Source organism: Hemiscyllium ocellatum, chromosome 43 (genome assembly GCF_020745735.1).
Source record: "Hemiscyllium ocellatum isolate sHemOce1 chromosome 43, sHemOce1.pat.X.cur, whole genome shotgun sequence".
NCBI lineage: Eukaryota > Metazoa > Chordata > Chondrichthyes > Orectolobiformes > Hemiscylliidae > Hemiscyllium > Hemiscyllium ocellatum.
This window is the reverse complement of record NC_083443.1, coordinates 2975725-3037162: the sequence shown is the minus strand read 5'-3', so window position 1 is coordinate 3037162 and position 61438 is coordinate 2975725. Positions and strand designations below refer to the sequence as shown.

Sequence of the window (61438 nt, the reverse complement as noted above, 5' to 3'; positions counted from 1 at the left end):
TATTTATTTACTTTCCTAATTTCCTGCAAAAAATATATCTGATTACTCTCTTCAAAATATATGTTAAATGGTCAATTCATAATCACAATTTATTTCCAATTATTCTTAGTATAAAACAACTTGCAAACTAAAATAGTTTTCATGGTAATAATGACAATGGAAACTTTGTTATGTAGTTTACCATATGTCCAAATATTGTTTTGGTTCATTATTGTAGTGAAGCTAAAATTAAAGTCTATTTATTTTCTCTGATATCCTTCCATTACTTTATTCCCTAATAACAATGCCCATGGTGTAATGGGTGACAAGCATTAAAATAAAATTGAATTTTCATTGCAAGAACTTGTGCAAATAATCACATATTATTCAGTTCATTCATTGTCGTTGATTATCATCATTTTCACCATATGATCACGTTAAATTCACTTAAATAATCACAGTAGAATTTTCACTTCTATAGATATGTCAAGTGAATGTCAAATTACTCATATTTCAAGTCAAACCAAATTTACATTTTGTTCTGTTTTATTCGAGGAATGACAGGATGTGTTACGTTATTATGGGAAACAGGAACAAGTGAAGGTGGTGCCTCTCAGACGCGAGACCTGAAAGCCAAAGAGCCAGGTGGTAGTTACAGTGGGGGAGGTACCGAGTCTCCCACTATCCTCAGAAGGCAGTGAGGATGGTGACACTGACTGGGACGGGTTAGATGACAAAGCGCCCACGTATGGACAGAGAGAGGACAATAGGTGGGTTGACCCACCGCCCTGTAAGGCCCAGAAGGCCGTGTCTGTGGCACCGCTCGGCATCAAAGCTCAAACTTGGACAGACGGGAGGGGGGCAAGAAAGGGAACTGACAGAAACCAAACTGAACCGTTTATCCAGCTGAACGACAGATGTTGGTGAATGACCACCCAGCCTGATAGAGAAATGGTAATAATGGGCCTTATTGGGTGAATACAGATAAATTAGTTGAGATACAGTCTCACCGATGATGGTGTCAGGCCAAGATGCCACGATGTGTACAGCAGAACATGTCTCTACAATGAGATGGTGAGGGTGTGAGCTGCTTCCCTCCCAGTGCACAGCCGATCAGTGGCTCCAGGCATTTACAGCTATTACAGGGACACACTGGGGAGGGGTCAGGCTGAATGGGCTAAAATAACCTTGGTGACTCAGGGACCCAAGGGTAATATCGAGGATCATACAGAGAGGAAACCTAAGGTGTGTAAGGACCACAGGGGATTACCAACCCCCAACCTGTGATGATGAAATAGGTTGATGTGTTTAAAGATGACATGGGACCATATTTAACTGTAATTATAAACATGGGACTCCCAGTGGGAGATAATTCTAACCACCTTCTGAATTGGGCCATGAGAGCTGAGGCAAACTCAGAAACACAGGGGAATAGCTGCAGTACAGGGAGGGTAACCAGACCCACAATGTTACAAGGGAAGCAGGAAAGGGTACATAGCCAAGGAACGTAGGCAGAGAGAGGGAGGTAGATGTTCACATTGTGTGTGCACCTGTGTTCATGTAGGCACATGAATATTCATTGATGCTGTGCTTGGGAACCAGCAGAACATAATATTAATACAGGAGCATCTATATCAGTTACCGATACAGATTTGCCCCTCACTCCTCAATTACTAAAATGAGAGCAGTTGGAGAGGGAATCGAGGAAGCTGGATGAAATAAACCTGTCCCGATGCAGATCATGGATACGGCAAAATATATTCAGATATGGGAGTGTGAAACTGAGGAAAGGACCATTCTGGGAGTTGCCATTTTAGAACAGTTCCGAACAACTATTGATGTAGAGACACAAACTGTAATACGGGAACAACCTGGCCAGGCCCTGGGACAGGAAGCAAAGGAGAGGCGACATTTCCAGAGTAGTTACCTTGCAGGGAGACTGGAGCAGTCAGAGAATCTGGAGAGTTATAGCAGGGCGGGTAACTCAAACAGGAATGTGGGTTGTTATCTGTAGATCCTGTAAAGATCGAGGGTTCTCTCACTCCCCACACAAACAGGATCCCATTAAAGCTGGGGCTGAGGAGGCAGTCATTGTGACAGTAACAGATTGAGAGAAGCAGGGAATAGTCAGACTAACAGTATCCCAGACTAACTCACAGAAACCGAAAGGGTCATCCCACCTCACTATTGATTATACCTCCCTCAGTAAATCCGCCACTAAACAGTATCCTACAGTAGCGAACCACACCACTTCAGTTAATGGATTAAAATTGCAACAGGATACAGTCTCAGCCCTTGATATTGTGAATGGGTTCCTGTGGACCTGGAACAGCAGAATAAGCTGGTATTTACTGTCTGAGGAAAGCAGTAGACCTGGATCCAATTACCTCAGGGATCCCATAATATTCCAGTATATCCCACCGATACATGGCTGATGGAGTTCGTCAATTTAATCTTACCAGCACCTCATTACCTCAGTTGGAGAGAAAGAACATATCCAGATATCACACAGAGTATTGTGTTGGATCAGGCAGGCCGAGCTTAAAATTAACCCACAGAGCGTGGGAAGGTAGGGGGAGACGTACCTGGGACATCACATCAGGGCGATCAAATCAGGAAGGAAGGAGGACAATCCCAGTGTAACGAAAGATCATGATTTCAAAACTATACACCCACACACCGTGAAGGAGATAAGGCAAACTTTAGGATTGTTCAATTATTGGAGGACTTTTGTCGAGAATTACCCAGAAATGGCAGAACCATCACGAGCCCTGACAGAAGCACTGACATTAGCCAGGGGTCAGGGAGTCAGCACATACACAGACAGACAGCATGCCTTTGGTATAGTTCATGACCAATTGATAGCCTGGGCTTGGTGGGGCACATAGAGCATGAAGGACAGATCAGAGAGTTTGTGGAAGCAGCTAACTTTCCCAGTGAAGCAGCAATAATGAAGATTATAGCTCACAGGAAAGTAGAAACCCCACACTAACAGGGCAGTGAGTATGTGGGGAAGGCGGGTGAATAGACAATAGATGCAGGAGTAGGCCGTTCTGCCCTTCAAGACAGCACCACCGTTCATTATGATGATGGCTGATCATTCTCAATCAGTATCCTGTTCCTGCCTTATCCCTATAACCCTTGATTCCACGATGCTTAATAGCTCTATGCAACTCTTTCTTGAAAGTATCCAGAGACCTGGCCCCCACAGCCTTCTGGGGCAGAGCATTCCATCCCACTACTCTCTGGGTGAAGTAGTTTCTCCTCAATCTGTTCGAAGTGGCCTACCCCTTATTTTTAAACTGTGCCCTCTAGTTCGGGACTCACCCATCAGCGGAAACATGCTTCCAGCCTCCAGAATGTCGAATCCTTTAATAATCTTGTATATAAAATACTGACTGAAACAGTGAAGACATTCGAGGAGATGGCAATGGGCATAGCTACAGAAGTGAGAGAGGAAGGTTGAAAGATATTCCCAGAAACAGTCCCACAACAGGAGAAACAGGAATGGGAAAAGGGTGGGGCAATAATAGGACAAGACAGAGTCTGGATGATCCAGCAGTGCCACCACACTGTATAAGGCAAACATTATTAAAAACATATCATGGGCTGAACCATATGGGGCAGGATACAATGCAATAGCAGATGATCCACGACAATCCTTGCCTAGAACAGGGAGCAAGGTTTTGTCGAAGGGGTGCAGTGTGTTCACAGTGTGAGCCAGGGAAAGCAATCAGGATAAAATGGAGGCAGCAGCAGGGACCCAGGGGCCCATGGGAACAATTACAGATGGATTTGACACACACACCCATCCCAGTCCCAGGGAAGGAAGTCCTACTGGGTTTTAATAAATAGGTTTACTCATTGGGTGGAAGCATTCCCCTGCAGATTATGACCAAGGGACAAATGTTACAGGGAACATAGCTAAAGAGCTATGTGCCCTGTTTGGTACTGAACAGAATACCCATTCCTCCATACCACCCCCAGAGCTCTGGGACACTAGAAGGAATGACGCAGACACTGATAGCTAGTCTGACTAAGGCTCTCTCAGAGACAGGACAGCGATGGGTTAGAGTACTCCACACCAGCCTAATGAAACTGAGGACAACCCCAGCAAAGGGTATGGGGCTGTCCCCCTTTGAATTAGTGACTGGATGGACTATGCAGATGCCACAGGGTGTGGTAGTGGGAGGGCCGGAGATGTGTGGTAGTGGGACAGCCGGAGATGTTTGGTAGTGGGACAGCCGGAGATGTTTGGTAGTGGGAGGGCTGGAGATGTGTGGTAGTGGGAGGGCTGGAGATGTGCAATGACAAGGATAGGGTTAAACCATTTGTGAAAGAACTGGCAAAGCAGCTGCATGGGCTGAGAGAATCAGAGACTGTGAAAGGGAACACGGAAATATCCGAGCTGACATTCCAAACCCTGGAGTTCAGGTCAGGGGGAAAATATTACTGGAACGTATGAAATAAACACATCAAAATGCTGGAGTTATCTGGGGGAGCCAGAGAGAGACCTCTCCCATCATGCATTAGTAAGGAGCTCTGAATAAACGTTGGTCATGCTGCTCATCACAGAACTCAAGGCTCCTCTTTGATATTTCTCCCAGCAACAGTTGTGCAGGGGCATGTTGCTGGCTGGAGGTCTGTGGCTAGTGCTGTTCCACAAGGATCAGACCTGGGCCATCTGTTGTTTGTAATGTATGTAAATGAAAAGTTTGGAAATGTAAAAGATTTAATGAGCAAGTTTGTAGATGGCACAAACTGTTGAAGTTGTGAATCGTGAAGAATGATGTCAAAGGATACAGCAAGAAAGAGATGAGTCAGAAAGTTTTGTGGAGAAATTGCAGATATATTTTAATTCAGACAAGTGTGAGGTGATGCGTTTTGGAAGACACATAGCAAGAGGAATGTATACAATAAACGGAAGGGCCCTGAGCAGCACTGATAAACAGATGGATCTTCAGTTGCAAGCTGAAAGATCCCTGAAAGTGGTGAAGGAGGTGGATGGCAGGGCTTGCCTCCTTCTGTCAGGGAAGTGAATATCAACCTAGAATCAGGCCACCTTTGGGGTATTGTGTGCCGTTTTGATCACCTTATTATAGGTAGAATGTGAAGGGTTTTGGGAAGGTGGAAACAGGTTTACCAGGATGTTGCCTGGATTGGGATAGGTTGGAAAATCTTGGATTGTTGTCTTTGGAAAATCAATGGCTGTGGGGTGACCCAACTGGCACAGACAGAGTTTGTAGACCATGGTTTACTCCAGAAATTGAATCTCTTGTTAAGAAGAAGAAAGAGGCTTATGTGTTGATGAGGCAAAATGGTACAGATGAAGCAATAGAGAGTTACAGATCAGCTAGGAAGGATTTAAAGAGAGAGTTTAAAAAAAACAAAGGGAGGACAAGAGCAGTCTTTAGCAAACAGAATAAAGGATAACCCTGAAATTTTCCATAGGTATGTGAAGAATAAAAGGATGATTAGGGTAGGAATAGGGCTAATCAAAGACAGAAGTGGGAAGTTGAGTGTGGACCGTGCAGAGATCGGAGAAGTGCTAAATGAACATTTCTCAATGGTGTTTACACAGGAAAAGGGGAATATTGTAGAGGACAAAACTTGGTACGAGATATTAGACTAGAAAGGATTGAGGTTAGTTACACACAGGTGTTATCAATACTAGAAGGAGTGAAAGTAGACAAGTCCCCATGGGGTTTATCCGAGGATTTTCTGGGAAGCTATGGAAGAGCTAGCAGAGCCTTTGGCTTTGATATTTGAGTCATCATTGTCAATGGGTTTAGTACCCGAGGACTGGAGGATTGCAAATGTTGTGCCCTTTTTCAAGAAGGGCAGCAGACATGACCCAGGTAATTATAGACCAGTGAGCCTTCCTTCCATTGTAGGAAAGGTTTTGGAAAGGATTATAAGAGATAACAGTTATAATCATCTAACAAGCTCCCATTGTCTTACCTCCCCTCCATATTAGCATAGGTAAGTGAATTCCCCATTTACTGAAGGAAGAACCCTCCAGCCTTAATCTCTTCCCACCAACACATAATCATGAATATTACGATAATCAGTTTCTGTAATCCATTCATACGTTATCACAGGACATCGCCATTCATCAAGCTTTGTAAGGTCATAATTACCTGCTTTAAACTATGTAATGACAATCGCCCATGTGACTGATATGCCTTTGTCTAATTCCTATTAAATATACTGTCTCTGTGGGTAAGGCAGAGATTCATGAAGAAGAGTCTCTACAAGTAGGCACTTTGCTACTTTAGAGATGCTTTAAAACTCTCGCCGGCTGTCCGATAATAAAGCTACTGCTGTTGTGCAGAAAACTTGCATCGTCTGGATTTGTGGAACAAAATAGTCATCAACAATGAAAGATATGAGTGATCTTCAGGATGTGGAGTACAGACTTACTGGAGTGGTTCACTGATGAAGAAAATGCAGTCATTGGATTGATTTGAAGAAATTGCTATTTTCTTTGAAGTAAACAAGCTAAATATATTTTTGATAGAGCTGTATAAGATTATAACAGACCTAGATATAGCAGACAAAAATATCTGTATTCGATAGGCGATGGTACAAGAATTAAGATCAGATGTAAGGTTTTGAGACAGAGGGACATGAACAAGTGTTTCTGCTGTCTGTATTGGCTAGAAATATGCAGAACATTACCTATTATGGTGGTGCAGGCAGAGGAGAAGATGAATGATTGATAAAAACAATTATATCAGATCTGAGGGAAATAAACTTGCAAAGTTTGTGGGACATATGAGGAGGGAGAATATGGGATTCTGCTACAGAGAGCCAGCTTGGATTTGATGGGCCTCTCTCTGTGCAATAATGCATTTTATTTGGACTTGCTTAACTTGCTGTGGTCACCGATTAAGTTGTCATTTAGGTAAATCTGTTCAGTGTTCCTACTCAGACCAATACAGTCTGTCCTTCCACAGCAGGAGATAATGTTTACTGCTTTATACTGGGTTCTGGGTGTGTGTGTGTGTGTGTGTGTGTGTGTATATATATATATGGAGGGGGTGGTGTGAGGGTGTGTATAGCAGTCTGCCAGCATTTATCTGAAATGGCAAAACACTAGTGCAGCCACACTAGGGACAGACTCTGGAAATGTGGGGAATGTCAAAAGGGAATTCTTTGCCTATCCCACCTGGAAACTGGCCAAACCAGTCAGACTGGGGAGAAGCTGTTCACCTGCTCTGTGTGTGTGTGTGTGTGGGGGGGGGGGGGGGGGGGGGTGGGGGGGAAGGGATTCATTCAGGCATCCATCCTGCTGAGATACCAGTCAATTTACTCATAACCACAGTTGGATGATTTTTTTTCTCTTTTTCACACCAAGTAATGAGCAACGGTTTTGGCAGTTCATAAAGTTTTGCATATCGAGAACTTCGTTTTGGAAATGTTCACAACATTTCTGAACTGTCGACCACATTGCTGTGGGTCTGAAGTCACAATGTAGGCCAGACCAGGTAAGGATGGCAGCTTCCTTCCTGAACGGGCATTAGTGATCCAGATGGGCTTTTCTGGCAATCGATTAATGGTCATCATTAGATTCTTAAATTTTCAAGTTTTTTAAAAATTAATTCAAATTCCCCCATCTGCTGCAGTAGGCTTTGAACTCAGGTCTCCAGAACTTTATCTGGGGCTTTGGATTAACTGTCCAGCGACAATATCACTCGGCCAATACTTCCCCACATCACTGTCCATCTGCACCGAGTAAACAGCGATTTTCTGGTACATCAGGACTGACATCAGGACTGGTTAATCACACATACATTTGCTGAATAATTGCAGGAGCTGGATGTTGATGGGCTATTGACATTCATCTATGAACCATGTATTCTGAGGTTTGTTTCTGATCATGATTGTAAACACCATCAGTCTTGTTATCTTTTGGGGATAAGAACAGTTTCAATTACCTTTCTGTTAAATACCTAGCAATCAAGTCGATCCCATAACTCTCAGGCAGATTAGTTTCCTTTGAAGAGCTCCTCATCTCCCCAACCTCCTCCATCCTCACCTCCAACAGGACAATAATCTCACAGAGTCTCTTTGTGACTATGAATGAGACAATCTGATCAGCTGCTTCTTTCCCTACTCCTATGTCAAGTTGGATCTTAATCTCCCCTTGCTGCAGTTGTGATCCTGCATCATTGTACAGCGTTGCTCGTATTTCATCTCTTGGCCTATCAGTGTTCAGGATACTGCATGTAGCTTCTTGTACATCGGGTTTACAGTGCAAGAGTTTAGCTCTTGCCTTCCAACAACAGTAGAGTCGTACTCCAACAAAGCTTACAGAATCACGGCCCAGCATATTCCCCAACCTCCCTCCTTCCATCAAACCAGAGGATCAGCCCTCATTCAACTGAGAGAATTCAGGAGGGCATGTCAGTAATAGCAGCATGAATACCTAAAAATGAGGTGTTCACCTGATGAAGTTACCAAACAGCATAAGCAGCAAGTGATAGACAGAGCGAAACAATCCAGTAAACAACGGAACAGATCTAAGATCTGCAGTCCACCACAACCAGTTGTGATTGAAGTCAGAGCACAGCTGGAGTTCTGAGGACAGTTCTCTCCAAGATATTAATCAACAAGAATGTCAGACTGGATGAATCATCATAAAACTGAAGTCCATTTGATATTAATATGTTTACAATCAGTGTTCAATTCGCCACATGTAGCTGAAGGTAAAGATAATCTTCAAGTGATTGTACCAGTGAAGACACCGGAATACTTATTCAGCAAATTAAAACCTGTTGTGTTAGTAATAATTTTAAAGAGATATTAAAAGTAAGGTGACTTGAGTATAATGGACGAAATTTATTGGTGGGTATCTGAAATGTGAAGTTAATTTAGGATTAGTTAACAAACAAACACATGGTAGGGAATCCCAGCCCCATGTAGTGCACATTCAGTTCCATGTGGGAAAACCAGGACACTTCTTGTATCAGCAACAACCACAAGAACACGGAGGTGACACTGGAACACTAGTTTGACCACGGCTAAAGTACTGCACTCACTCTTAGTCCCCACATTCCAGGATTGATGTGATCACACCAGAGAGGGGACAGAGAAGATTGATCAGAATGTTTCTCTGATTGGAGAATTTCTGCTCTGAGGAAAGATTGGATAGGTTGGGGGGGGGGGGGGGGGTTCCCAAGGAAGATGAACTGAGATTTAATTGATGTGATGAAATGCTGAGGAATCCAGGTAGAATGGATAGGAAGCAGCTATTCATTAACAGAGCCATCAGGAACTAGAGGTTTTAGATTGAAGATAATTCTCAGAAAAAAAGAGGAAAGGAGAATTTATTTCCCTCAGAGATGGTGGAGAGCAGGATCTCACTGATGGGGTGACAGAGGCAGTTACCAGCATTACATTTGAATAAAAGTACGTGGATGGAACTGAAATGTTGGAACGTGCAGGGCAATGGACTAAGTTCTGCAGAATGGGATAAATGTGATTTATTTGACATTTCTCCAGAATATTAAACTCCAGTCCAATTTGAGAAGTTAAACATCATTAGACTTGAGCTCCAAATGTCAGAATAAAATTATCAGAAAGTTACAGCACAGATCAAAGTCACTTGGCCCATCCTCCATGTGTTGGCTGTGATAGAATGACTCAGGCTTTACAGCGTTCTGTACTCACCAATGAGAGCAACAATTTCAGACTGTAGACGCTGTCCTCTATGTTGTTATAACCTATTTTCTCAAAGTATTTCTTTGGCAGCTGCATATCTTGTTTCCTTGTTTCTTTCCCAGCCCTAAATCTATTCCCCTTGGCCTTGAGGGACTACCATTTCTGCTGTTTAATCTCTCCTGCCTTCGCCTATGTGACAGACTGCCTTTCTGTCCTTGTCTGACACCTACCTACTCACAACCTGTTACATTTCTGATAGTTCCCTGACCACTGTAACTTTCACTCCCCCCCGGGTCAATGGCACAAATTTTGAATTCTGTTCCTCCAGAGATAATGGGAAATCTTTCTGGCTGCAGTTTCCCCAGATTTTATTTTGGAAACAGAGAATTTGCGTCAGTCAAGTATTTGTGAGCTTTCATCCACAATTCCGAGCATTTGGATGTAATTTGTGACCCTCCCACAGATGTGCAGGTTTGCTTTATTGGCCGTGCTAACATGGCCTGGAGAGTGCAGGTTTGGCGCGTTGGGTTGGCCATGGTTAATGTGGGGTTACGGAGATAGGGTAGGAGAGCAGGTAATTACCGACTTGATGGGCCGAATAGCCTCTGTCTACACCTGCAGAATTATGCGATTATAAATGGTTGCGATTGCTGTCACATTTTCCTAATGCTTGGTTCGTTCAGCTCAGGTACACATGCTGCCTGTGTGTTTCTGTGGGTTCTCACTCACTCCTATCCTTCTGTTTTTACCTCAATTTCACACTGTATGTGAGGGTGAGAACGAATTTGTAAATATCAATATTCCAACTGAAACTCCTCACAGGTCAGGACTGTTTCTGCTGCTGCCATCACTCACAAGGGACAGGAAAACAATAAAGGTTTCATTACAAATCTTACAGGAACATAGAGGTTATAATTACAAGAAAAGGCTGAACGGCTCCAAATGTTTTTCTCAAGAAAACAGGAGGCTGAGAGACAACCTGGTACAAATGGGAAGCTTTGTGTTTGTATTTTCAGAGATTTGAGGTTGAAATCATCAGGTCGGAAGCATGTTTCATTGCCCCAGATCATCAAAGTTGCAATCTAATGTGTATCTTTCATTCTCTCTGTCTGAGTTAACACCAGATGGACAGGTCAGTGTCTGAGTGTTTCCCCAAATCCCTGATTGAATCTGGCTCCCCCACAGTCTTAGGTGTTGCAGCACTCACTGGGTCATGGAGAAACTCTGCCGTTACAATGAGAACTGTCTTTGCTGTCACCTCTCCTCATGCTTCCGCCTAATTCCCATTTCCCTTCATTAAATCCCAGCTGCCTCTAGTCCACCCACATGGGCATGTTGAAGAGCATGACAAGAGAATGGATTGAAACTGAGAGTTCAATAGCCAGAATGAGAGAGGAAGGAGGAAATAAATGGGGTTCGTGGATCCCAGGGGATACAGACTCCAGGCTGAGTCCTTGTGGGCATTCCCGCAGTAATACAAGACAGCATTCCATGATGAGAGTTAAACCCAGGAGGCAGGAGGAGCCACTGAACATTAGCAGGTTTAGTTCAAACACAGGAGGTTTGTTCAGTCAGTAACAGTGTGTTAGACATGGAGGGTGAAGTGAGCAGTGAGGGGAAATGTTACCACAAGCTGCCGATGGATAACTTTCATTGGAACAGAAGGAGGCCATTCAGCCCCACAACCCTTCTCTGCCATTCATGATGATCATAGCTGATGTGTGACCTAACGTACAACTTGCAAAACCCTCTAATTTCATCAATAAACTCCTCTGCAACAGACCAGATGAATATGAAAAACTAAACATCTGCAAATGCTGGGAAATCAGAAATAAAAACAGAAATTGCTGGAAAAAGTCAGCAGATCTGGCAGCATCTGTGGAGAGTGAACCTTTGGGTCCAGTGACCGGTCAGGTGACCAGCTGCAGCTGACCATTCTGCTATTTCTGTAACACTCTCTGGAACAGGTTCTGGTGCGAGGGGAATGAGACTGTCAATAACAACTGAGAGACACAGGAGGACGGGCTCAATCAGAATAAAACACATTTTCGTCTTTCTCTTTTAATTCAAAGGCAAACATTATTCATTATCGTTTCAGAAATAAGATAGTAGGCCAGAAATCAACTCTTCATATCATTGGGTCTGGGAGACTGTGTTACTCCTGACCTGGTCCAGCCGACATGTCAATCCAGACCCTGAATAATGGGGTTGACTCTGAACCATTTCTTGTGCAGTCAGAATGGATGACAAATGCTGCCCCAGCAAGTGATGCCGTGATCCCATGAACAAACAAAATAAATCTGATCGCTGTGGTTAGTTGTGAACTCGCCGGTGTTATTGGAAGAGGATGAATGGGAAGGTTTATGGGGTAAAGGGAGAAGAATAGCAGTCAGTGAGGTGATCCTTTGGAGAGCTGATCAGCCAATCAGCCTCCTTTTGTACAGTAACAATTCTGTGAATAATTAATTCTGAGCCCTCTAAGGAAATATCAGAGCAGGGTTTACAAAGAGGTCAGATTGAATGAGTGTCTCGGTGAACACAAGTGAGGCACAGGTACAGAGAGGCTTTGGGATGGATTAAATTAAATTTTATATATTTGCACAGTCATCAACATTACAGCAGTGAAAAATGGGAGTGATGGAGAGAGCAGCAAATAAATCTTCAACATTTATGCAGCTAAAGGGGATGCTGGGTAAAGATACCGTAGTTAGTGTTTATTTCATTCCAGGCACACCAGCCTAGGAGCACTTCCTTCCTGTATACATTCTCTCGAACTCTTGAAGATTTTTGTTCATTTGAAGTGTTTCATGTTTAGATACTCCAGAGAAGACAGCTTCAAGCTCCTCAATCTCTCCTGCCAGGGCAATGCTGCTGTTAGAATTCAATTCACTGGGGCGTGTTACTGGCTGCTTCATGGACTGGAACTGGCAATTGAGACTGAAAGACTCCTGTATAAAATACATTCAATGGTATTGCCAGACGCGAGTGGTTTTAGGAAAATGACCTTGCCTTACATGCATTGAGTGTCAGTGCACTTCCTGTTGTGGGGCATCCTGTTTAGATACAATCTATTGATAACTATGAGAACTGACAAGCACTGGCTCTGTCAAAGTGGTCAGAGCATTATGGCTGTCATCGAGCTGGTAACAAACTTCCCATGGGTTAAAAATCGTAAATGATAGAGTAGGTACGAGGTCTGATGATACTGTTGGAGTATTGATGTTGTTGTTAATCACATTAACTCGGCAGGAGTTGACTGAATTCATATTGTCTCTTTCTGAATCTCAGGATGTCTCTCTGGGCAATGAGTCTCCACAAACATCAATGAGCAGGGGTCATCTGTTTTGATTTAAATTGCTCTATAGCACTGCTGCTTCACAGCACCAGGTACAAGGTTAGAGTCCAGCCTTGGTCAACAGCCTGTGTGGAGTCTGCACATTCTCCCCAGGATAGTGTGGGTCCACTCCAGGTGATCTGGTTTCCTCCCACAGTCCAAAGATTTGTGGGTTAGGTGGATCAGTCATGCTAAATTGTCCACAGTGTCCAGGATTGTTCAGACTCTGTGGATCAGCCATATGAAATGCAGTGTTACAGGGGTGGAATGCTCCAGATGGGATGCTCTTTGGATAGTTGGTGGGATTTGATGGGCCAATGCTCTCCTTCCACACTGTCGGGATTCCATTCTATGATTGAGGATAAAGGCGATACAACAGGGTGTCCTTGGAGAAGGAGCACGTAGTTTTTATCAATTCTCCCGCTGCCTTTAGATAGAGATGGGTACCGCAGTGGATACAGTGCTTTATCTCCATCGCTGCCTCCTCACTCCCAACTCTACTTTGATTTGATCCCTTCCCACTTTGTCATTTATAATGGTTTGCTTTGCCTGTAAGGGGCGTTGTTTATAAATATTCAATTGGATACATGGGTGGTTTACTGCTGGTGATTATATGTGAACCAAAATGGGGTAATAGGGGGTGATGATGTTATTGGTGGGAAGGTTGATCAGCTGTGTGAGATACCACGTCCGGGTCAGAGAAATGGGGAATAAAGAACACTTCACAGCTCACAGAACCAGAACTGAAAAACAGTTAAATCAAACCAAAGGTTCAGACAGGGAGGGAATATTTCCCTGGAGCTTGAGTAACTGGAAACTGATGGTGTCCGGGAGTAGACAGGATTTGTTTTACAGGGCGTTTGAAATTTTAAAAACTGTTATATTAAGATAGTTTCATTTATTTTCTTTTAGTTTTATTTATTGTGGAATAAATAGCTACAATATTTTAAAACCAAATTCACAAACCTTGTGTTAAAGACAAATGTTAAATAAAATCCATCAAACCATCCCTCACTGAAACTGGGTGTGGAAGTGCATTCGCCTGGAGAATCCCTGCCCTGCCTACTTCTTCCTAGCCGGGCTCCATGGCTATATACATACAGGAGAGATAGTAGGAGGAGGCCATTCGGCCTTTCGATCCCGCTCCACCATTCAATGGGAAACAGCTGACCATCCAGCTCAGTCTCCTGTTCCTGCTGTGTTCCAATCCCCTTTCATGACTTTACCCGAAGAACTATATCTAAGTCCTCCTTTGGCTTCACTGCCTTTTGTTCCAGTGACGTTGCGGTGTTACTGTGTGGGTGTAGGCAGGGGTGATGTGATGGTGCTGCCTCCTGGAGGATGTACTCAGCATCCCTCACCATCCTGCAGTAACATCAACTGGGTTTCAGCAACTAGAGATAGAAACCATTTCCAGGATATGGGCATCACTGGCTCAGCCAGCATTTATTCCCCATCTCTAGTTACCCTTGAGAAGATGGTAGTGAGCTGCTGTCTTGTACCATTCACAGTCCATTTGGCGCAGAGAGACCGACAATGCTGGGAAGGAGAGTGTACAGGATTTTGGCCAAGTTATTCTCCATCTTTGGTTCTTCAAATGCTGGTTAACTTAATCACGATCTGCACATGAGTTTGAGATTTCAGTCTGCAAATCTTCACCATCAAGCACCCTGAATAAACAAATATGTACAGGTTAGAAATTCAGAGCAGACAATTCTAGCTTCTCTGGAAATCTTCTTTCCCTTTCTTCTGCAAAAGCTGTAACCCTCCAGCCCACTTACTCTCTCCCACCATTCTGCCTCTGCTGTCCCTAATGTACCCGCCACCATTCTCATGGAGTTACTGATAAACAGATCCATGCCACCACTTCCCGTCCCTGGTTAGACTCTGCACCCTTTCTGGGTTCACTTCCTTTCCCTTCAGTTGCTGCAAGTCAATAATGTTACAGCAGAATGAAACAAAAGGAAACAGAAAGGGAGGTGGCAGATCCTGGACAGAAGAGGAACCTTCAGTCTGGGAGAATGGGTCAGATCCTTCTTTGTTTCCCATTGGTCGATTCCCAGCATTATGACAAGTTGGGGATGGAACTTGGGCCCATGTGGGTGTGGTGACCCTTTGACTCCCCCCAACCCGTTAATCCTACAAGCTGATTGGTTCCTCCTCCAGCCAATCACAGTGTCAAATGCTTTCCGCTAATTACCCCAAAGCACATGCTCCAAAATCCGCCCATATTCTGTACATGTGCAGTTCTGGGCTTCCCCGCACATGTGTGGTCCCTGCCTCAGGGATTGTGGGAGTTGTAGCCCCCATGAAGCCACTGGAGACATGTTTCTGGATAGTGAATGAAAGGTGTGGGCTGGAGGGTGTTGTGTATAGGATCCCCATTCAGACACACAGGACATGTGGGCTGTCACGGGATTTTACTGAGACATCTGCTTCCACAACCTGATTTCTGACGTAAGGAACATAGATTGCGGGGTGGGGAGGTTAATAAAGGGTAGCAGATTTTAAGCAGATGTAGCTGAGTGGTGAGCACCACTGCCTCACAGCGTCAGGAACCCGGGTTTTATTTCAGCCAGAGGCGACTGTGAGGAGTTTACACGGTCTCACCATGTCTGCGTGAGTTTCCTAGGGTGCTCGAGCTTCCTCCCACAGTCCAAAGATGTGTAGGTTATGTGAATTGCCCATGCTAAATTTCCCACAGTGTCCATGTATGTGCCGGTTTGGCCATTAGCCAAGGGAAATGCAGGGTTACAGGGACAGGGTGGGTCTGAATGGGATGCTCATCATAGGCTGGTGTGGACTCGATGGATGAATACCCTGTTTCTGCACAATAGGGACTCTATTCTCATGAAGAAGAATGTACCTATCTCAATGTGTTGCAAATCTGTGGCATTCCCTCTTCAAAATGTGGTGGATGCCAGGACAATGAGCAGATTTAATGAAGAGATACAGATGTTGAATTTACAATGAGATGAAGGGTGAGAGAGAGCAGGTGGGAAAACCCAGCTGAGACCGAGGTGAGCTCAATCATCACCGTATTAAATGGTGGGGCTGGTTCGAAGGGCTGCATTGCCTCTCCTGTGCCCAGTGCTTATCTTCTTACGGTAATAACTGGAAAGCTGAATCCAAAACTCACCACCTTCACCAAAGGAGATTTTGGAAAAAGCAGGATAGTCAGGTGGATTAGCGTTCCAAACTTAGATAGTGAGGAAGCGTGTAGGAGATAATGATTTTGCAATTTTAAACTGAGGGGAGACAGTGATTTATGGTTTTAGACTGTGAGGACATTCACACCGTCCAGAATACTCTGTTGTGAATATCTATCCTATACTTTAATACGACAATGTAACACAAAACACCCAGGAAACTTCGCCTCACCTCGTAATCTGGTAAAAGACTTCTGATAAATCTGGTTGAACTTAGAACACAGCTGGAAAGCGGGAAGATTAGATCCAATCCAAGATCCAATGCTTAAACAAAGGAGACTACAATAGGATGAGGCAGGAGTTGGCTAATGTAAACTGGAAGCAAAGACTTTACCGTGGGAAAGTTGACGGACAACGGGGAATTTTTCGAAGTGCTCAGCAAAAGTATATATCAGGGAAAAGGAAGGACTGTAGGAAAAGGAGTAATCTGCCATGGGTGGCTCAGGAAATAAGGGAGTATATCAAATTTAAATAGAAGGCATACAAATTGGCAAAGACCACGGAGAAACTAGGAGATTAGAGAAACTTTAAAGATCAACAGAAAGCTAGATGGGATTGGGAGAGAAAAGTGATGAGTAGCTGTCCCCAGGGCCGGAATAGCAGTTTTACACTGCTCAAGGGGAAATATATGGTCTCTGTAATTGTTGAAGCACTTAACTGTTACCATAGAGATAATCCTGATCAAGTTAAAAAATCACAGCACACTCCAAAAGCTTGTACTTCCAAATAAACCTGTTGGACTATAACCTGGTGTTGTGTGATTCATAGGTTTGCCCACCCCACCCCAACACCGGCTCCTCCATATCAGAATCCTGATAGACAGCCCCACTGAAACTGAAGTGCCTGTCAGATACTTGAGGGAGCCACAGGGGTGTATGTTTTAACCACAAAGTGCGAAACTGAAGTAGACTTTCTAACTGACCATTGTCATGGAGATAATACTGAGAGAGAGTCTCTATTCAAAGTACCAAACCACAAAAGGTATAAGAATGGGAGCTTTACATTGGACAGGTGGGGCTTTACCTGATATTGCCTGGAGGTGTTTTGCATGTACACTATCCAGGTAACTGCCATGTCTCATCAATAAAGACTCAAAGAAGACCTCTCAGAGTTCTGCTAATGTAGTTGTTGCTATCCAGCATGGTTTAGGAATATGAGTACACAGCAGTCAGTCTTCACAGTGGAGGATACGAAGAACATGCCAGTAATTGATAAGGAGACTGAGGAAGGTGAGGAACTAGAAATAACCATTATCATGAAAGAGGTAGAGCTGGGCAAGCTAATGGAGCTAAAGATAGATAAGTCTCTTTGCCCTGATGGAATACATCCCAGGATATCAACAGAGTTAGTGGGAGAAATAGCAGATGCACTTAGAGTTATAACATCAGAGACAGGCCCTTTGGCCCATGCTGACCAGAATGTCCATCCACACTAACCCCATTTCCCTACACTTGGCCCATCTGCTTCTGACCCTTTCCTATCCATGTATTTGTCCAAATGCCTTTTACCTGTTGTGAGAGTGTACCCACCTCAACCACTTCCACTGGCAGCTCATTCCATATACATACCACCCTCTGTGTAAAACAGTTGCCCCTCAACTTCCCTTCTATTCTTTCCCCTCTAACCTTCAACTGATGCCTTCCAGTCCTAGATTTCCTGGGAAAAAGACTGAATGCATTCACCTTATTCATGCCCCTCATGGTCTTATACACTTCTAGAACAGTACCCACACAGTTTCCTCTGCTCTAAACAAAAAAAAATCCTCGCTTGTCCAACCTCTCCCTATAACTCAGACCCCTGAGCCCTGACAACATCCTTGTAAATTGTTCTGCACTTTTTACAGTTTAATAACTGAAACCTACACTGCATTCATCATATTTACAGTGTTTCCCCACGGCGCTGGAACCGACGTGACAACGCCAATGGATTACAATCCATGATCGAGAATGAACTCCTTTACAACAATCCCGTTTTCATAGTATTTCCCAAGGTGCAGGTATCCTTGTGTCTTTCTGGTTGTATGGTTAATTAAAGACTTGTCCTTCTACAAAGCAAAGCAGTGGCTTAATTGTTCCTGGGAAACATGCCATGATTTTTCAGACTTTCAAAAACAAACGAACTCTTTCTCCACAGTCACCACGCTAACATGGACTTGGCTGTGTCTCAGTAGTTTTTTCAGTCACACTGAGATTTGGAATATTCGCCCACGGACAGAATACACACCTTTCCTTCCACAGGAAAAGGCCAATGAATATTCAGATCGGCACGGATCAAGTAACTATCAAAACTGAAAATGAAGTTCAATTTGAATTTCTCATCCACAAATCCACCCTTTCGGTACCCTACAACTGAGAAAACAACTCACCATATTAATACAGGATGGATCTTTATAAGACAATTATAGTATTAAATTGTAGTTTCATGTTTCCCAAAGTTTTAACTCTCAGTCTAGCAATCTCTTTCTTCTGTGAACTGAAATCCAAACCAATCTCCTCACTCCCTTCCCTCCACACCCAGTTCTCACACTCTCTCTCCTCACTTTGAATTCAGTTTCCTAGCTCTTGTCTGCGGACTAAGAACCAAATTAATGAGTCTGACTCTGAGTCCAGCAGGGTGGGGGGGGGGGGGGGGATGGGCGCGGGGCGTTGTTGGTGAATCCTCTGATGACAACCATCCTGCATGCACTGCTTCCTGCACACTCTGGCCAAAACCTGTCTTACTAAAATGAACCAAATTAGAACTCGAATTGCAGGCCCATCCTTGACATTTTCCATAAAAACCCTGAATCTTCACAAAAGAGTTCTGATAACTCTCTGCAAAATGCTGCCCCACTGATAGTCTGATCACATGTCAGGGTACCAGGAAATAGGCCATTCCCCTGGGTCCTGCTCCCAGAGGGAGGAAGATGCCAATAACAGATTAATCCCTCACAACCACAGCCTCCTTCCCAGGCACTGTGCATACTCCCACAATAGGCCAGCACTGTGCCCATACACTGGTCTCCCCTCCTACAGCACGTGCTCCCAATCATACAGGAGTCCGGGAGACTGACAGCAGCTGCTGCCCAATATATCAGAATCCCTACAGTATGGAAACAGGCCCTTCGGCCAAACAAGTCCATACCGACCCTCCAAACAGTAACTTGCACAGACCCATTCCCCTACCCTATATTTACCCCTGACTAATGTAACTAATACTATGGACAATTTAGAATGGCCAATTCACCTGTCCTGCCCATCTTTGGATTGTGGGAGGAAACTGGAACACCCGGAGGAAACCCGCTCAGACATGGGGAGAATGCACAAACTCTGGGTTTGGCTGGAATCAAAACCGGGTACCTGGTGCTGTGAGGCAGCAGTGCTAATCATTGAGCCGTCTCTATGGGCTGGAGAACTGGGGTAATGGATTGTAAACAATGAATGAATGTGGAGGACACTGGGGGATGGACAGGTCAGTGAGCGACAGGAGCAGTGCAGCAGCAGGAAGGAATCCTGGACAAACTGAGCAATGGGAGAGTCTGACAGGAGAGAAACTACAGGAAGGTTCTGTTTAGAGGCTGAGGCAGGGACAGCTGGGAAACAGTATGGCCTGGTGGCTTGGGCAGGTTTTCTAATCATCCTCTTCAAAGATGCTGTTCCTCAACGCTGAGCCTGACCCTCCTGGTCCAGAGGTAAGGACACTGCCACCATTTCCTGGTGGGCAAGGGATACGGGGACTGCCTTTCAAAAGGTTTCAAAAACCGGTGTTGGTAACATTAACAAGACTCAATACACAGTCACTGACAAAATGCTGGTGTACATGAACTTCATCCAGAATATTAACACCTATAACTGGGTAACGCAGACCCCGATGTACAGAGTTAAATCCTGGATATTAATAACAGATATGTGCATGGGAAATCATGTCTCATGAATCTGACTCAGTTTTTTTGAACAAATAACAAAGAGGATTGCTGAGGTCAGAGCATGGACATGATCTACATGGACTTCAGTAAGGCGTTCCTCATGGGAGACTGGTCAGCAAGGTTAGATCGTACGGAGTACAGAACTGGCCCAAAGGTAGAAGGCAGAGGGTACTTTTCAGGCTGGAGGCCTGTGACCAGTGGAGTGTCACAAGGATCGGTGCTGGATCCACGTTTCGTCATTTATATCCATGATTTGGATGTGAACATAAGAGATCTTATAAATAAGTTTGCGGATGACACCAAAATGGGAGGTGTGGTAGACAGGGAAAAAGATCAGAGTACAAGGGGATCTGGATCAGATGGGTGATGGGCTGAGGAGTTCAGTTTAGAAAAATGCGAACTGCTGCATTTTGGAAAAGCAAAGTTTAGCAGGACGTATACAGTTAATATAAGTTCCAGGGGAGTGCTGCTTAACAAAGTGTCCTTGGAGTGCAGCTTCATAGTTCCTTAACAGTAGAATAGCAAGGAAATTAGGATAGTGAAGGTGGCAGTTGGTCTGCTTGTCTTTATCGGTCAGAGTGTTTAGTATAGGGGTTGGGAGGTCATATTGCGGCTGTACAGGACATTGATTCGGCAACTTTTGTAATATTCCATGCAATTCTGGTCTCCTTCCTGTCAGATGGATGTTCTCAAAATTGAAAGGGGTCAGAAAAGAATTATAGGATGTTGCCAGGGTTGGATAGGCTGTTTTCCCTGGACCGTCAGAGGCTGAACGGTGACCTGAAGGAGACTTTTAAAATCAGGCCGGGCATGGATAGGGTAAATAGACAAGATATTTTCCCTGCCGGGGGTGGCGGGGGGGGGGGGGGGAGGAAGGGAGTACAGAACTAGGGGACTGGGAGGGGAGGGTAGACAGAGAGGGTGGGTGGATCGAGAGGGTTGGGACAGAGGGTGGGGACAGAGAGGGGAGACACAGAAATGGATGGGGCCAGAAAACAGGATTAGAGAGGAGGGGAACAGACTGGGGGGGGGACAGAGGGGGCGACCGACAAAGAGTGGGAACAGACTGAGGGCGGGGGGGGCAACCGACAGAGGGGGGAAAAGAGACGGGTGTGCGACCAACAAGGGGGCGACTGACAGAGGGTGTGACAGATTGTGGGACAGATCAAAGGGGGGGGATGCACGACCGACGATGTGGGGGGGCTGACAAAGGACTGACCGACAAAGGAGGGGGGGGGTAAAAGAGAGTGGGGGGAGATGGGGGGGAACACAGAGGGGGAAGATGGAGAGTTATTTTATAGATCTACTACTCAACCCTATTTGTGTTTTCTCCTCCTCACCTTACTTCCCTCTGAAGGGCTCAGAACAACTGCATAGTTCCTGGAAAGTGGGGTTTCAGGGAGATCAGGTGCTGAATGTGGAATTTGGGACACTGACCTTTAATGGAATGCGCTGGTCAATAAATGGACTCTGGTTCGACTCCACTGTCTGTGTGGTGTTTGCACATTCTCCCTGTGTGTCTGCGTGGGCTTCCTCTGGGTGCTCTCAATTTCCTGCCACAAATCCAAAGCCATGCAGGTTAGCTGGATTAGCTTTGGGTAATGGTAGGTTACAGAGTTAGGGTGGAATGCTGTTCCGATGGTTGGTATGGTCTCATGGGCCGAAAGGCCTGCTTCCACACTGTGGGGATTCTGTCACTGAGTATAGGGGTTAGGAGGTCACGGTGTGGCTGAGTAGGGCATTGGTGAGGCCAGTATTAGAATACTGCATTCAATTGTAGTCTCCCTGATTTCAGAAAGATGTTACCAGTATAGGACTCAACCTCTTAATAGCAATTCCTGGGAAGTGTTGACAGACAAACAGACCGTGCAGTGTGGGTTGATAGTTCCTTGAAAGTGTGGTTGAAGGTAGACAGGTCGCTGAAGGTGGTGTGCGGTATGCTAGCTGTTATTGGGCAGTGCATTGAGGATAGGAGTTGGGAGATCGGGTTTCAGTTGTACAGTTTATTGGCTTGGCCACTTTTGGAATCCCCAGACTGCTTTCAATTCCAGTCTCCCTGTTACAGGAAAGATGTTGGGAAACTTGCACGAGTTCAGAAAAGTTTTACTAGGGTGTTGCCAGTATTGGAACATTTGAACCATAGGGAGAGGCTGAATAGGCTGAGGCTATTTCCCTGCAGCACTGGACACTTTAGGTGGCTTTATCGAACTTTATAAAATTATGAGGAGCAATGATAGGGTGACTAGTCATGGTTTATATTTTTCCCCAGAGTCGGGGAGACCAAACAAATGTGAATCTTTTTCCCAAGGTGGAAATGACAAATTCTAGAGGAGAGATGGCAAGTTTAAAGGATATGAAAACCGAACCAACTGCAGATGCTGTAAACCAGGAAGAGAATCAGAAGTTTCTGGAAAAGCTCAGCAGGTCTAGCAGCAGGTGTGAAAAGAAATTAGAGTTAACGTATCTGAGGAAGGGTGACCAGACCCGAAACTTTAACTGAGTTTTCTTCACAGATGCTGCATGACCTGCTGAGCATTTCAACATCTGTGCAGGTTTAAAGGGAGTTGTTTGGAGTATATACCTGAGAGGAACTTGATGAAGTTTATAAATTGAAGTGAGACCACATCTGGGATTAATGACAGAAGTTTTGGTCCCTTTATTTAAGGAAATACATTTCATCAGAGGCATTTCACAGAAACCTGACTGGGATGATCCATCGTTTGCAGGGATTATCTTTTAAGAAAAGGCTGAAGTAGTTGGGACTCCACTCACTGGATTTGGGAAGAATGAGAGGTGATCTCATTGTAACATGTAGAATTCTTAAGGAATTTGACAGGGTAAATACTGAGAGGATGTTTCCCATCATGAGGGAGTCTGGAACCAGATTTTGGGTCAGTCACGGAATCATGGATTCTGTTTTAGATTCGTCAAGTTTAAGGCAACACCAACACGGGTCAGGGGTTTCAGTAGCAATGGAGCTGGGGTGAGGTGGAGACAAGCAACATTTTAGAGATTGGAATTCCTGGCGTTTGTGATTGTGTAGATGTCTGATCAGAAGGTCAACTTGGGGTTACAGATATGACAGCAATATTGTGAAGAGTATGGTTCTATCTCAGATAGTTCCCAGGAAGAGGAAGGGGGTTAGCAGTAAGGGAAAGGAATTTGTAATAGCAACTGAAGGCAATGAGTTTAACCACTACAATGTTTCATTGGGGGAAACTGCAGCCAATCGCGTAGTGGGAGCGTGATGAGCAGTTTGATAACTGAGTAATGGAGGGATGATGGGGAAGGAGAGCTGGGCATTGTCAGTGTACATGTGAAACCTAACACGGTGCTTTTGGACGATGTCACCTCCTGGCAGTATGTAGGTGAGAAACAGGAGGGACCAAGGAGAGATCCTGGAGGGACACCAAATACAAGGAATTCAGAAAGAAAAGGGAGAGTGGAGATGGAGGAGGTGTTTGCAACAACGGTGGGGTCAAATATTAGTTTGTAGCAGAATGGGAGAGAAGGACATAACCAGAAAAGAGAGACAGATAGAACAAGGAAAAATATCTGTGACTTAGTGAGGGGGAGTGATGAGGAGGAGGCACAGTCTAACACCAAAAACACTATTTCTACATTAGTGACGTCACCCAACTCCACCCTAGTCTCAGCTCATTTACTGAAACACTCGTCCATCCCTGTGTTATCTCCAGACTTCGTTATCAAACACACTCTTTGCCAACCTCCCACATTCAACTTACATGCAATCTCAAGAGTATCTAAAACCCTACTGTCCAAGTGCTCACTTGTACCAAAATTTGTTGATCCATCAACAAGCAACAATTTAAAATTCTCACCCTTGATGTAATTCCTGGCTGTGAACATCCCTGTCTCCCTGCACCACACAACCTGTGAGACCCCGACAACTCATTTTCTTTCAGATTCCCAACGATGTGTTTATTCATTGCTTCACCTGTCTGGCTGTTTCTCCTGTTGCCAAGGCAACACTGCCTGGAATTCCCACCCTAACCCTCTCAGACCTGCTTTCCTCCTTTAAGGTATTCCTGAAAACCTGTTTATTTGGCAGTTCTTTTGATCACCTGACCTAATATCCCCATCTGTGGCCTTATGTCAGAAGCTCTTAATAGTATTTCTGTGGAATTATAAACTTAAAAAAAAACAAACTGTTGTTGATTTGCACACACATTGTCAACTCTTCACTGTCGCTGAGTGAATAATCTATAACAGCTCTTACCCAACCACATTGTGGGAGCACCTTCACCACATGAACTGCAGCTGTATAGGAAGTCAAACATCACCTTCTCCACAGGCAATGGGGCTTTGGCATTAATCACTGGGATCTGTGGAGGGAGAAACAGTTGATATTTCAGGGAGTGTAAAATGCATTACAGGGAGGGAAAATGGTGCAGCATTTGGGATTTTCAAATTGGTGTTTTACAATGTGCACTACGTTCTGTAAAACCTCTCATGCCATACCGTGAAAATTTCCTTCTCTTTCTGGTCAATACGTCTTTCCTTTCCCTCTGCCCTGTACCTTCACACATTTCCAATGCCTTGGTCACAACAACACTGTGCTGTCCGTGAAGTTTACCACGTGGTTGAGTATTGTCCCACCCCTCATTCACTCCGATTGGTTGAAGGAACAACTAGCACCTCTAGCTCCCGTTCCCCCATTAACATCAAGAATCCGAGGCCCATTGTGGGCTGGAGCATGCTCAGTGCTTCCTGCTTTTGCTGCTGTTCATCAGGTATGAGAGAGAGAGGGCTCATCCCTGTTTCTCCTGATGTCAGACAATAACAACAACTACCTGCATTGTAGGGAGCCTTTCACATTGACAAATCTCCTAAAATTCTTCACGGATGATGGAAACGTTGATTAAAGAGAACGATTTTTAGATACATCTTTAAGGTGGACAGAGGGGGTTAGGGAGAATATTCCAAAGGTTTGTGTACTCGGCAGCTCCAATTGTGGAGTGATATAGGTGGGCAACAGCTTACAATGGAGACAGTTAGGGGCTAACCATAGGTTAAGAACCCCATGTCGAAGCCCCCCACCCCACACACCAGACCTTGTTCTCACAGCCTGTCATTACACACTACCTATGGTTAGCCACTAACTGTCTCCACTAACAGCTAGTCACCCTCCCCCAGCCACATTATTATCCACTCCTTTATCCAACTGTTCTTCTCACTCTATCCCCACCTATCCTTTACTCCTTATATCCTCTCCCCACACTATCTTCTGCAAATAAACTGACTTTTTTTCCTCAGTAACATCTGTTCTATGGAAAGGACACCGGATCTTAAACTTTAACTCTGATTTCTCTTCACAGATGCTGCCAGACCTGCTGAGATTTTCCAGACCCTCCGGGTTATTAGTTCTGTTTTACATCTTCCGCAGTTCTTTTGGTTTTAATTTACCGGAAGTTTGTAATTCAGGTCCTACAGCCTCTGTCCCAGTCTCTGCTGTCTCTCCCACCCCCACCCAGTGACACTGCACCTGCACAGCTCATGGACAGGTGTCGGCTTGCTGACCACACCCCTGATTCACTCCCATTGGCTGCAGGGGAACACAGACTCTCCTCCTATTGGTCTGGAGCTGCCGTCAATCAGCCGGGCACTATTGTCATGAGAGTGGTTGGCTCCTCCCTCTCTCTGCCCTGGGATGAGCTTCATCATTCACAGTGAATAGGGCAGTATCACAGAGCACAGGGGCTGGGGCTATTCAGCCCATTGGGGCTGTACTCTCTCTCTCTGGAGATGCTGCAAATCTGTCCCAAGTCCCCTCCCATGAGCCCATAGCCTCCCAAATCTTTCCTTAAAAAGTAAAATTCCAAGTCTGTTTCAGAATACCTGCTGAATCTGTGTCGTTCAGACTGTTCCAGATGCTCAGAACTTACTGAGTAAAATAGCGTTCACATTTTCACCTTGTATTATTTGCCAATTACTTGAAAATAGTTACTAAAAATTGTGACAGTGTTAACAATTCCTCTCTCTCTCTGTAAATTCAAGACCATGCAACCAAATCTGCACAAGATCGAAATCACTGCTTCACCTTCTCAGCTCCAAGGATAATTATCTGTGCTTCAGCTAGCTCTGCACAAAAGAGAGGAATGCATCTTAAATTATCAACATCAAAGAAACAGACCTTCGGTCCAATTCGTCCGTGCCAACGAGGAATCCTAAACTAATGGATTCCCATTTACCATCTATTGGCCTGTATCCATCAAATCCCTTCCTATTCATGTATCCAATTGGAAGCCTTTTAAATGTTGGGATTTTATCAGCCTCCACTACTTCATCTGGTAACTCCTCCCATACACACACCACACTCAGCTTGAAAACGTTGCCACTTAGATCCCTTTTAAATCTTTGCCCTCTAAACTTAAACCCATGTGCTCTAGTTTTGGACCCACCTAACCTGAGGAAATAGGACGCCAGCTGCTCACCTTATCCACGCCCCTCGTGATTTTATAAGTCTCCATGGAGACACCTCTCAGTCTTTGACTCACCTGAGAAAATAGCCCCAGCCTATTCAGCCTCTCCCTGTAGCCCAAATCCTCCAATCCTGGCAACGTTTTTGTAAATCTTGTCCAAACCTTTTCAAGTTTCACAACATCCTTCCGAGAACAGGGAAATTCAAACTGAAAACAGAATTCCAGAAGTGGCTTAACCAACATCCTGTCCAGCCACAATATGGCGTCCCAGTTTCTGTATTCAATGCATTGACCAATAACGGAGAGCGTTAATGGAGTCCCATTTGCCAGCGGTTCACCCTTATCCCTCTAAATCCTCCCTCTTCATGTACCAAATCAGATGCCTGATTCCAAGAACAGGGAGATTGGAACTGAAAACAGAATTCCAGAAGAGCTGTAATCAGTGCCCTGTCCAGCCACAATATGACGTCACAACAGCTGCATTCAATGCATTGACCAATAATGGGGAGCGTACCAAATGCTGCATTCACTACCCCGCCTCCCTGTGACTCTACTTTCAAGGAACTATGTACCTGCACTCCAAGGTCCCTTTGTTCAGCAACGCCCCTCAGGACTTTACCATTAAGTGTATAAGTCCTGCTCTGATTTGCCTTTTCAAAATACAACAGCTCACATTTATCTAAATTGAACTCCGTCTGCCATTCCTTGCTCCAATGGCCCATCTGATCAAGATCCTGTTGTATTCTGAGCTAACCTTCTTCACTGTCCATGACACCTCCAATTTTGGTGTCTTCTGTAAACCTATTGACCATACCTCATATATTCACATCCAAGTCATTTATTTAAGGGCCCAATATCCATCCTTGCAGCACATTGCTGCTCACAGACCTCCGGTCCGCAAAGCAACCCTCCATCATCCTCTGTCTCCTACTTTCAAGATAGTTTTGTAATGGCTTGCTCTCTCTGCATTCCATGTTATCTAACCCTGCTAACCAGTCTGCTTTGTGGAACATTGTTGAATGTCCATATCAACAGCATTCACCGCCTTCCTTATTCAATTTTTTCGTCACTTCAAAATACTCACTCAAGTTAGTGAGACCCAATTGTGCATGTACAAAGCCACATTGACTCTACCTGATCATTTCTGTCCCGCTGCGCCTTCCTTGTTCAGTCCACACCCTCCCACCAACCCACGCTCCACACACTTGACCCTCCCTTACCACCACGGGAGATGTAAAACATGCGGCCACACCTCCCTCTGACCTCTGTCCAAGACCCCAAAATGATCTTTTCACATCAGGCAGAGATTTGCCTGCACATCCCAAAACCTCATCTTCTGAATATGGGAAATTTAACATGGTTCATCCAACTAAACTACACATCTTTGGACTGTGGGAGCAAACTGGAACACCCGAAGGAAATCCTCACAGACACTGGGGAGAATGTGTCAACTCCAACACAGACAGTTGCCCGAGGCTGGAATCAAACCCAGGTCCCCGGTGCTGAGGAAGCAGCACAAACCACTGAGCCACAATACTGTGGGATCTTTGATGCTGATGAGCTGCCCCACTAATACCTCAGTCACTCACCCTGTCTTATTTCCTAAGAGGCAGTGATGATGGGGTGAAATCAGACAGTTAATTCAGAGACCCAGATAACGTTCTGGGGACAAGGGTTTGAATCCCATCACGGCAGATTTTGGAACGTGAATTCAATAAATATCTGGAAAAAATAATCTAGTGATGACAGGAATCCATTGTCAATTGTTGGAAAAACCAATGTGGCTCACTCATGACCTTTAGGGAAGGAAAATGCCATCCTTACCTGGTCTGGTCTGCATGGGACTCCAGACCTATAGCAACGCAGTTGACTCTTAACTGCCCTCTGGGTAAACGCAGCAATAAATGCTGGCCGAGCCAGTGACAGCCTCATCCTGTGAATGAATAAAGAAAACAGGTCAGGTTTTGTTCCTTTTCTCGTCGGTACATCCTACAAACTCAATCAGAAACGTTCTCGTACACACTGAACAAATACCTTTCCATCCAAGCCCTTAACACTACAGCACTCCGAGGCCATGTTGGTAAAGTTAAAACCACATATCATTGCATCCATATTATTCTTACAGATATCTGAGGTCTCCTGGTAAATTTGTGTCTCAATTCCCTGCTGACTATTGGGAGAGGGTCTATAACACAATTCCAGTAAGATGGTCATCCCTTTCTTATTTCTCAGTACCAACCAAATAACTTGCCTGGATGTACTCCCAGGAATATCCTTCCGAAGCCCAGCCATAATGTTATCCTTAATCAAAAACACCTCTCCCACTGCGCTGTTGGTCCCTTTCTATCCTTACTATAGCATCTATACCCTGGAACATTAATCTGCTAGTCCTATCCATCCCTGAGTGATGCCTCTGTAATTGCTGTAATATCCCAGTCACATGTTCAAAACCATACCCTGAGCCCACCTGCCTGACCTGTCAGGTCTCTTGCACTGAAATAAATGCAGTGTAACTGGTCCGTCCCACCTCATTCTGAGACTTGCTCTTGCCTGCCTTGACAGTCTGACCGGTGAACAGTACCAGCCTCAGACTCACCTCTTTTCTCACTATCGCTTTAGGTTTACCCCGACTCCCTCACTGGTTTAATGCCTCCCGAGTGGCACTAGCAAATCTCCCTGCTCATCAGGACCCCATGCTTTCCCCTTCCTATGCCATTGGTACCAATGTACAATGTCCTCCCACTGGTTATTCTCCCTTTTGAGAATATTCTGCTCCCTCTGTGAGACACTGGCACCAGGGCAGCACCACCCCATTCTGATGTCTCACTGTCAGCTGCAGAAATGGCAGACTGTGCCCCTGACTAGAGAGTCCCCCATCACTATCGATCGTGTGGAAATGGATATACCTCACATTATGTTAGAAGCCAGTCTCAGTACCAGTAACTTGGCTGTCAGTTCTGCATTCCCCTGAAAGTCTATTACCACCTACATTTTTCAAAACCGTGTACTTGTCTGAGATGGGGATAGCCAGTGGAGACTCCTGCAGTACCTACCTACCCCTCCTAGCTTTCCTGGAGGTAACCCATCTACCTGACTGTATCTGCAGTATCTTGCAATCCTGAGACGGCCACATATCACACCCCCCGGCTCCTGTTAACTCCTCACTGCCTTTAATCACTCCTCCACCAATCCATGCGTTCCAATAGGATTTGCAATCACACTTCCTGCAGACATAATCATCAGGATCATTGAGACTCTCCCTAATCTCCCACATCCGACAGGAACAGCACGCCACTCTACAACAGGCCATCTCTCCGCCTTAACAACCTACAGACCATGACAAAGACACAGTCTTACTTCTCAAAAAATACTGCCCGAGATTAGCAATGCTTACATTTTATATCTTAAACATTTAATCAAGAGACCCAAAGACATTAAAAAGAAATCCTCACCTTACTCACTATTGTAGATTTAATAAAATAAAACCGACTAAGATTGATATTTGAAGAGACTGAAACTCACTGAGCTGATCCCGGCTCTGAGTACTTCCAAGGGTGAGGTCTCTCTGAGGGCAGCTGTGAAATGTCACTGTTTCTCTTCTCTGCCCGCTCCATTTCCAGAGAGGTTTTTAACTTCACAGCAAGTCAGCTCAGAGAGGTCACTGCTTGGTTTTATTCACTGGGGGTTGCCTTTGCTGCCCAGGCCAGTATTTATTGGCCACCTTCACTTGTCTTGGAGAAAGTGGTGGTTAACCGCCTCCCTGAAATGCTGCAGTCCATGTACACCACAGTGATGTTTGGACAACAGTCCCCCTCTGGCCCCACAACCCTCCCTGTCTCTGTAATCCCCCTCCGCCTTCAGAAATTACATGTCCGTGGCATCAGATTTTTATTTAGATTCATTTTTGTTTAATAAACACCTCTTCCCCCCAAAAAAGTGAAATATTTCACCCCCAAACAAATTTCTGTTGATTAACCTTTTGGAGAGGCCGACACATGGACGTTGCACATTGTTCACGTAGAATGATGGAACTTTCTTTAAACATTGCTAAAAAGGGGAGGCAATGGCTTAATGGTATTCCTGCCAGATGAGTGACATGTGCAATGTTCCGAGGATTAGGGTTAGAATCCCAACATGGCTGTGCGGACATCAGAATCCAATACAATCTAGAGTGAAAAGGCAAATGATGACCATGAAACTATTGTCGATTGTCAGAAAATCCATCTGGTTCACTCATGTCCTGTAGGGAAGGAAACGGTCATCCTCACCTGGTCTGGCCTACATGTGACTCCAGACCCACAGCAATGTGGCTAGCTCTCAACTGCCCTCAGGAAAAATACATTAAACACTGTTAACAAATACTCCGCAGGAATCATTGAAAAACTGTCTGTTCCCTGAACTAAAACGGAGTTTCAGCTTCACCTTCTCCGTCTCCCCTCGCCCTGTTTACACCCAACTCCAAAACACACTCATTGAGCCAAGCAGCCCTCACAGTGTAGACCTGTCATTTTCATTGCCTGCTCACACCTACACTGCCCTCAGCCTCCTGTACTGTTCCAATGCATCTCAATGGGAGCTCAGGGACAGCATCTCATCTTTCAATGCAGCCCTTTGTAACCCCAGAGTCAACATGGACCTCAGCAGTTTCTGAATGAACAGACTGTTGTCAGAATCTGGAACGTTCCACCTGAAATGGTGCTGGAATTCGAGTCCAAAAGGACTTTTAATGGGAAGTTTGCAGTTAATTGAAAATATGAAGTTTACAGGTTAACATCATGAAGAGAGTGATTGTAAGATCTCTCAGATTTAGACCCAAAGAGACCAGGTGTAATTTGGATAAATCTGTGCTCCCTCTCAGGCCAATAGCTCCTTCCTCAGCTGCAGGGCCCACAACATAGCGCACACCCAAAGGGTGATCCAACCACGAATTTGTACATCTTCCTGCTTAACAAAAATATTGGAGATATTTTCCACAAACCTTTCTCCTTCCACATTTAAACGTCAATGATATTCAGATCCTGATGACTCCATTGACTGTAAAAACTTACTTTTGAGATCCCAGCCTCAATTATTCTGATTTAATATCCTATGAAATGAATTCACAAAACAAAACTCAGAGCCAGTGCAGGAAGAATACAAGACATATTTTTCTCTTGGTATGTGACTGATGTGTAAATGCCTCTCTTCAAATCGTACACCACCCCCCACCCCCCCCGATCCTAGAAAGAGGACATGTCCATGCCCCTCACTGTACCTTGCCCCCAATAAAGATGGCGGCCATATCCCAGGACCTGTCACCGCCTGAGGGCCGCAGCCATTTTCCCATCTGCTGCAAACACGGGAAAGAGTTTCTAATTCAGATTAATGACCCGCACAGAGTGTAATTAATACTTCCCAGGCTAAAGTGCCTCATTATCTCCTGTCTCCGAGGCCACTCTCCCCTTCCCTGTTTGCGTCCCCCACATTCACCAACGGCCGAGTCACGTGACACTGCACAGGCGGAGTTACTGGGGACGTGTCATCCCACTGGCCACGCCCCTCATTCACCCCCATTGTTTGGATGACCAGCTGGTTCCACTTTGTCCACCAGTCCCACCCCCTTTTCCTATTGGTCCGAAGCTGCCATCAATCAGCTGGACCCCATTGTGAGGTCAGTGGTGGGATCCTCCCCCTGCCTGAATCAAACCCGGAAGGTGGATGGATGGTGTCAATCAGGAACAACAAGCAGGAGGTGCTGGGAAAGCTCAGCAGGTCTGGCAGCATCTGGGAACAGGAATCTGTCCAGTGGCCCTTCCTCAGAACCAATGGGAGCTGGGAACATTAGAATCCTGACAGTGTGGAAACAGGCCATTCGGCCCAAAGGTTCCACAGCGTCCCTCCGAGGGGTATCCCACCCAGACCCATTCCCCTACCCTATTACTGTATATTTCTCCTGACTAATGCACCTAACCTACACATCCCTGAGCATTATGGGAAATTTAGCTTGGCCAATTCAACTAACCTGCAGATCTTTGTACTGCAGGAGATAGGGGTTAAAGAGTAAATAATAGGCAGGTACAGAACCCAAAGAGAGACTGGAACATTTGGAAAGACAAAAGGAGTGGATTACAATCTGACTGGGAGGGTGCATAGCTGTTAATGGAGGGGACAGGAACCTGTGTCTGGCTGCGTCTCAGTGGAGGTGGTGGAAATGGCGACTGATGATCTACGTTCTGCTGCAAAAACAGACCCTGAGCTTCCAGCTGCCTGTCACTTTAACACATAAGCCTGTTCCCTGGCCAACATCTCTGTCTCATGCTTACTGCAGTGTTCCAGCGAGGCCAGAACATACCAAATGGCCCATATTTCAAGGACTGCAATTTCCCCTCCCATGTGGTCAATACCATCCACTATATCTCCTCCACTTCCCACACCTCTGCCTTTCAAACCCACACCTCCAACTGCAACAAGGATAGAACCACTGCCCCCCCCCCCCCCCCCCCAAAGTCCTTACCTTCCACCCAGATACAACACATCATCCCCTGCCATTTCCACCACCTACAATCAGACCACACCACCAGATTCTTAAGGGGTTTGACAGAATAAATACTGATGTGTCTGAGGGTAAATACTGAGAGGGGAGTCTGAAACCAGATTCTGAGTCAGTCACAGAATCAAGGGTTCTGTTTCGGATTCATCAAGTTTAAGGCAACACAGACACGGGTAAGGGGCTTCAGTAGCAATGGAGCTGGGGTGAGGAGGAGACAAGCAACGTTCAAGAGATTGGAATTCCTGGTGTTTGGGATTGTGTAGATGTCTGATCAGAAGGTCAGCTTCGCGTCAGATATAACTGCAATACTGTGAAGAGTGTAGTTCCCAGCAAGAGGGAGAGGCTCAGCAGTCAGGGAAAGAAATTTGTCACGCAACAGGTTTAACCATTACAATGCTTCATTGGAGGAAACTGCACCTAATCGAGTAGTGGGAATGTGGTAAGCAGTTTGATAACTGAGTAACAGTGGAGTAATGGAGAGGGATGACGGGGAGGGAGAGCTGGGCATCGTCAGTGTACATGTGAAACCCAACATGGTGCTTTTGCACAATGTCACCTCCTGGCTGTGTGTACGTGAGATACAGAAGGGACCAAGGATAGATCCAGGAGGGACACCAAATGCAAGGAATTCAAAAAGGAAAGGGAGAGTGGAAATGGAGCAGGATTTTGGGAGAGAAGGACATAATCAGAAAAGACTGAACAAGGAACAATATCTGTGAATCGGTGAGGGGGACTGATGAGGAGGAGGAGGAAAAAAAAAAGAGTTGGAAAGTCTATGGTTTAATGAGATTAGGGTGAGGGGCTGCAGATCAGATTATCTCAGTCTTACTGACAGAGAAACTCCATGTGCTCCAAACTCTTGTTGTTGGAGGGAAGGATGGAGGAGACAGGATGATGGACAGTGTTTCACAAAGAAACAAAACCTGGGTAAGTGATATTTAAAGTGAGTGAACAAACCTAATGTATTTAACTTTTATTCAAAATATTAAAACAAACGACTGAAGTCCTAGTTCGAATCCCAACTTGGCAGATGGCGGAATCTGAATTCAAGAAAAAAATAACCGGAATTAGGAATCTCCTAATCTCCATGGAACGATTGTCAATGGCGAAAAAAATCCTGCCAACCCGACAGTGGCCCAGCCAGCTACTCACTGTATTAATCACTGCAAAGTCTCAACAAAGGAATGAAACTAGATGGACCACTCGGCATCTAACAGGGCACCAGAAAATACAACCACAGAATCAGCCATCTCGATGGTGCAATGTCCTCCAGACTAACATATGGAGTTTGGTGTCAAAATGTGCAGAGCTGTCTCACAGACCAATCAAGGAACAGCCTGACATACTCATACTCATGAAATCAACCCTTACAGACAATGACCAGATACCACCATCACCATCCCTAGATATTGAGAGTGTTGTGATGGAAAGCACAACAGGTCAGGCAGCATCCGAGGAGAAGGAGAATTGATGTTTTGAGCCTAAGCCCTTCATCAGCCTGACCTGCTGTGCTTTTCCAGCACCACACTCTCGACTCTGATCTCCAGCATCTGCAGTCTTCACTTTCTCCTGAAATCTCTGGATATGTCCTGTCCCACCAGCAGGACAGACCAGGCAGAGGTGGTGGCACAGACAGGGAGGATTTGCCCTGGGAGTACTCAGCATTGACTCCGGACACCAGGAAGTCTCATGGCTCCTGCTGATTACCACGCTCCGTCCTCCCTTGGCTGATGAATCACTTCTCCTTCATGTTGAACAACATTTGGAGGAAGCACTGAGGAAGTAAAATGGTGTCAAACGTACTCTGGGTACAGGATTTCAATGTCCACAATCGAGACTAGCTCTGCAACAGAATTACTGACTGAGCTGGTCAGGTCCTAAAGGACACAGCTGCTCAACTGAGTCTGCAGCAGGTGGTGAGGGAACCAAGAGGGAAAAACATACTTTATCTCATTGTTATGAATTGACCAGCTGCAGATACATCTGTCCATGACAGTATCGGTAAGAGCGACCATCACACATTCCTTTTGGAGACACAAGTCTTGGCTTAAAGTTAAGAAAAACTTCCATTGTGTTGAGTGACACTATCACTGTTCTAAATGGGACAGAGTTTGAAGAGATGTAGGATCTCAAATTGGATCTCTCTGAGGTACTGCGGGACATCAACAGCAGCAGAACTGTACTCCAGCACAATCTGTAATCTCATGGGTTTGTACATCCCGCACTCACCCATCACAATGGACAGGAAAGGAGGGCATGCCATGAGCAGCACCAGGCATACCTAAAATTGAAGTGCCAACCTGGTGAAGCTACCAACCAGGACCATCTGCATTTCAAACAGCATCAGCAGCAAGCAACAGAGCTAAGTGATTCCACAACCAATAGATCAGATCAGAACTCTGCAGTTCTGCCACACCCAGTTGTTTAATTGTCCATCACCGTTCACAACTCATTGGAGGAAGCATCACTGATATCCCCATCCTTATATGTGAGGCTCCTCCAGCAGTACAAGCACCAGATAAGATAACAGCATTTGCAGCAATCTGCAGCCAGAAGTGCAAAGTGGGATGAACCATCTCAGCCTTCTCTAGTGGTTTCTAACATCACAGACGTGAGTTTTAAGCCAATTCTATTCAGTTTGAATAACATCAAGAAGTGGTTAAGTAGTGCAAAGGCTACGGGCCCTGCCAATAATATGGATAGCTTGTGCTCCAGAACTTGCCACCCACCGAGCCACGTACCGCTCCAGCACTGGCATCTACCCGACAATGTGGAACATTGCCCTGGCATGTTCAACACAAAAACACAGGACAATCCAACCCAGGCAATTTCCACCTCTCAGTCCACACTCGATCAGCAGTAAAGTGATGGAAGTAGTCATCAACAGGGCTATCAAGCAGCAGCTTCTAGGCAACAGCCAGCTAAGTGACACTCATTTTAGGCTCCACCAGGGCCAGTCAGCTCCCGATTGTGTTACCGCCCTGATTCACAACCTGACAACCAGCTGAATCCCAGAGGTGAGGTGAGAGTGATAACTCAGTCCCACTCCAACACCACTATTTCTAGCTGATTCCACCCTTGTCTCAGCTCATATACTTTCATCCACCTTGCGTTATCTCCAGACTTCATTATCCAAACACACTCCTGGCCAGCTTCCCACATTCAACCTCCCTGTTGTTATAAGTGAATTTCTGTCTAGGCTTTCTGAATCTCCGGAGAATAGTTCCTGACACTTGGCTAACTATTCTAACTCTAGGGATCTGATTCAGAACAACCGGGTCCTGCCTCCGAACTCTGCCAACCGCGGACTGTCCTTTAACCCTTGTGTCAAGGGAGACTGTCCGCAAGGTTAAGTTCAAAAAGGCGAACTCCAAGTTGACTGGTATCAGCCCTTATCCCCACTGGCTGTCACTTTTCCCGTGGCAAATCGAAATACTGCGAGACACACACAAACGGAGCAACAGATGTTTATTCATTCTTCGAAGATTGGGCGAGTTCCAAAAGGGACTTCGGAAGTCGCAACGGGAGATTTTACAGCACTAATACTTATACATTATTTTTCCATTCAAATACATTGGTGATAATTTCATTGGTTTAAACATCTCACGCTATGGATTTTTCTTACATTAAAAATCATTAATGACAATTCCATTGGTTAAAGCATTTCACGCTTTTCTCTGCCAATTTCTTTAATTAAAATGTTATATTATTTTACAATTTCTGCTACTAGTTATAACATTTATTGATGTCATGAAAAGAGCTTTCATTGTATTTTGCCCTCTGTGTCTAACTGAAGCATTCCTTGGTTTCTTGCCCAAGGTTACCATGTTCCTGGCATAACAGAGGTGACTTCTAGTTCATGCTTCATTATGGCCTAGTCGATCATTAGTTTCATAATTTAGCTTTTATTCATTAAACCTCAGTTTTAGTACAGTGTGTATGTGTGTGTGTGTTATGTGTGAGGTGTGTGTGTGTGTGTGTGTGTGTGTGAGAGTGAGTGTGTGTGTAGGGGTTATGTGTGAGGTGTGTGTGTGTGTGTGTGTGTGTGTGAATGCATGAAACTGCAGAAATTACATTAACCATATCACTGTCATCTCAAGAAAGTCCAAATCTCTGCTTGTTGATTCGTCAAAAGGCTCCTAATTATAATCAACAGCATACAGCCATAGAGATGTACAGCATGGAAACAGACCCTTCGGTCCAACCCGTCCATGCCGACCAGATACCCCAACCCAATCTAGTCTCACCTGCCAGCACCTGGCCAATATCCCTCAATTTAAAATTCTCACAGTTGATTTAATTCCTGGCTGTGATCATCCCTAGCTCCCTGCACCACACACACTTTGAGACCTCGACAACCCATTTTCTTCGGGACTCCCAACCATTTGTTAATTCATTACTTCAACTGTGTGGCTGTTTCTACAGTTGCTGAAGCAGAATGGTCTGACATTCGCAGCCAAAACCTCACAGGTCTGCTTGCCACCTTTAAGACATCCCTCAAAACCTGCTTTTTGGCAATGCTTTTGGTCACCTGACCTAATATCTCCATCTCTGCCCTTATGTCTAAAGTTCTCAATCGTATTTTTGTGAAATTATAAGCAGGATAATAAAACTACAAACTGTTCCTGATTTGGACATTATTTTCAAATCATCACTGTTGCTGAATGAATAATCTGTAATGCCACTTACCCAACCACATTGTGGGAGCACCTTCACCACACAAACTGCAGCTGTACAAGAAAGTCAAACATCACCCTCTCCACAAGCAACAGGACTTTGGCATCAATCACTTGTATCTGTGGAAGAAGAAACACAGTTAATGTTTCAGGGAGTGCAAAATGGATTATAGGGAATGAATTTGGTGCAGAATTTGATAGTCAGAAATTGAAGGAAAATACACTTGCTCGTTGGAAAAAAGAATTCTTGACTGTCAAAACTATTCAAAAAAAGTAATGTAATGATAGAACAGCACGTGGTCAGGGGCTTGGCCAGTGAAAAATTCATTGACAAAGGATCTATAAAAGTAATAATACAGTATAAAACAGACCAAAAATACACCCATGGTTCGACAGTGAGGAAGCTAGACATTGACAAACTGGTCCTGAGGGAGCCCAGAGGTGAATCAGAGCAGGATTGGCTGCTGTCATCACAATGACACTATACCAGAGAAAGGCTGCACATGCGCCTGGCTGCACCGTGCCCCCTTACAAAGATGGCGGCTCCGCACGTGTCCAGTGAATCGCGGTCCGGAATAAAGATGGCGGCCTCACTCAGACCTGCAGCCGCTGAGGCAATTCTCCATTTACTGCAAACACGGGACTGGGACGTTCAAATTTGTGTTTTCCGACATGCACAATTTGTTTGTAAAACCTCTCCGCTCATAGCAACACAGTTTTTCTCCCGTTTCCCTGTTTATTTCTTTCCTTACCGTATCCTTTCTCTCCATAACTTCCCGAGTATTCATTACAGCGACTCTGCGCCGCGCTCGATGGTGATCACATGGCTTACTTTAGCTCCGCCCTACATTCACAGTGATTGGTTGGAGGACCAACCGTCCGCTAGGTCCTCCAATTCCGCCCACTGTCCTTTCATTGGTCCGGTGCTGACATCAATCACCCGGGGTCCCTCTGTTGGCTGGAGCATGCGCAGTGTGTCCTGCTGTTGCCGCTATGTTGGGTTATGTTCCTGCGGATAAGAATGAGCTCTGCAGTAGATTTCCTTTATTCATGGAGGGCATTGCCTTCCTATTCATGACTGTATAGCTGTGACTGATGAATCACTGCCATCTGAATCAGTACAGAAACACCCCATTTTCACAACATCTGAGATCTTTAGCACATTGTATCACGCTCTTCTTTGGAGACAAAAAAAACATGAAACGGAGCCTCAAGGAATCGGAGCAGGAGTAGGCAATTCATCTCTTTCAGCTTGTTCCCCCATTGTGTCAGATAATGGCTGGGCCAACCCAGACCTCAACACCTCTTCTAGGCTTGATCCACATAGTCCTCAACTGCTCAATATTTCAAAAATCCGTCTGCCCTCTTTTAAAATAATTTGAGATAGAATCATAGATTCCCTACTGTGTGGAAACAGGCCCTTCACAGCCCAACAAATCAGAACAACCCTCCGAAGAGTAACCCAACCATTTCCCTCCCACATTTAACTTTCACAATTGTTTGGGGGAGAAAATTCTAGCCATTCACCGCGAGAAAAAAAATCTTTACATTTTTTTAAAATGAATGTGCCCTTATGTAATGTCCCCTGGTTTGAGACTTCACTGGTGCTGGAAGATTTGGTCAACATCTACCCTATCAAGCTCCTCAGAATCTGGTTTCCATAAAATCCCCCCTGCTTATCTATTCTTGATAGGTCAATCCTTTTGTCTACAAAGCAGCTAAGTGACTCTTTTTTGAATGGTCTCCAATGTTGGTTTATCCTTTATTAAATATGGGAGCTTACATTGTACACAGCACTGCAAGTGAGGACTCAGCAACAGCCAGTGTGGTTAACCAATCCTCAATCCATGCTAATACATTACCCCGATACCATGAGCAATTAACTTTTATATAGCACCTTATCATTTGCATTTTTAAATTCCAAATACAGAACATCATTGGATTGCCCTTTATCAGCCCTAGTTGTTATCTCCTCAATGAACTGTCGTAAATTTGTCAAATATAGTTTCTCTTTCACAAAACCCAGTCTGCCATGTTTAATGATAAGCTTTTCTAAATGTCCTGCATTTTCATACTTTAATATTTCACTCTGTAGGTTCTTTAAGTAGATTTGCTACGTATGATTCCCCTCTCTTAAATCCATGCGGACTCTGTTCAATCCTGTCACTGTTCAGTAAGAAACTTGACTGTACTCCAATCTAGTTAATAAATGTATCTGTATTTATTTTAAAAAATTGATTACTTATAAATGCTGGACCCATGCAATATCAATTAATTAGTGACTCTGAATTTGGGTTATAATGTTTTTTTTTGTTAATCCCTCTTCGTACTGTGTTATGCAGGCAGCACCAAGTGATCACTCTTAATTGTGAGTAACTTTGAAAATAATATATTTTAAAAATGACATCCCAAAATGCTGCCTCATTATTGTGCAAGGAGGATTTTGCATTCAATAGTTTGCAGATAAAATTGAACATATTTTTGCTGCAATTTGGCCAGACTGCAGGTTATACCAAAGTGGCAACTCTGTTGTCAAATTCTTACTTGACACTGCCCAAGGCGATACTGATGGGACTTCGCTTTGCCATTCTTGTTCACCAGCTTTATTTCCAGGTTTAATCGTATAATCATTCTAGAGCTTGTAATTTTAGACAACTTCTCTTTTAGGTACATATGCAAATATCATACTGAAATGTTGCACTGAATGGTATCAAATCTGAAATTAGTCTCTAATCTGATAGTAACATGTTCTGACGCTTCTACGTATGTATTGGCATAAGTCTATGCCAGTTATTTTTCTGAAGCCTGTGATTCCTGATGAAGGGCTTATGCCCGAAACATCAACTCTCCTACTTCTCGGATGCTGCCTGACTTGCTTTGCTTTTCCAGCATGACACTTTTCGACTCTGATGTCCAGCTTCTTTGGTCGTCACTTTCTCCTTTGAGTAGATTAAACCAAGAATAATTTTTGTTGGTCAAAGTGCAATAGGAACCAATTCATGAAATTCAGATATCTCACATTTACCTGAACTACATGAAGACTAAGACATTACTAAATTATTGTCAGTAATGGAAACTGTGCTGACAAACTTGTGCAGTATCAGTGCCTCACCTTTAGAGTGTTCCCCGATATCATGCAGCTGCAGTATTTTATTTTTCACTCAGCTATATGTTTTTCTCACTTGTTTCTTTGTGAAAGATTACAAAATTAACTTGGATGAATGAACTTATGATTTCTTTAACCAATGTTGGGAGAAAAAAAATTCTGTATTTCAAGTGCTGATACAGTAAAATAAACTGATAATCAGCAGAAAGGGTTTAAGATGGATATGGAAAAAATGCTGGCAAATGGGACTAGATTAATTTTGGATATTTGGTCAGCATGGGCAAGTTGGACTGAAGGATCTGATTTTGTGTTAGACAACTGTGACTTCATTCTCTCAATTAAGCAAGAAAAGGTTAGCATTTTACTCCCACTGAATCATTGCTCTATAAAAGGTAACAAGCTTTTTATCTGTTCTGGCACTGAATATATGGAAGTCAATTCTGAAGGAAAAAATCCTCGTAGGTAATGTTCCCACATATGTGGAGTAATTGCTTCTGGTCACTCTTCAGGCTATAAAGGCGAGGAAAGAAATGAGTTGGCCAAAGTTAGCAACATCATTTGGCTGGACTCTGCTCATTGGGGAAAATTGCAGGATCTGTAGCAGGAACATGTTTCAGAATGTGTGCAATAAACCTGGACATGGTTATTTTTTTCACAGAGCTTGTGACGTGACTGGAGCAACAATGAAGCTCGTATTGTTTTTTTAAATTTCCGAGCTTGCCAAATTATTGTTGGTAAATGCAGGTGACTTTATCAAAGCACATTTCACACTCCCCAGCTAGGAATTTGGTCCCAATTCTGTCAGTCCATCCATTCCTATGGATAAGAGGTATTTTAAATGTGAGCACTCCATTTAACTATTTGAATTGAATACTTCAGTGGTTATGTCCTCTTGGATTCTTAATTTCAAATTACTCAGTGATTTTTGTCCCCCCTGAACTTGCCAAGCACTGGGCAGCTCTGGAATATTCCAAATATTTACGATAGATGCATTCACACTATTGAAGGCAACCTGGCAGATTTGAATACCATTCAGGTAGTCAACAACAATACATAAGTAACTTTATGAATTGCTTACTGTACACCAACAATACAAGCCAAGTACTACTGAAACCACAGATTCTCTCCCAAGGATTCCCAAGTCTAAACTGTGCATTCCAGATATGCTCACTGTCACCATCTGGGAGGAGTCTCCCAAAGTGCTCCCAAAATTTAGAAAGCACACACACACTGCCCTCCAAAGCTAAATCTGCTGTCACAGGCTTCACTCTTATTGCATACAGTGACATTTATTGTCCAGTTTTTTAACGTGACATGATTTTACAAACAATTTGTAGAAGTGAATAGAAAGTGTGATATTCGCTTGACCTTTGGCTCTAAGTATCAGACTGAACTGAACCTTTAGCAAGATGTGGGATCTTTCCCACAAACTTTGTTTAAACAAGCAAAGATTATGCTGAGATTTAAATGTTTAATCAGGTTTAAGAAAAATCCTTCCAAAAAAATTGAGAGTTTGACTTCAATTCCTTTAAAGAGACATGCTCTTGGCCTTCAATTTTGTGACATGTGATCATTCTTTGGTAAAAGGTGGCTGTGTGCAACACTGCAGGATGTTGTGCTGAAGTACCTCATTGGGTGGATGAGCTTTATTACTGGTGTAACTTGGCTAATTTTGGATTGGAATGTTACTTTGAGTTAAATCTTGTTTTTAAACTGAGGCGTGCTAATGTAACTCAAGTGTGGACACTATGCTCATGTTCGCAATGAAGCTTTCACTTTTGCAGATTAGTATTTTCTGATCTGTTTTGTAAATAAAGTTCAAAATAAAAAGCACAATGTTGGAGAACTGCAGGTCCAGCAGCATCTCTGAGGGGAATAAAACATTGTAAGTTCAAAGTCTCATGATCTTTTTTCCGTTCAGACGAAGAGTCAGTGAAATTGAAATGTAACTTTTTTTTCTCTTCATCGATACCCTCAGAACTGCTAAGTTTCTCCAGCACTTTGTTTCTGGGGTTTAGATCTCCAGCAGTTTATTGTTTTGTTATAGATCCTATGATTTGACCTGGGGAGCAAGCAGCAGCAACTGTGATCAACTAGGATAAAACTCTCCAACCATGGAAAGAAAAACAGTTCTTTATACTTTGCATTTCTTATTTACAGTCGTGTTTTGCAATTAAGCTAAGTGCAAGAAGGCATACCACCTGCCTTGTCTCAAACTTGCTACTCATCTTTGAGGACTAATCTGTCAGAATTGTTTTTGCTCACTTCCTTTGAGATCACAGTCCACAAGTGTCCCAGTTCCAGTTCCTGGGCCGGGCTTGGTTACCACATTGCAGTGGGGTGGGGAGCTTTGTGTCAGTTTGAAGTTTTTGTTAACAGCAACATTGCAGGTTGAAGTTGATGGTTTTGACTAATATTGCGTCATCAAACTTGGAGGAAATCCTTCCGAGTGTATTGATTAACTGGACTGAGGCTGTTTACATGCAGTCCTGTTATAGTGCTGTCATATTCTCAGTTAAGAATCACATAACACCAGGTTGTAGTCCAACAGGTTTAATTGGAAGCACACTAGCTATCAAAGCGCTGCTCCTTCATCAGGTGATTGTGGAGGGCACAATTCTAAGGCACAGAATTAATAGCAAAAATATACATTGTGATGAAACTGAAATTATACAATTAAAAAAACCTTGATTATCTGTTGAGTCTTTCATCAGTTCGAATACCATGATAGTTTAACTTCTTTCATATGTAGATCACAAAACCTGTTTTTAAAATTGCATTCCTGACAGTGGCCCACCCAATCACTCATTGTATTAATCAGTGCACAGTCTCAAAGGAATGAAACTGGCTGGACCACATTACATCAACCAATGCACTGGAAAATACAACACCACAATCAACCCTCTTGACACTGCAACTTCTGCCTCACTGTGGGACAAAAACAGCAGCAGAACTGTACTCCAGCCCAATCTGAAATCTCATGGCCTGGTATATCCCCCACTCAACCAATAACATCAAGCCAGGTGATCAGCCCTGGTTCAATGGAGAATACAGGACGTGCCAGGAGCAGTACCAGGCATTCATAAAATTGAGGTGCCAACCTGGTGCAGCTACCATACCTGCAAGCCAAACAGTGCAGGCAACACCAAATAGAATCATGTGATCCCACAACCAATGGATCAGATGGGACCTCTGCATTTCTGCCACACCTAGTCAGGAATGGTGATGGACAATTAAACGACTCACTGCAAGCAGCATCATAGATATCCCCATCCCTACAGACAGAAGGGTCTCAATCATCCATGCAACACGTAAGACAACAGCATTCGCAGCAATCTTTAGACAGCAGTGCCAAGTGAATGAGCTTCCCCATTGGTCCCTGACACAGATGTGAATCGAATTGGTTGAAAACTCATTTCAAATCAGATCAAGAAATGGACAAATAGTGTAAAGGCTCTGGGCCCTGCCAACATTGTGGCAATAATACTGATGGCTGTGCTCCAGAATTTGCTGCCCACCAAGACAAGTACTGCTCCAGCACTGGCATAATATTCTCCATCAGTGACCTTTTGTCAAAAGTTCTCAATAATGTTTTTGTGAAATTAAAAACATATTGATTTTTACTGGTATCTTCTACTCTTCACTATCGCTGAGTGAATTATCTGTTATGTCTCTTACCCAACCACGCTGTGGGAGCACCTTCACGATACAAACTGCAGCAGTACAAGAAGTCAAACATTACCCTCTCCACAGGCACCAGGGCTTTGGTCTTGATCACTGGTATCTGTGGAAGGAGAAATACACACAATGTTTCAGGGAGTGCAAAATGAATTATAGGGAATGAAAATGGTGCAGATTTTGGCTGTCAGAAATAGAAGGAAAATCCACTCGCTTATTGGAAAAAAGAATTCTTGACTGTCAAAGATATTGTGGAAAAAAACCTGATAGTGAGAAGCATATGGTCACGAGTTGGGCAGCAGTAGACAATTCATTTACAAAAGGGTCTGTGAACGTAATAGTAAAATACTAAACAGAGCAAAAATACACACGAAAGACTGAGGAAGCTAGATAAATGAACAAGTGGACATCAAGAAGATCAGAGGAGAATCAGAATAGTGTTCACTTTTATGATCCCACACTCAGAGTTGACTAGCACCGAAACAGACTCTTTAGTCCAACCGTCTATGCCAACCAGATATTCTAACATAATCTATTCCCATTTGCCAGCACTTGGCCGACATCCCTCTGAACCCTTCCTATTCAAATGCTTTTTAAATGTTACAATTTTAGTTGCCCTTTAAGCCCCTTTTGAATTTTCCTCTCTTACCCTAAACCTATACCTCTCGTTCTGGGCTCCACGAACCCAAGTTAAACACCTCGTCTATTTACACTATCCATGCCCCTCATTATTTTATAAACCTCTATAACATCACACCTCAGCCTATGACACTCCAGGGAAAATGGAACCAGCCTATTATGCCTCTCCCTGTGACTTAAATCCTCCAACTCGCAACATCCTTGAAAATCTATTCTCAAACCTTCCATGTTTCAATTCCTCCTTCTGATAGGAGGGAGACCAGAATTGTAAACAATATTTCAAAAGTGGCCTAACTAATGTCCTGTCCAGCTCCGTTACTCAATGGAGGAATAAAGGAAAGCATACTAAACAACTTCTTCACTATTCTATCGACTTTCAAGGAGCTATGAACCTGCATTCCAAGGTCTCTTTGTTCAGCAAGAATCTCCAAAACCTTACAATTCAGTGTGTGAGTCTTGCTCTGATTTGCTTTTCTAAAATGCAAAACCTCACATTTATCTAAATTAAACCCTATCTGCCACTCCCCAGCCCATAGACCAATCTGATCAATATCCCATTGTACTCCGAGATATCCTTCTTTACTGTCCACAATACCTCCAATTTTGGTGTCATCTGCAAACTTACTAACTGTACCGCCTCTCTTCACATCAAAATGTTTTTAATGAATGACGAGACATATCCAGAATAAAAAGCATCCATTTCTCTGGGTTTGAATGAGCTCTGTGTAAATCCTGCCCTATGACTCTTTATCAGGGAGAGCTGCACATACTCCCCTCTGAACTTTGCCCCCTACAAAGATGGCGGCTGCACGTATCCAGTGAATCGTTGCCCCGAATAAAGATGGCAACGCCCACTCGGGCGGGATCGCTCACTGAAGCATTTGCTGCAAATATGGGTCTGAGTTTCAAATTTGTATTTTCCGATATGCACCAAATGAATGTAAAACCTCTCAGCCCAGACCGACACCATTTCCCTCCCGCTTCCTGCTGTTTATTTGTTTCCTTACCGACAGCTCTTCAGCCACACGTCCTGAACACGCTCGCCGACGGCGAGGATGATCACGTGGTATAGTCTAGTCCCACCCCCTCATTTACTCTGATTGGTCGGAGGACCAGGTCTTCCAGCTCAGCCCCCGCCTTTCCATTGGTCCGCCGCTGACATCAATAACCTGGGACCCATTGTTGTTGGAGCATGCGCACTGTTTTGTGGCTTTTGCTGCTGTTCATAATTTACGAGAGGGACAATGTTAAAAATCACACAACCACCTGATGAAAAAGCAACGAAGCTCCTGCTTCCAAATAAACCTGTTGGACTCTAAAGTGGTGTTCACTGAATTTTAATTTTATCCATCCTAATCCAACACCAGCACCTCCAAGTCACGAGTGAGGGAGGAACGCATAATATAAGAACAAAAGAACTAGGAAGAGGAGAAGGCCATCCTGTCCTTCGAGCCTGCTCTGCCATTCATCAAAATCATTTCCTGGACGCAGAACCATTTAGCCGCATTCTCACCGTATCCCTCCATTAAATATTTCTTTTTTTAAAAAGAAATCTACCTTAGCTTTAAAAACGTTTATTGAACTAGCATCAACTACCTCCCTGTGCAATGAATTCCATAGAGGTTAAGAAGTTCCTTCTCAAATCCGTCCTCAATTTGTTGCCTCTAGTCTTGAGGTGAGGCTCTCTTGTCCTAGCTTCACCTGCCAGTGGAAACATCTTTCTACTTTTATTTTATCCATTCCATGCATTATTTTATATGTTTCCATTCTTCTAAATTACAATGAATATAATCCTGTGGGATATAGGTAAAACAGCGTTACTTATGCAAGTATAATGGAGTACTAACTTTAGTGTATAATTGTGGGATATAGGTAAATGATTACTAACTTTATTGTATAATTGTGGTTAGATTAGATTACTTATAGTGTGGAAACAGGACCTTCGGCCCAACAAGTCCACACTGACCTGCCGAAGCATATACCACCCAGACCCATACTTCTACATTTACCCCTTCATCTAACAATACGGGCAATTTAGCATGGCCAATTCATCTAACCTGCACATTTTTGGATTATGGGAGGAAACCAGAGCGCCCGGAGGAAACCCACGCAGACACAGGGGAATGTGCAAACTCCACATGGAGAGTCGCCTGAGCCGAGAATTGAACCCGGGTATCTGGTGCTGTGAGGCAGCAGTGCTAACCACTGTGACACCGTGCTGCCCAAATTGATACTAACTTTAGTGCATAATTATTCTAGCAAATAATTTCTTCCATCATGATAGTTTAGTAATTTACAGTCTCAGCAAAAGAGCTGAAGCACAAACTAGGCAAGAAAAGACACATTGTTAAAATGTATATTCAGGAATGGAATCTACCGATGAACAATGGAAGATGTTACAAGCAAACAGATAAAGTGAAAAGAACATCAAGATCCAAGTTTAGCAAAATCTCCCTTATGTCAGCACTTACAGAGTGGAGGGTCGCAACTTGGAGAAGGGGGCAAGCAATAATGGTGGAGCTCAGCTGGGTAGTGGCAGAACGCAATAAAGGAGTTTGATAGGTATGAAGACCTATGAGGTAAACAGGGAGTACGGAAAATTAAAACTGTATAAATTGTAAAGCAATCCCTGAATGTGTGCGCCCACTGGTCACCTCTTCTTGCAAGCAGGTTCCAATAAGATTCACTGCTTCAGATTTTAACTCGGACTGAAATATACTATACTGTGAGTTTTATTTCTCACAATCCCAATCTACTCAGTCTCTGATAAGCCAAATCCCTCAACTCTGGAATCAACCTACTTAACCTCCTCTACACCCCCTCTTGTGCCAGTACATCCTTTCTCAACTCAGGAGATAAAAACTACATGCAGTACTCCAGGTGTGGCCTCACCAGCACCCAATACAGCTGGAACATAATCTCTGCTTTTAATCACAACCCCTTCAGCAATGAAGGACAAATTCCATTTGCGTTCTGAATTGATTGTTGTACCTGGTGACCAACCTTCATGCAGAAGGATACCCAGGTGCCTCTGCATAACAAATGGTGCAACTTTTTAAAATTCAAGTAATAATCTCTTTTGTGATGTTACTCCAACCAAACAGTATGACTTTACATTTATGAACATTGTATTCCATTTGCCAGACCATTGCACACTCACTCAATGTATCTTTGTTCCTCTGCAAAGTTTCACAGTCCTCCACACACTTTGTTCTGCTGCTCGTCGTAGTCTCATATCCAAACTTTGACAACCTACATGTTGTCCCCAACTCTAAATCATCTGTATCAGTTGTGAATATTTGCAGTCCCACCACTGATCCCAGAAGCACACTGTTGGTCACTGATTGCCAGCAAGAATAATATTCATTTATCCCCACACTTTGCTTCGTGTTCGTTAACCAATCTCCTATCCATGCCAGTACTGTCCCCCTACCGCCATGCACCATATTATGCAACAGCCTCAACTCAGAACCTTATTGAAGCCCTTTTGGAAATCCCGGTAAACCACATCCACTGGGTCCCCATTGTCCACCTTGCTCGTAATGTCTTCACAGAATTCTGAAAGATTTGTCAAGCATGACCTGCCCTTCATGAACCCATGCTGTGTCTGTCTAATGGGATAATTTCTACCGAGATTCCCTGCTATTTCCTCCTTGATAATAGACCCAAACATGTTTCCCACTACAGAGAGTAAGCCAACTGGTGTATAATTCCCCATCTTTTGACCACCTCCGTTTTAAACCAGTGGCGTCACTTTTGATGCTTTCCAATCTGCTGGGACTGCCACAGAGTCCAGTGAAGTTTGGAAAAATACTGCCAGTGCATTTGCTATTTCTCTTGGCATCTCTGTTATTACCCTGGGATGGATTCCGTCAGGGTCAGGAGACTTTACTATCATTAGAACAATTATCTCGAATAGTCCAACACTAGCTGTTCCATAATAATGATAGTTTCCAAATCTACACCTTCCATTGTCTCTTTGTTAATTACTGGCAAGAGATGAGTATCCTCCACTGTGATATCCCATAAATAAATGCTCCTTCTCATTTATATTTCTTTATAACTCTTCTGTGGCTTTCTGTTGACTTTCAAAGTTTTCCCAGTTCTAGTTTCATGCTGTTTTTGGCCGCTTTGTATGCCTTCTCTTTCAATTTGATCATTTTCCTTAGATACCCATCGCAGAGTATCCCTTTTCTTACAGTCCTTCCTTTTCACTGGAATATACCTTTACTGAGCACTTTGTAAAATGTCTTTGAAAATCTTCCACTGCTCATGAACTGTCCCACCAGAAAATCTTTGTTTTTGGTCTGCTTTATCCAGGTTCTCCCTCATTCTATTGTAGTTCCCCGTGTTCAATCACAGGACCCAGGTATTAGATTTTACCTTCACATTTGCCATATGCATTTTAAATTCAACCATACCGTGATCACTTCTTCCAAGAGGATCCCTAACTCTGAAGTTATTAATTATTCCTGTCTCATTGCACAGGGACCAGATCTTGGATAGCTTGCTCCCTTGTCAGTTCCGTTTCATATTGTTCAAGAAAACTATCATGGATACACGTACTAAACTCCTCAAGGCTACCCTGAGCTGGTTTGACTAATCTACATGTAGAGTAAAATCACCCATGATAATAGCCATACCCTTTTCACAGGCATTAGTTATTTCTTTGTTTAATGCCCATCACAGTGTGATGTTATTATTTGGTGGCTGACACACTGCACCTATCAGTGACTTTCTTGTTAGAATTTTAAATGCATCATTCCTGTTTCTCCTAATGTACGGCAATAACAACAACTACTTGCATTGTATGGAATCTTTTACAATGGCAAATCTCCTGAGGGTCTTCATGGATGATCAAAACATTGATAAAGGAGAATGATTTTCAAACACATCTTAAAAGTAGGATAGAGAAGGTTAGGGAGACTATTCTACAGACTCCTGCCCTTGACAGCTCCAATTGTGGAGTGATGCAGGTGGGGTGGGTTGGAAAGGGAACATGCAAAGGGGAAATGGAGGAGCGCAGGCAGTGTTTAAGGTCTTAAGGACATAGGAGGTTCCAGACTGAGTCTGTCTGTCACAGAGAGTATGGCTGCCTCATGGAGTTTGAGGCACTGCAATGGGTCCATGCATGTCATGTTAGGCAAGGATAGTATAATGGTGGCTGAGAGAACTTTTGATGAGGACTCGTCTACTGGGGTAGTGTGGGCTGAGGTTAGAAACAGCAGAGGAGAGATCACACTGCTTGGAGTTTTTTTCTGTGCCTCCGCAGAGTTCCAGAGAGGTGGAAGAGAGGATTAGCAAAATTGTTCTGGGTATGAGTGAAAGTAACAGGGTGGTCATTATAGGGGACTTTAATTTTCCCAACATTGACTGGAAATGCTATAACTCTGGTACGTTGGATGGATCAGTTTTTGTCCAATGTGTACAGGAGGGTTTCCTGACACAGTATGTCAAAGAGCCGACATGAGGGGAGGCCACATTGGATCTGGTGCTTAGGCATGAACCAGACTAGGTGTTTGATTTAATTGTGGGCGAGCACTTTGGAGAGAGCGATCTTAATTCAGTTTAGTTCAGCAATGGAAAGGAATAGGTACATACCACAGGGCAACAGGTGACGATGGGGCAAGGGCAATTATAATGCGATTAGGCAGGAATTAGGATGCAGAGAATGGGGCAGCAAAATGCAGGAGATGCAGACTATCGAAATGTAGAGCTGGTTTAAGGAACAGATATTGCATGTTCTTGATAGCTATGTCCCTGTCAGGCAGAATGGAAGTGATAAGGTAAGGGAACCATGGTTTACTACAGAAATTGCATCTCTTGTTAAGAAAAAGTAGAAGGCTTAATTGTTACTGAGTCAACGTGGTAGAGATGAGGTGATGGAGACTTACAGATCAGCTAGGAAGGATTTAATGAGAGAGTTAAGAAGAGCAAAGAGAGGACACCAGCAGTCTTTAGCGAATAAAATAAAGGAGAACCCAAAAACTTTCTGTAGGTATGTGAAGAATAAGAGGATAGGGTAGGAATAGGGCCAAAGAAAGACAGAAGTGGGAAGTCGAGGGTGGACCCTGTGGAGATCGGAGAGGTGCTAAATGAAAATTTTCCATTGGTTTTCACTCACGAAAAGGAGAATATTGTAGAGGAGAAGAATGAAGTACAAGATATTGGACTAGAAAGGATCGACGTTAGTTATGAACAGGTGTTATCAATTCTATAAGGAGTGAAAGGAGACAAGTCTTCTGGGCTGGATGGGATTTACCCGAGGATTCTCTGGAAAGCTAGGGAGAAGATAGCAGAGCCTTTGGCTTTGATATGCGTCGTCATTGTCTACAAGTTTGGTACCAGATAACTGGAGGATTGCAAATGTTGTGCCCTTGATCAACAAAGGCAGTGGAAGAGGTACAGAGGAGATTTACTAGGATGTTGCATTGTCTGAAGAGAAGGTCTTGTGAGAGACTTGAACTTGTTCTCATTGGCAAGAAGGCTAAGAGGGGATTTGATAGTGGCATACAAGATGATCAGAGGCTTAGATAGGGTAGACAGTGAAAGTCTTTTTCCTAGGATGATGATATCAGTGTGTACGAGGGGACATAACTACAAATTGAGTGATGATAGATTTAAGATGTCAGAGGCAGGTTCTTTTCTCAGAGTGGTTACGGTGTGGAATGCACCACCTGCTAATGTAGTTAACTCAGCCAAGTTAGGGAGATTTAAACAATCCTTTAGATAAGCACATGGGTGATTTTGGGATTGTGTAGGGGGACGAGCTGAGAGTAGTTCACAGGTCAGCGCAATATCAAGGACCGAAGGGCCTGTTTCTATAGTGCTACAAGAGATTTCTCCTGTCTTAAACAGAGTAATGGATCTTGTATTGTGGGCTAACGAAATGTCACTGATCTCTACCAAACATGAACAATTTAGAGTCAGGGCAATATTACGATGCTGTAACAGGGGGGAAACAGGTAACCCCATACAAAACCCTACTCCTTCTCATCTATTTTCACCTCCAAAACCGAGCGCCTTCCAGAAAAGCACCGCTATATCCCACTACAACACTTTGCACTCCTCCTTGTGCCAGATACCACGATTGTGGGACAAAGTCTGCACTGGGACCCACTGGGCCCTTGAAACCCTTGGTAAAGTCTAAAATCATCGAGCATTGAGAGCCCCATCACAATGTATGCATTTCTGTTGTTTTAACTCTGTTCCTGACTTTCCTTGTTGTTCCTAATGAACCTGTTCAAAGTCGTTATTACACACACCTGCACAAGCTGTGATTTGAACCCAGGCCTCTCGGTCCAAGATTCCGGATATTTTCACCGCATCACAAGGCATCAACTCTAACTTCCCTTGTCCCCGAGTCACGTCTGAATCAACTCTGCAAATGGGAGGAGGGGGGAACTGGAGGACCAAGCAGCGGCCGGTCCTCCAACCAGGGTGACTGAGAAGCGGGGCCAAAGCGTACTCGGGAGTGAACACTTCAGGATTGGTCAGAAAGCAAACTGTTTTGCACGAGTGATCATTCTCACTACGTAGTGGAGCATTAAATCTCTCATAAATCAATGTGAGATTTTATGAAATAGTTGAAATGTAGATCTGATAACGTACATATTTCTAAGCGATTTACACAACTCGAGTAAGAAACTTATTTTCAAATTCCCGGAACGATTGGTAATTTACATACCTGGCCGGTATATTCACTCTATTCACATACTAGACATCTCTATAAATCGTCACAGCAATTGTTAATGTCTAGTATTTCACCCATGATTCTGTGCAGTTAATAATATTCTCTATAAACTCACCGATAACCTCAGACGCATGCGCAGTTTGGTTTCTATGTGGCACATTGATCGGGACAGAGGGGGAGAGAGAGACATGGAGCTGCTTTCTCCAGCAGCGGCTGCGATCGGCTTCAGAGAGCGGCGCTCAGAGCTGGTGTGTGGGAGCCTCGCTGGGAGAAAGGAGCGGAGAGAATTCACAAATCCCGAATAAAGGTTAATAATCCCGAAAAAAGCCCCTCCAGGCCCGGGGAAGGAGGTGGCGGTCTTTGATCAGGGAAGCGGCCCAGGGTCACGGCCGCCATTAGTTTGAGGGAAGAGGGAGCGCGGGCCTAAGCGCCGCCATCTTGAGAAGGTCAAGGTGCAGGAGGGCGGGGCTATCGGGGTCTGTAGAACAATCAGAGGAAAGGGAAGACCCATTGTTATTGATGAATTCCATGAACACAGCGTCACTGGGCGGTCCCGCAGGAATATCCTCTCTCAGTCCTGCTGTGATGTTTCACCCAATCACAACCAGCAGCTCTCCTCCTCTCTCAGCTCCCCTTCTGTCCTTCCTGCAGCATCTGTCCCCTGGGACTTTGAGCTATCCCTGGATCAGTAGTGCTGGAAGAGCACAGCAGTTCAGGCAGCATCCAACGAGCAGCGAAATCGACGTTTCGGGCAAAAACCTTACCTTTTACCACATTGAGCTGCCTGTCCTGTCCCTCCCTCAGCTGATGTTCATTGAAAACTGTGATATCCCAGTCCCATCTTAGATTACTCCACTAAAGACATGAATGCACCCGATGGATTTCTCTTACCATCAGCAATTGTTTAATACTCACTTACATGTTTTTAATTATATCTTTTTTGAAGCATTTAATTCACATTCAATCATTTGCCATGGTGGGATTTGAACCTGTGTCCAGAGAACATTTGCTGAGTTTCTGGATAAATTGCCTCACAATAATGCCACTAGGCCATCACTTCGCCTGTAAGTAAAAAATGAGGTCTGCAGATGCTGGAGATCACAGCTGCAAATGTGTTGCTGGTCAAAGCACAGCAGGCCAGGCAGCATCTCAGGAATAGAGAATTCGACGTTTCGAGCATAAGCCCTTCATCCTGATGAAGGGCTTATGCTCGAAACGTCGAATTCTCTATTCCTGAGATGCTGCCTGGCCTGCTGTGCTTTGACCAGCATCACTTCGCCTGTTCACAGGTTGCACATCCCAGTGCAACATGAATCAAAACCCTGTCTTTGTGCACAATTGTTTGATCCTGAACTCTGGTGATATCACTCAGTATGTCTCCATGCGGGATCCCTCACTGTGTGGGTCTAATGGCTGCCTCTTGCAGCTACTCCAGATCCTGAGCCAACAGAATTCTCCACTCCAGAGAGATGAGGCAGTACAGGCCCGGAATGGAGACTGGGATTTTCCAGATCTCTGTGGGCTCAGTGCCATTCTACATTTGTAACCCTCACAAGTATCAGTCTAATTTCCCCTTCTGCCTATTTGTGTGTCTTCTACAGGTCCTCAGGAAGTTCCTGACTCCATAGACTTGCCAACTGCTGGTTGGGAAGATGATTGGTCAGCCAGAGAGACAAAGGTCAGGGAGTTTGGGAGCCTTCAATAAATCCTGCCGCCAGGTAAGATCATTCACAGTGCACAGAGCAGAGAACAATGAGAGGGCTCCAAACATCAGCTAACAGGACATAACATAGACATAGTGCTGGAGGGGGAGCACAGTACAGATACACCCCAGGCTCAATCACCACCCCTACTTTAAGTTTTATTGTACTGAGACAGCATCTGGAGTTCCCAGATTTCAATCCAGGCCTGTGCTGTCTTGGTGACCATCAGGACAACAGAGGGGAATGCAGGCCTTCAACGAGACAGTGGTAATGCTGCCTGGGATCTTTCTGTTCCCTAATCCCTCTCCAACACATATCTATGGCTCGTCTTGTGGATCAGTGTCTTCAATCATTCTAACACCTATAACAGTTCCTATCTCTGTCATGTCCTCTCCTCTCACCAATTTCTTGACAAATTTGAAACCTCCAGTCCAGATCCCATCCACACCGCTGTAACTTGCGTCAGTTTCTACAATATGCCTTGTCTTGATAGCCTCCTCCTCCTCCAACAACTGAAGACATTGGGTCTGTTTCTGTGCTGCACGACTCTTTGTTCGCACTTCCCTAAACGGAATGAGTTGGCCCATTTCCCTTCAAACCTTCTCCTCTCCATGTACCTGCCCAAGTGTCTTTTCCATGTTGTAATTGTACTTATTTTTACCATTTTCTCTGGCAGTCCATTCGGTCTATGCACCATCCTCTGTGGAAAATGTTGCCCTTCAACTCCCTCTTTAAATCCTTGCTCTCTCACCTCACGTTTATGCCTCTAGCTTTGGACTCACCTACCCTTGGCAATTGTCCTTAATTTGGCCCTACATGGTTTCATAAACCTTTATAAGGTCAACCCTTGGCCAGGAGAAATATTGATGACAATGTTACAAACATCTCCAACTCATATACTTGATGCTCTGACCACTGATGGCAAATTTGCCACATGCTGCTTTCCCCACCTTGTCCCACTGTGATTCCATTCCAAGTAACAAAGTAACTGCACCCCTTGGTCTCTCTCTTTTTGACAATACTGCCCAGGGCCCTACCATGAATTGTATTAGTCCTCCCTGGTTTGTCTGAACTAAATCCAACACCTGAATTAAATTCCATCTTTCATTTCTTGGCCCACTGGTCCAGTTGATTAACATCCCCTTCGATAACTATATTCCCTGCCCACTCTTCCACTAATCTTGGTATCAACAAACATACTAACAGGGACTCCTATTTTCACCCAAATTGTTTATGTAAATGGTGCACAACAGTAGTTCCAGCACCAATCCTTACAGCACACTGCTGGTCAGAGGCCTCCAGTCTGAACAACAAACCTTCTCCCACACTCTCAGTCTCCCACTGTCATCCCATTTTGTATCCAGTTGGCTAGCTCTCCCTGATCCCTTGTGATCTGCCCTTACTAACCAATGTATCATTCTACGCCCTGACCAAGGGTTGCTGAAGCAAGAAACAATGTCTGTTGCTCTGCCTTGATCTATCTTCTTGGTCACATCTTGAACAAATGCAAGTCAAGTTTGTGAGACATGTTTTCCCACACACAAAGCCATGCTGGCTGTCCGTAATCAATCCTTGTCTTTCCAAATGCATGTAAGTCCTACCTCTCAGAATGACCTCCAACAACTGACCCACCCTGATGTCTGGCTCATCAGTCTGTAGTTCCATGGCTTTCTCTTGCAGCCTTTCTTAATTAATGACACAACATTATAATCATAGTCAGAGAGTCATACCGCACTGTTTGGTTAAAGCTAACCATACTCTAAAACCGATCTCATCCCACCTGCCTGTTCCTGGATCATGTCCCTTCAAACCTTTCCTATTCCTTTCATTATCCTAATGTCTTTTAAACATTGTAGTTTTCTGCACATTCACCCCTTCCTTGGGAAGTTCATTCCACACACAATCCACCCTCTGTGTAACATGTCTTTTTTTTTAAGTGTCTCTCCTCTCACTCTTAAAAATGTAGCTTCTAGTCCTGAAACTCCCTGTCCAATGGAAAAGACAACTCCCATTAACTCTATCTATTCCCCTCATTATTTTATAAACTTCTATCAGGTCATTTGTCAACATTCAGGTTTCAATGAAAAAATACTAACCTATTCAGCCTTTCTTTATAACTGAAGCCTTCCTTACCCAGCCACATCTCAGTAAATCTCATCCGAATCCTCTGCAGCTTAATAATATCCTTCCTATAACTGGGCGACCAGAATTGGACACAGTATTCCAGAAGAGGATTCACCAATGTCCTGTATCATCTCAATAATGTGACTTCCCAACTCCTATACCCAAAGGAGTGAGCAATAAAAGCAAGTGTGGCAAGCACCTTTTTAACCATCCTGTCTCTCCATGTTGCAAACTTCAAAGAATTATGTACATGATCCCCGGGTCCCTCTGTTCTATAACACTACCGAAGGTCTTTTCATTAATTGTATAAGCCCTGCCCATGTTTGTTTCACCAAGTACATTTCCTCGCATTACCCTGATTGAACTCCATCTACAGTTTTTCAGCTGTTCACACATTTCATCAGAATCCCTTTTGTAATCTCAGAAAACCTTCCTCACTGTTCATAATGTCACCTTCCAGTCTACCTGCCTATCACACATGGTACAAATATCTCTGCTAGGGGCCCTACAATTTCTTCACCAGCTTCCCACAATGTCCTGAGATACATTTAATCAGGGTCTGGGGATTTATCTACCTTTGTGTTTTAAAACTTCCACCACCTCCTCTTCAATAACATGGACTCATTTCAAGACATTGGGTCATAGAGATGTACAGCATGGAAACAGATCCTTCGGACCAACTGCTGCATGACATATCTAGTCACATTTGCCAGAACTTTGCCAATATCCCTCTAAACCCTTCCTATTCATACACCCATCCACATGCCTTTTAAATGTATTTCCATCAGCCTCCACTATTTCCTCTGGCAGCGTATTCCATACACTCTGCTGGAACCAGTTGTCCTTTAGATCCATTTGAAATGTTCCCCTTGCACTTTAAAGCTATTCACTGTTGGTTTGGAATCCTCCAGCCTGGGGCAAATACCTTGTCTATTGACCCTAACACTGACTATCATAATTTTAAACATCTTTTTCAGGTAACTCCTGAGCCTCTCATGTTCAAGTGAAAACAGCCCCAGCTTATTCAGGCTTTTCCCTGAAGCGCAAACCCTCCAGCCCTGGCAACATCCTTGTTCATTTTTTCTGAACCCTTTCATGTTCCATAACATCCTTCCTGTGGCATTGAGACTAGAATTGCACACAGTGTTCTAATAATAGTCAGGACAAACACTGTTTAGTTCCCTGAGCTCCCCAGTCTTTATCCACAGTAAGTTCCAAAGTGAAATATTTGTTTTGGATCTTGTAGTTTCACACATCATTGGCTTCATTGATCATTGAGGATACTGGTTTTGTCCCGAGCTCTTCAATTGCTATTAATACAGTTGCAGAATGGCTTTGGATTGTCCTTAACTTTCTCTGCCAAAGCTATCTCATGTCCCCTTTTTGCATTCCTGATTTCCATCCAAAGTGTGTTTCTGCAGTCCTGATCCTCTGAAGGGATTCCCTTGAGTCAGCCAGTTATATCTGACATGTGCCCACTTATTTCTTGACCAGAGCCTCGAAACTCAGCCAGTGTTACCTAATTCTGTCAGCATTGAGCTGCACATTAACAGGAACATGCTGGCGCTGAATGCTCATTTTATCTCTTTTTTAAAATATTCCTACTTGCCAGACTTCCTGCAAATAGCCTCCCCACATCAACTTTAAAAATTCCTGTCTAATACTGTCTTGCTCCATTGTATAACTTGAACTTGTGAACCAGGCCTGTCCTTTTCCATCGCTATTTTCAATATAATACAATTGTAGTGACTTTCCAAAGTGCTCCCCCACTAACAGCTCTGTCCCGTTCCCGACCTTGTTTCCCAAGGGGAGGTCAGGTTTAGCCCCATTCTCCAGTTGGGTCATTTACATAATGACTGGGAGTTTCTGGAACAGACTTAACAAATTCTTTCCATCTAAATGCTTAACACAGTAACAATCCCAGTCCAGGTTTGGAAAGGTTAAAATCCCCTACTGTTACAACCGTCTTATTCTAACAGATATCTGAGATCTCCTGACATATTTGCTCCTTCATCTCCCATTGCCTATTGCTATAGTACGACCGTAGCAAACTGATGACCAATTTTTATTTCTCAATTGCACTAATATCACTTAACTGGGTGATCCTACATGAATAATCTCTCTAGGTACTGCTGTGATGTTTCCCCCAATCAAAACCACCAGCTCTCCTCCTGTTTTGCCTCCTCTCCTGTTCTATCTTTCCTGTAGCATCTGTCCCCTGGAACATTGAGCTGCCAGTCCTGTCCCTCCCTTAGCTGTGTTTCTGTAATATCTATGGTATCCCAGTCCCATGTTCCCTTCCATGCTCTGCGTTCATCTGCCTGATCTGTTCGGCCCTTTGTATTGAAATAAATGCAGTTTAATCCACCAGTTTTCCCTCATTGCCTGCTATGTTCTTGCCTGCCTTGTCTATTTATATTGCTCTCTTGAACATCTTTACCAGCCTCAAATTTCTTTCTGGCCTTACGGACTGTTTGGGGTCCCACAGCCCTGCCAGACGAGTTTAAATCCTCTCGAGCAGCTCCAGCAACTCTCCCCACCAGGATATGGGTCCCCCTCCTGCTCCCAGTTCAGGTGTCTTCCCCACCCTGTCTACTTGTGCTGACACCTTCAGACATCCAGGGACTTGTCCACCAAGTTCCCGTGTTCCTCAGTACTCCAGGAGGGCCTACCATTCATGATGTATATCGTTCGCTTATTAGACTTCCCACAGTGCATTACCTCACAGTGATCATAAGTAAACTCCATCTGCCATTACTCTGCTCAGATTATCATCTGATCGATATCAGACGACAGCCTGAGACCATGCTCCTACTGTGGGCAACACCCTCACCTTTCATATCATCTGCAAATCTACTGATGACACCTTCTGTTTTCACATGCGAGATATTAATGTACATAATAACTAGTAATGGGTTCTGTACAGATCCCTGTGGTACACCCTCTGGGCAAAGGCTTCCAATCGTGAAAAACACAATCTCCAACAATTATGGAGCCAATTTACCAACTTGGCTTGGATGCCATGGGCTCTTCCCTTTTGGACCAGCCTTTCACATGGGACCTTGTCAAATACCTTAATAAACCCCATGTAAATCACATCATCTGCACTGCCCTCATCAATATCAGAGGAAAATCCTCCACCAAATCCATACAGACAATTCCTAATGTATTCCTGTCCTTTGGAATGTTGATTCATTGTGTCCCTCAGAATTGAGGGACCTCAGGTACTTCAAGAATTATGTACGTGAACTTGAAGGTCTCTCTGCTCTAAAACACTAACCGTGGCCGAACATTAATTATCTCAGCTCTACCCTTGTTTGTTTTACCAACTGCACTACCTCGCATTTATTCAGATTGAATTCCATCTACAGATTTTCAGCCCATTCACCCATTTCATCAAGGTCCCTTTGTAACATTAGAAAACCCCCTTCACTGTCCACTAAACCACCCTCCAGCCTTCCAGCCCATCACACATGACTGTCAATTGTACAAATACCCTTGCTAGTAGCTCCTCGATTTCTTCCCTAGCATCCCACAGTGTCCTGTGATACACTTAATCAGGTCCTGGGGCTTTCCATACCGTTGTGTTTTAAAACCACAAGCACCACCTCTTCTATAACATGCGCTCATTTCAAGCCATAGAGATGTACAAGGGAAACAGACCCTTCGGTCTAATTCATCCATGCTGACTAGAAGATTTAAATACATTCTTCCTATTTACCAGCATTTGGACCATGTACCTCTAAACCCTTACTCATATACCCAACCAGATACAATTACAACATTTAAAAGGTATCAGTCTCCGTTACTTTCTCTCTCAGCTCAGTCCATACACACACCACCATGTGCATGTCCCTTCGGTCCCTTTTCAAAACTTTCCCCTCTAACCTTAAACCTATACCCTCTAATTTTGGACTTCCCAAACCCTGGGAAAAGACATTGAATGTTTACCCAATCCATGCCCCTCATGTTTATATAAACCTCTTTAAGGTTTCTGATGCTCCAGGGAAAATAGCCCTAGCTTATTCAGCAACAACCCTGGCAACATCTTGTAAATCTTTTCTGAGCCCTTTCAAGTTTCACAACATCCTTCCTATGGCAGGGAGACTGGAATTGCAGCGAACTCCAAACGTGCTCTAACGGATTACCCCTGTTCCCTGAGTTCCCCAGTCTTTGTCCACAGTAAGTTCTGGAGTGAAAAATTTGTTTAGGGTCTTAGCCATATCTGCTAATGAAAGCCAACACACCATATTCCTTTTTAACTCCCTCTCAAATTGGTTGGTAACTTCAGAGACACCGGATCCCGCTGTTTGTATACACTGCTGAGAGTCCTGCCTTTACCCATGTAAGGTTTTTCTGCAGAATTCTCCAATCTGAAAACATCCCAATTTTTGTAACTTCCCACAGTCCCTACAACACTCATAAACTGTGAAACCTCCTCAAGTCCCTATATTCCTAATGCCTGCAAAATCCTCCAGTCCCGATATCCCTCCTTAACTCTTGTAAATGTCACCGGCCTCCACTGCCCTTATGGGGAACATTGCAGAGGAGGGAAGAGTTTCAGAGACTGGGCCATTTTACTGAGGTAGGAAGGGCTGCAGAACCTGGAGGATGGTATTAATGGAGGAAGGGACGTGGATCCTGCAGGAGGTTAGAGGGACTGGGATTCATAGAACCTGCAGGATGGGACCAAGAATGGGATGTGGAACATGAAGGATGTTATGATTTGAACCACAGATCATTTTTGATTGAACC

At 44.1% G+C, this 61438-nt stretch overlaps 1 long non-coding RNA gene across 2 annotated transcripts; it reads right to left on the bottom strand.

Moving 5' to 3' along the window:
* Window positions 1–24394: 24394 nt before the first annotated feature.
* LOC132835074 (uncharacterized) lies at window positions 24395–37814 on the bottom strand. Of its 2 annotated transcripts, none has more exons than XR_009647278.1 (3): window positions 37754–37814; window positions 28360–28468; window positions 24395–24438 (listed from the first exon to the last, which is right to left on the bottom strand). It is a non-coding gene; the product is annotated as an uncharacterized LOC132835074 (long non-coding RNA). The 2 variants fall into 2 exon arrangements; XR_009647277.1 differs by lacking the exon at window positions 37754–37814 and adding an exon at window positions 30512–30692.
* Window positions 37815–61438: the final 23624 nt, after the last annotated feature.